Here is a 72,089-nt window from a genome sequence, read left to right on the forward strand (position 1 = left end):
ACTCTTTGATTAGCTTCGTCACGTTCATGCAATTCCTGTAAATCTCTAGACTGTGCTCAGCCTGCTCACACATTTCCTGTATTTCTCTTTTACTCTTCTCAACATGCTTATGCAATTCCTGCATTAATCTTTAAGTAGCTTCCTAAATTAAATCCCCCAACAAAAAATCCTCAAAGAAACAACTGCCCAATAAATAAGTGGGATAATGACTTAAAGCGAAACTTCTCTGAGGAAGAAAGAAGGATGGCCAATAGACACATGAAGAAATGCTCAACCTCCCTAGCCATAAAAGAAATGCAAATCAAAACAACATTGAGATACCACCTCACCCTAGTTAGAATGGCAAAAATCAAGAACTCTAATAACAAGAAATGCTGGAGGGGATGTGGACAGAAGGGAACCTTAGTTCATTGTTGGTGGGAGTGTAAACTTGTTCAAGCACTTTGGAAATCAGTATGGAGGTTACTCAAAAGACTCCACATAGAGCTCCCTTATGACCCAGCAATTCCACTTTTGAGCATTTACCCAAATGTTTACAAACAAGACAACACTAAAGCTACCAGCACAACTATGTTTATTGCAGCATTATTTACCATAGCTAAGATCTGGAACCAACCCAGATGCCCCTCAGTAGATGAATGGATCAAGAAAATGTGGTATATTTACACAATGGAATTCTATGCCTCCATCAGAAAGAATTACATTGCCCCATTTGTTAGGAAATGGAAAGACCTGGAAAAAATTATATTAAGTAAGCCAAGCCCAAAGAAACATAGGTCCCATGGTTTCCCTTTTTTGCAATATCTAGTATATGTATGAGTCAAGCAGAAAAGGTCAGATAAGGTGATGTTAGGAAAATGAACCCTAAGATATGTATTTAAATGTTTTTTGTTTCTTTCAGGCATTTGTTTCTAACACAATTATAAGATTATTTCTTTGTTGTTTTGTATGTCCCTCCCCCACAGAATAACCCCTGCTTTCACTGTATTTGATGTCGGTATAATTTGTGGAAGGGAAGGGGAAAAACAAATCGTTTAAATAAGGATACAGGAGGACCTGTTGCAACAATGAGAAGTACAAGTTGTCATGTCGAAAACGAACTTTACAACTTGGAGGAGAGGGTTGGGTGGGGGGGAAGGAGGATGGGAAGGGATGGGAAGGGTAAACAAAGAAGGAGGCTGCAATGCTTGATAAGAAATGTACTCACTATCTTGCCCATGTAATTGTAACCCCACTGTACAGTATTTTCACACACAAAAAATTAAAAGCCTAAAAAAAAAGAAAAAAAAATCTTTAAGTAGCTTCCTAATGCTCACAAGATTCCTGTATTAATCTTTGGTTTGACTCCTCCCGCTCCCTAGCATGCTCATACTGAGTCCTTTGAAAGTTTTCAATCATTTCATTCACCATGTTTACCAGTGAAAGACCCTAGTCCCCTAGGATACTTTTGTCAACGGGAGGGCGCCCCAGAAAAGTCAGACTCCAGGCCGGGAGATGCAATAAGCAAGAGGAGTTTATTTGACGTTTGCCAAACGGACTCTCTGTCCCGAGCAGACAGGGAGCCCGGAGCAGCGGTTATAAGCCTTTTTTTAAAGGCAAAAACCACAAGATTAACGCATAAAACAAAGCATCCCATGATTGGTCCATTTAAAGGTCACCATATACACCAACAATCACTTTGCCACGCGGGAAATTTTGTAACACTCTTTGTAAAATGACTGGACCATGGTTGGTTTAAGGTTGGTTTACATGGTTACAGGCCTATGATTGGTTGACATTTGGCTTAGCTTGTGGTCTTGCCAGGTGGTCGTTATCTCAAGGTCCTGTCTGGGGAATTTCTAAATTGGAACGGAGGAACACGTACTGTCTGTTTTTTATCTACGACCACTGACCTTGTCCTGGGGCCGGCATCTGGTCCCTGAAACTTCTTAACTCATTTCTGGGAAGGGAAGGGTCAATGCTAGTGTAAGCAAGTTTACAGAAGCAGAATCAGCAGTTAGCAAGTTAGTAATGGTAATGGACAATTTTTAATCTTTCACCAATAGTGTTTGTACAGCTTTTTGCGAACTCCTCTGGATTATTCATTAACTATTTTGTCACCTGATTATCATGAGTGGGACGTCATATACCTGGACTTGCCTTTTTCTTGTGCTTTTTGGCTTGTTCTGCCCATTTGGTATGAAAGAAACACCAATTTTTTACCAGAACATTATTTTAAGGCAAGCATCAACCAGAGTCTTGTAGTTGCATAATCAAAATGGGTGCAGATACAATCTAGTTCAACAGATACAATCTATTCAACATCAAACAACTATGGATTAATGGGCTACAAACAACAAAAAAGGATTTGGCAAACCAGAAATTATTAGCTTTAGGAAGAAATGTGGGACAAATAGGACTAGAGGGATGTGGAGAGGTAAAAGGAGAGTAAATTTAACCAAGTCCTAATCTCAGAGAGGGAACTGGATTGGACAGAATGATAAGAGAGACATTAAAAAATAAACAAGTAAATTGGAAAAACAAAAATTAAATTTAATAAGTGAAACACTTAAAAATTATGCAAGTTTAAAGAAATGATATCGAGAGAAAACAGGATAGGATGAGAGGAGAGACGTGATAGAAAGGAAACATGAAAATTAAAAAAAATTAATTAGTTATTTGATAATTATGTAGGTATAAAGAGATAATACTGCTCTTAAAGAAGTTAAGCCTAAGAAGTTGTGAATTGAATAATAAATATCTGGATTAAGTATATACACAATGGGTGATATGGTCTAATAATTGACGACAGGTATATGTCTGAGGATGAGTAAAACAGCAATTAAGTCATGCAAAAAAAAGAGAAAAAAATAAAAAAATGAAAAGGACCGAAAGGTCAAAAGAGATTAAACACACACACACACACACGTACACACACACACATACACCAAAAATAGAAATTATGAAATAAAAGATCAACAGAAAAATAAAAATTATGAGAAAAAAATCAACAGAAAACACTTTAAAAAAGAAAAGTTTCAAAAAAGAGTTCCTTGATTTTTTGTTTTGTGTGTGTGTGTGTGTGGGGGGGGGGGTGATGAATGGGAAGACCTGTATCTCCCCTGTGTCCATAACCAGTTTCTTGGTGGAGTCTCTGGTCTACTTGTGATGTTTGGTTTTCCTATGACTTGATTGGTTTCTTAAGTCTGTTTGGGCATGCAGAAACCGCTCTGTGTTAGGCATGATTTTGTGATCCTCCTCCCAGGCTAGTTCAGTGGGAGGGAGAACTGTCCTGACTATCACAAAAGAGGGAGAAGGCTCTTTCCTCTAGTATGGAGATACTGTGATGAGGCTAGGTTCTGGATAGGGTTGAGGCCTTTCAGCAAACATTAGCTTTTCCCTGAGGTGCTAGCTCCTGAGACACTCACAGAGCCCAGCTTGGATCCTTTCTTGGGGTTTATGTTTGCTGAATTTCAATTGTTTGTCTAGGCCGCTGTAGGGATTGGCAGCCTCTGGCTGACACCATAAACCTATTGTGACCTATTGTGTCATCATAAACCTATTGTGACCTCATCCACATTATGGCATCACCAACTAATTATACCATCAAAATATTATTATAACTTGATATTGTGATTCCATATTGCCATTGTAATATCACTGTCCCATTGGGTTTTTCAAACCTATTATGACTTTATAACATTTTACAAAACTCGTGGCCTTTGAGACTATTGTCTTGTGAACTTGTATACTTATGATGCATAAAACACAAGACAATCCAATGAGGCACATTGAAGATAACTTTATTTATACTAGAAATGGGCCGGCATTTACCTTGTCCTGGGCTGTACACTCTGTGAGAGGCCAGCCCAACCACCAAATCTCAGAAGTACAATAGGCATAATTAATTGGTTTGCAAAACACCAACCCCCCAAATTATCATCTCCACGCTCCAAACTTCAATAGGTAAGCCTTTTTTCTTTTCCCTTTCTCCCTCCTCCTTTATAGACCTTTCCTTCATTTCCCTTTTTTCCTTCCATCACTCCCTTCTTCTCTTTAGGCCTTTCCACTATCCACAGGCCTCCACTTCTCTGGCCTGCTGGCCAATAGGCATCCTTCCTTTCCTGCTCTCCCTCAAATTCCTCTTCTCCCATGTCTTTCCCCTCTTGCTGTCTCATCACTTCCTTCCAGGTCTTCCCTTGACTTTCTTCAATTCCATTGCTCTGGCCATACAGCCTATCTATAGGTTGAACCCCTCCATCACTCAAGTGGGTCTCCTGCCTAACAGTTTTGAACCATCACTTGACAAACTGTCCGTTCCCCAATCACTTCTTCACAGCTCATCATGTGAGGATGACATCCTACCCCCTCCAACAACATGCCCTGACCACTTGGGTGGCATACCCCATGCACTCCAGTGGGCTAGGTCATGGGGCCACATTGATTAGTGGGCCCTGCACAATATTAGCTTTTCATGTCCAATCAATTCCTTGATTCTTTCTTACCAAATCCTAAAAATTCCCTTCTCTCCAACAAATGAACAGGCTTAAAAGGTAAATTTAATAGAAAACAAGTAAATTGTAGAAACACACTAGTTAGCACTAATTAACACTTAGTAAGTCTTATTCTTAAGGGATCCTCTGTCTCTGAACAGTCCATCTTGCAGCCTTCTCTGTATAGTGGTCCACTACCTATTCCACTTGAGACTGATGGATCCAATGCTGTTTTCCTGCTAATTTAATAGCTGACAGTGAAGATAGCACCACCAAGTAAGGTCCTTGCCACTTCGGTTCCAATTTAGGACCATGATGCATTTTTACCCACACCAGCGGTCCAGGCAAGAAAGAGTGAATGGAGTTTCTTTTTTTTTTCTTTTTTCAACTCCATTTCTTAGTTTACTTCACTTACCTGGGGTCTAGCTTTTGAATTTGTTTCTGAAGTGAGACTTGCTATAGAATAAACTAAATTACTCTCCCCAAAGAAATTTTCCTTCCAACTGGATTTAATTTCTTAATTGATATTTGAAATTTTTATTTTCATCCTGTGTATTTTTAAACACTTTTTATTATTATTATCTTTAAGTAGTTGTACAAAGAAGTTCCCATTCTACAAAACAGTACACGAATACAAAGTGTCTGACAACATTGCCACCCATCCCTCGTAACCTTTCCCTTCTCGCACCGTTTTTTGTAAAAATTGAGATAGGTGATTACATATATTTCACATATTTCACAGTATTTTGGAATTGTGATACTTAAAGTCACAAACACATTTTAACCTTGACAAGTCACATTATCGTTATCATGGTCTAAAGTTTGTTAATTCTATGAGTTTTGACAATCCAAATTATTTTTCCCATCTCAGGTGAGGTTTACACTTTTTTCCTTTTGCTTAATGTAGGCTATTCCCTCTTGCCCTCTTTCCCTCTCATTCATCTCTGCCCATCACTGTGTTTGGGTTGGTTAGTTATTTTTCTTCTATGTCCAGCGCAGCTGATGGGCCCCTTTGTTGTATGTTGTTCCATTTCCCACTTATTGTGTTCCTCCTCCTGGCTTCCCTCCATTGCCTGCATATTTCTACCATCTACATGGTCAAGAACATGGAGTCATTAATGGTGATACAACAAAATGAGTGGCTGTCCTTTGTTTCTCGAGTCCTGTTTACTTTGTCATGCCTTCTTGCATTTTGGCTTTAGCATCCACGTATCAGGTAGACCCTGTGCCGTTTGTCTTGTTGTTCTTGGCTTACCTCAATCAAATAATTTGGTCTAGTTCTATCCATTTCCCTGCAAATACCATCATTTTGTCCTTTTTAATGACTTCATTGTATTCCGTTGTATAGAGTTCCCAAAATTTTTGGATCAGCTAATCACTTATGGCTCATCTGGGTTGTTTCCAAATATGGGCTGTTGTGAACAGTGCTGCAATAATCATAGATGTGTGTGTGTCTTTGTATACTGGTTCCTGTTGTTCAGAGTAGATGCCTAGGAGTAGTATGGCCAGTTCATTGGAGAAGTCGATATTTAGCTTTCGTAGGTACCTTCAGACTGCTTTCCAAAGTGGTTGTATTAGTATACATTCCCACTTTCAATGCAGTAATATTTCTTTCTTTGTATCCCTTCCAGCATTTGTCATTGGCTGAATTTAGGATGTGGGCCATTCTGACTGGGGTAAGGTGCTATCTCAGAGTTGTTTTTAATTTGCATTTCCTTTACAGCCAGAGATAATGAACATTTCCTCATGGCTTCTTTGCCATTTTTATCTCTTCTTCTGAGAAGTCTCTCTTTAGCTCCCTTGACCATTTCAAGATTGGTTTGTTAGGTTTGTGAAGGATTAGTTTCTTGAGTTCACCATATGTAATGGATATTAGACCCTTGTGTGATATATTGCTGGTAAATATTTTTTCCCATTTCCTGGTAATCTCTATGATTCCTTTTTTTAGGCTTTTATAGTTTTCATGAAATAGACCCTTTACATCTTTGTTTAGGTTAATTCCTAGATACTTTTTTTTTTTTAGGTTATTGCGAATGGAGTTGTTTCCTTGGTTTCCCTTTCTACTTGTACATTGTTGACATACAGAAAGGTGACTGATTTTTGTGGGCTAATTTTGTATCCAGCTACTTTGCCAAATTTGTTTATAAGCTCTAAGAGTTTGGGGATGGAGCTTTAGGGATCGTTATTTTATAAAATATTGCCATCTACAAAAAGAGATAGTTGATCTTCTTCCTGTCCTATGTGGATCCATTTAATGTCCTTTTCTTGCCGTATTGCTCTGGCTAAGAATTTCAGAACTATATTGAAGAGGAGGGGATGAATGTGATATTGGCTTCTTAGAATGAGTTTCGGATTACTCCCTCTGTTTCTATTTCTCTGAAGAGTTTGAGGGTTGTGGGTATTAGTTCCTCTTTAAAGGCCTTTGAGAATTCTGTAGTGAATCTATCAGATCCTGGGCTTTTCTTGTTGGAAGATTTCTGATTATTTCTACTATCTCATCGTATGTTATAGAAATGTTTAATTGATTTATCTTCTTAGTTCTGTTTAGGCAATTTGTATCTCTTTGTTTCTCAGGCAGGAAAATAAATTAATTTACTGAACTGCTGCCCACACCATGCATGGTGGAGACACATGGCTGAAAAGGAAGGGGGCGACCCACCTCTGGGCCAGGACTTATCCAGGCCAGAGACAGGAAGAGATGTCGCCAGGTGGGGAAAAAGTGTGCACACTGGATCTGAATGTGACTTCAGGGTCTGGGACCTTCCTAAGTTCAGATGGGATTCTGGTGACCAGAGGTGGCCCAGGATGTGACCTAGCAGGAGGGGAAGGTAACTGCTTCTAGGTCTGCCAGTTACCTATGTAACAGATATTGGGTGGAAACTTAGCCAAGAAGTGTGGAGCTGTCCCTGTTCAAACCTTACATTCCAGCCTTTTGATAATTATGAAAAAGGTCGAAGATTCTCTCTAGCTACTTCCTCTTTGCAAGGGGTGTCAACAGTAGGTGTAAAAGGCTGAGATGTGATCCCCTCTGGGAGAAGGCAGCAGGCAACAGCTGTCACTTGGGCAATGAGTCCTTAGATGAAGTCTAGAGGAGGCAAGTCTCTTGGACAAAGTATGGCGAAGTCTCATGAGGCATTGAGGGACTGAAAAAAATACTAGAGAGAAAATAAATGGCAAGAGGAAGGACTTGGGTTTGGAAATGTTGGTAGAAATTTCCCTAGCTACTTCTTACATCCGGCCACTAGGTAGAGAAGAAGTCAAGTGACAAAGGCAAGAAGATAAATTCCTGTCCAGTTGAAAGGTAGAGAGATATGGACATTAGATGGGCATTCTTCTTTCTTCGCTTGACCTCCTGCCTCTGGTTTGTCTTGAAAGGGGAGGCACAAAATGGCTGATGTGATATCATCTCCTCTTACTCCTCTTCATGTTCCCTGAGTCTAGTTGCTCATTGCTGGGATTGTTTGTCCCAGTTGGTATTCAAGGAGGTTTGAACTCAAGGCCTGGGCACTGTCCCTGAGCACTTCTGCTGAAGGCTAGCACTGTACCATTTTGAGTTATAGAAACACTTGCAGTATTTTCTGGTTAGAGATAAGAGGCTTGAGCCATGCTTCCAGACTGGCTCTTTGCAAGTTAGTTGTGAGATGGATTCTTAGGGATTTTTCAGCCCAGGCTGGCTTTGAATTGCAATTTTTGCCACAAAAGCCCTTTGTTATTTCCCATTATAGCAACAAGGAGATTAAATAGAATAAGTAGAGCTTACCTGGTCCTTAGCAAGAACTGACCAAAAAATATTCTGCAATGACAAAATTGTTAGATGGGAGAATCTTAGCACACATATACTAATATGCTTGCTTTGCATGCATGATGCCCTGTGTTCGATTCCTCAGCACCACATAAGCAAAAAGAAAAAAGCCAGAAATGGCCCTGCGGCTCAAGTGATAGAGCACTAACCTTGAGCTGAAGAGTTGAGGGACAGTGCTTAGGCCCAGAGTTCAGGCTCCACAACCGGACCCCTCCCCCCCCAAAAAAAGAGTCATGTAGTCAGTTCTAGATTACACAACACAAAACCAAAACGGCAAAACTCAAAACCTAAAATTTTTGACAACAATGTTTAGACATCTTTGCTAACAAAGCACACCAGACGGTTGGGCCTCAGTTACCAGGGTCTGAGAAAAGAGCAACTTGTTAGCAGGACACATTTGAATAGATGGATGGAGGAGAAGTAAGCGTGGTGGAAGAATCATGATTGGAGGGGGCCAAACGCTTAACCCACCATTTGGACAAGATGCCAAACTCAAAATGGCAAATTTCCAAAAAAATGCAAAGAAAGCCTGAACAAAAAATCAAGCCTTGTTTGGCTAGCATTTTATAGGGAATCTAGAGGGGATTCCTTGAACTTAGCCCATGTCACACTCTTCAGGGCACAATACAAATAATTGTAGAAAAGAAAGGGAGAGATATAGAAAGTTGGATATGAATAGCAGAGAGCAAAGAAAGCCTGATAGTAAGCAGACTTCTGACCATGTACCATTGCAGAGGCAATAACTGTCTAAATCTGACAATAATATAAAAATATTAGGTGCTCTGCTACCCAGGGAGCACAAGAGGCATTTCGGAGGGGTTTCACAGCTCAGGCATGACTCGCAACACCCCATTAAATATGTAGGATAGTCAGTCTGGTGAGGGAAGGAGAGATGACGAGGCAGAAGCAGTGTCCCGACTTCTCCCATAGCCCACTAGAGATCAATGGCCATGCCCCCAAAACCAAGTATCCTCGGCTTCAGAGGTGACCAGCCTTTTGGCCAAAGGTCATAGGTGCATTCTGGTATGGTGCCACATCTGAACAGAGATTGAGCAACACAGAGCCATAGAGAGTAGTTTCACTCACCAGAGTAGAGAAGTGGTGTGGACATGGATGTGAAGGCCAGCAATGGTATTGGTGAAAAGTCTCGTGTGGTGTCTCAAGGCAGTTTGGTTCTCAGAAAAGGGGTGGTTAGGAAATTCTAACATTTCCAAATCAAAAACCCTATCTAAGTCATGGCCCCATATGTAAGATATATTAAAAAGGTAGGTTTCATTCGGTAGCCTATGAACAGAATGCCACACACTATTAAGGTAGGAAAAGACGTTTATTTACTGAACTGCTGCCCCCACCATACATGGTGGAGAAGCATGGCTGAAAAGGAAAGGGGGGATAGCAATTTCTATTTCTGTAGAAATTCATCCATCTCTGCTAGGTTTTCCTTCCTTTGTGAGTAGAGTCTGGAATTATTTCGTTATGATTGTTTGAATGTCTTGGATGTTTGTTGTAATTTTCCCTGTCGTATCTCTGATATTATTGATATGGGTTTCCTCTCTTATTTTGTTAGTTACTCTTGCCAGTGGTACGTCAGGTATATTGATTTTTTTCTTTAAAACAGCTTTTTAAAATTAATTTTATTTATACTTTTCTCAGTCTCTATCTCATTCATTTCAGCTCTTATTTCGATTATCTCTTTCTGCCGAGCAACTTTAGGTTCAATTTTTTTCTTGTTTCTCTAGCAGTTTTGGTTGCTTCATAAGATTGTTTACTTGGTCTCTGTTTTCTTGATATGTGCACTGAGAACAATAAATTTGCCCCTCAGGACTGCTTTCGCTGCGTCCCATAGGTTTCTTTGTGATGTTTCTTCATTTTGACTGAATTGTAGGAACTTTTTAATTTCTTCTTTAATTTATTCTGTAACCCATGTATTGTTCAACTGAGTGCTGTTTAATTTCCATGTGTTTAAGTTTTTTCCTATTTTATGCCTTGTTATTGAGAACTAGTTTGATTCCACTATGGTCAGATTGAATACAGGGTATTATGTTGATCCTCTTGTATTTGCTTAAATTCCTTGTATTAACTAGGAAATTATCTATTGTAGAAAAAGTTAGGGGTTTGGCAAGAGTAAGACCCTGCTGGTGTCAATGTCTGTAATTCTAGCTACTCAGGAGGCTCAGATCTGTGTATTCAGGTTCAAAGCTAGCCCAGGCAGGAAAGTTCATGAGGCTTTTTCTGGGGTTGTTCAGCACCAAACCCTGCCTCATGTCTGGGTTTGTTGACCACCTTTGCCACGATGGGCTGGGCTTGGCTGCTTATGCTAGCCGGTATGGAGAGGCCCTCCACCCCACCAGGAGTCAGGTATTAACCAGTTATGTTGCCTCAGGCTGGGCTGGGCTGCTTATGTGGGCAAGCATGGAGAGGCACAAAGCGCCATGGGTCTGGAGTTGTTCACTGCAACTATCCCTGCCCCAGCTACCGCTGCCTCCCCGGACTAGTCTGGGCTGTTCCTGTGAGCTAGAGTCAAGAAGCATTGTGCCCAGACTCTGAGTGCTTTGCCACTACTGCCAGCTGCTGCTGCTGCTGCTCCAGGTTAGGTTAGGATGTTTACACCAGCAGGACAGAGGTGCCACGCTGTGAGTATAGGGTCGTTTGCCACTGCTGACATCTGCTGCTGCTCCAGACTGGGTGGTGCTGCTTGCACCAGCCAGGCAGAGGCGCCATGCCAGGGAGGTTGAGGGGAGTCTTCATGCCAGCTCTGCCTTCTGAGATTTGTTTGTATTCTCTAGGTTGGCACCAGCTCATGGGAGTCTTCTGGGTGTCTTGGAATGCTTGTGGGTATGTGGTCCTCCGAGGGTCCAGAGCTAGGCAACTTAAGCAGCCTGGCAAGAAGCTCCACCACTTAAGCTGCTCAGCCTGGAGCCCGATCACCAACAAGGGGTGGCTGAAGGTTATTTCCACTTTACTGTCTGTGTAGGTTTTTCCCTTTTATGTTTTTCACTTACTGTACCTCTCTGAGTAATCTCCTTTTTTGTGGGTTACATGGAGAAACTGAGAATTGAAATTCAAACTGTATTTGGTTGGGGAGAGCTTTGGTGTTTACCTGCTGTTCCATCACCATCTTGGCCTCTCCCCTTCAGGTGGAGTTTTTCTTAGGTGGACGGCGGGCCTTAGTTACCAAAGGATAGGTACATAAAAGAATATGTTGTAAAGCCTGCAGATTGTAGTTAGACATTTCAGTTAATATAGCCTTCCCAAATTTAGGATCCAAAGAAGTTGGTCTACCCTAAAGTATTTCAAAGGGATTAAATCCTTTAACATAAAGTCTATATCTTGCTCCAGGAGAGCAAAGTGGAGGAGGCTCACATAGCCAAGGACAGTCTCTGTATTTAATTTAGTCTCTGTATTTAATTTAATTTAACTAAATTAAATTCTTTCAAATGCCTTGAACTCTGAGTTCTATAAATGGATTGTAACTTCCAATTTATTCCTAGAGCGTTAGCTAATAATTGAGAACTTGGGCCATGAATGCAGGGCCGTATTTGGACCCCACAAATAAGGGAAAGCCAAATCAAGAAATTATTACATGCCTCAGCTCAGCCTGAAAATCTGTCCACTATTACTAACAGATATGAATACCCATACTTTCCAGGCTTTGCCTCTGTGAATTCCACTTTCCCAAATTCACCATCTGAGGTTCCTCACATAGGAATTCTTTCCATATGTTCCAGCTTTTCAGCATTTACCTGTTTGGAAATTACATACACACATTACAAAGGATTGTCAGCCTGAGGCCCCATTGGTTTTTGACAGTTTTAGGCAGTTGCCTGGAACAATTTACCAGGGTGCAAATATCTACACGTAAACTGAAAGAAAGCTTGAGCCTGTTTACATTTTTCACATGTCCAGTGTCAACATTTGCCCACATATTACCACTGTTTTTGGTCCTTTCCTTAATATTAATGACTAGTAACTCTAAAGACCACACTGGTTTTAGAGTGGTCTCCCAAGCTACCTGATCAGCTCAGATATTTCCCTGTATCTTATGGTCTCTAGGTTCTTTAACTCCTGTATAGTACTCTGAACCTTGGAGACTTCTTCCATATTATTCTCCTTTTCTCTCAAACTTGCTTTCATGATCCCACTCTCCTTCTCAATGAGCTCCTTAACCTGCAAGTGTTTCGCAGGGTCACATGAGAGTTCCTTTGACTGGCTAACTGTTGCTCCTTCTCAAAACACCTTTGCTTGCTCTACAGCTCCTCCCTTAAGTTCACAAAGGTGCTATAGAGAGGTATTTTTTCCACTTCTTCCTGTTCCAAGATGTTTCTGCATTACATTTATGGTGAAGACCTCAGCAGTCTTTTTAGCCTCTTACTCTATTAGTTTCCCTTTCTAGTTTTCGACTTCAGTGTATTTTTGAGACAGATCTTTCAACTGTTTATCTCTTCTGTTTTTCTTCCTAATGCTCTTTCCTTTTGCCTGGCATTCTCTATCAGAGCATGTGGTCCTATAACTCTTTCTGAAGAGTAACAATCTCTTTCTTGAGCCTGATATTTTCCTGTTCACTTTTCCTGTTCACTTCCCCCTCTTTTCTTCTAGCTACTTTTCCCTTCTTTTTCTGTTGCTTTGAATTTCTGGTGACACCCTTCAAAGCTTATAATATACTTGTACTTCACCCTAATACATTAGGTCTGGCTCCATTTTCATGGCAACAATTTCTTAATGCAGCATCAGGAGCTCTTCTTGTCCTCACTTGTTGTTAGCAAGGATGGCAACATTGCTGTCTTGTGCTTTTGTCGGCCTCTGACCTGTGGTCCCCTAATTTGCCTCATGCTCACCCAGGCTAATGTACTTGAATTTCATTTGATTTTGTGTGTTTTCTAGGTTCCTTTTGAGGATTTTCTTCTCATTTTTGACCCTCACAAGTTTATATCTTCAAATCTTTTCTTCACGTCAAATTATTCTACCTGTTTTCTCTAATGTCCAGTGCTTTTAAACTCTTGGTGGGTTTGGACTGGCACATATTGGAGATTCTGTCTTTTATAAGCCTGTGTTTTGAGATAGAAGTGTGTGGATTTTTCTTTGCCTCATTTCTTCTTAATTTCAGAGGGCTGATTTCAAATTGAACACAATTGGAGTTCAGAGGCCCAAGTTCCTTTGCATGTTACTCCCGAGATATTAACACATTTTCCAGGTGGTTAATGTGATTACATAACCTGTCATTTTCTATCTTTCTCCTCCTTGGACATTTTGCTTACAATAATGACACTGATCTAGTCCTAGAGGTTCCCTACTGTCATTTGCAAATGAATTGTACTGTCTTTGCCAAGGGTTTCTTGATCCCTATTCTGTTGCTCCTATCAAAACTCAACCCCCCTTCTTAGAGGCTTTTTTTCCAGGGTATCTCTGTTATCAAACACCTACTGGGCAACCACTTCCAACTTAGAATACACGTTTCTTTCAAAACCTTCTAACTTGTGAATCTTTCTTCTAATATCTGGGGCTGACTGGGTAACCAAGGCCATATTTAGGGCTCTTTGATTCTCCAGGGCTTCAAGATCTATAGGCCTATAAGTCCTATAGACTTCTTGGAGAAATTTCAGAAGAGCATTTGGGTACTCACTGGGGAACTGTACCATCTCACTCACCTTAGATTGATGACTTGGCTTTCTAGCCACTGTGGTATCCCTGCCAATCGAACCCGTCAATAATAGGAAAGCACTTCCATACCTCAATCACTGTTAGTCTCTGCTTGGGTAAGTATGTGGAAAGACTTGCTCCAAATGGTCTGGTTCAATAGTGGGGATATTGTCTGGTCCAAGGACAACTTTCAAGTCACTGAGCAGGATTCACTCCCTTTTCTACCAGGTGAAGAGCACCTGTAAAATTTGCTGACACTCATCCCAGATGTGCTTATGTGTGAAAATTACTGTCTCTAATGAAGTAATGAGCCCCTGTTTTTTTCTGAAAATGATACAGTTTTCTGTTTCCAGTTATAAAGGTCACTAGTTGTAAAGGGAACATATATTAAAAAGGGGGCCTGAACACCGTCTCCTCCATGCCCCAATCTCAAGGGCAATAAGGGTAACTTACCACATTTTACCACCTTAGGCTGGTACAAGTAACCACTTTGATATGGGAGGACTTAACATTAGAGTTGCTGATGGCAAAGAACAGGAGAGAGAGTACATCAATGAATCTTCCTCTGAGTGACCCTATAACCCTAGGGGATTATATTTTTTGGATATGGCAAGTTTAGGCCTTGTTCCCCCATCCTGAGAAAAAGAGTAAACTGAGGTCCATACAGGACACAGCTAGAACTATCAGCATACACACACAGACCAATAGTCACAAACTTAACTTACATGTCCCACACCTCTCAATGTTGACCTCTACAGGAGGTCCCAGATGACAGAGAGAATGTCCCAGATTGCCTCTTGAGGATGCTGCAGATGACCTCTGGTGGATGTCACATATGTCCTCTGTAGGAGGCTCGAGATAACCTCTCATGGAGGTTCAAAATTGCTCCCGAAGATAGTATCCGATGACTTCCAAAGGAAGTCCCAGATGTCCTCTCAAGGAGGCTGAGATTACCTCTCAAATAGCTCCCAGTTGGCCACTCAAGGAGGCAACATATAAACTCCAGAGAAGGTTCCAGATAACTCTCTTGAGAAAGGCACAGATGATCTCCAGAGATGATCCTATATGGCTTCTCAAGGAAGTCCCACATGATATCCGAAGATGGTCATACATTTCTCAACAAGGTAACCCGAGATGACCTCCCAAAGAAGTTCCAGATGACCTCAGGAGGTGGTCCTAGATTGCCTCTTAAGGAAGCCCCAATGACTATTTTTGAAGAGGTCTCAGGAGGCCTCCTGAGGAAGCACCAGATGACCTCTGGATAAAGTCCAATATGGCCCCTGGAGAAGGCCCCAAATGACCTCCAGGGTAGGTCTCAGATGGCTTCTCAAGGAATTCGCAGAGGTACTCTTGATAATGTTCCAGATGGCTTCCCAAAGAAACCCTACATGAACTCTCAAGGAGTTCCAAGATGGCTTCCCATGGATGCCATAAATGACCTCCAGAAGGTCCCCAAAACCGGCTGGCAAGCTTGCACAGGCGCACCTCTAGTGGAGTGTAAATGACTTTTGTCCTTGTTGGTCCTCCGGAGACAAAAACTCGAGGTAGACTCTCAACTCAGAGGGTTGACACTCTCACCTATGGGGATTTTTCCCTGAGCCTGATGGCATCCAAATGGATGATCTCAATGAGGTCTCTGAAAATTAGAAACTCTAAAGTTGAAGAGAATCCATTGAGACACATATAATAAATGTTCTCCAAACCACCAACCCCCAAAATTATGATATCCAAAGCTCCAAACATCAAAGGGCAAGCCTTTTTTTCCCCTTCCCTTGGTCTCTCCTTCTCTACAGAACTATACTTCCTTCGAGGTCTTTCCATTTTCCCTTCTAACAGTTCCTTCTTCTCTTTAGTCCTCTCCATTCTCCAAAGGCCTGAACTGCTTTGCCTGGGTCATCAGTTGCCATCCTTCACCTCCTGCCCCCTCTCAACTTCCTCTCCTCCCAGGTTTTTTCCCTTGTGCTATCATACCAATTCCTTCCTTCCAGGACTTTTCCCTTTTTCTCTTTCCTTCGATTGCTCTGAACAATTATCCTGTAAAAAATCTGTACACCTCCTCCACTCCAACTGCCTAACAGTTTTCAACTGTTACATCAGAAACAACAGCTCAATAGGTGGGGATTAATGCACCAGCCCCTCCCACAGAATGCCCCACCTTCTTTGGTGGCATACTTTGTCCTCTCCAGCTGGCCAGGAGATGGTGCCTGGCTGATTATCGGACCCTATAGATTATCGTGGCCCTGATGATTATTACAGTATCCTCCTTGTGAATTAGTTGCAATTGAAATTGGAAATTTGATTGTGATGTTACAAACTCGTTATGACATCACAAACCCATTTTGACATAATCATAGCACGACATCACAAACCCATTGTGACAATATTTTCATTGTGACATCATGATTCCATTGTGACATCTAAAATCTATTATGACCTCTTAGCTCCTTTGAAAAATCACATGCCTTTTCAACATCATAGTCCCTTTGTGTACCCATATCCTTGTTGTTAACCAATGATAATTGAGATTAGACAAGCCATTATAACATCAAAAAGTATTTGTGACATACTCAACAGTGTGACATCACATTTTCATTATGAGAGCATCAGCTCATTGTGACATCACCAAACTCATTGACATAATCGCATTATGACAACAATTCTCATTGTGACATCAAAGACACATTGTGAATGCCTATTCTGTGATTTCATTGTATTTCAAATATGGCATGAGAGTTGATATCAGAAACACATGTTTGTGCTTACACAATCATTTTGACATCATAATCACTTTGTGATATCGCAGTGCCATTGTGATATCACTAACACAATGTGACATCACAAAACTCTCCTGTCCTCATAACTTTTTGACATGCTAACATTGTGATATCTCAGACCTTTTTGCCTTCATAATTTGTTTTCAACCTCATATTTCATGTATGACATGAGATACCAGAAATCCACTAACATTATGACCATGTGACATCACACTGACCGATGTCATGATCATCGTGTCACGTGACATCACAAAAGGTTTTGATGTCACAATTAGTTGGTGATGCCATACAGGTAAGAGGTCACAGTAGGTCTATGATGTCACAATTTGTTGGTGATATCTAAATGGCAAAAAGGATCTCATTTGTCATGAAATCACAGAGAATATGAGTTCACAAATGGACTGTGGTATCTTCAAAGGCATGTGTTGTCACAAATGTGATGAAGTCCTAGGAGGAATATGATATCACAGTGTGACACAATGTGCATATCTGTCAGTATGATGTCACAATTGTCATGATGTCACAGTGGATTTCTGATATCACATATCATAACAAATATTACAAGGTTGAAAACAGATTATGAGCTCATAAAGCGCCTAAGACATCACAATTGCAGCACATCACAAGACTTATGAGGACAGGGAAGGTTTGTGATATCACAGTGTGTTAATGATATCACCATGGCACTGTGATTTCACAAAGTGATTGTGATGCCATATATTTATGAGATCATAATGGTTTTCTCATACAAACCCACATGCCACATTTGAAATAGAATGAACTAAGAGAATAGGCATTTACAATGTGTCTATAACATCGCAATGGCAATATAATGTCATAATGCTATGAGGTCATTATAAATTGGTGATGTAGCAAAGACATAATGGTGTCATAATGAATATTTGTTGTCTCGCTTGTGATGGGGTCACAAATGGTGATGTTATAATGGCCTATATGAATTCCATTGTCATGTGTTCACAATGAGGGCATACAAAGGGACTGTGATGTCACAAATGCCACGTGTATTTTCAAAGGTACTTCAGGGTCATGATAGCTTTATGATACACTGTTGTGATGAGGTCACCAAGGGTTTTTGATGTCATAATGATTTTGTAATATCTCAAACACAGGTCCACTTTCAATTGCTAGTATTTCACAATATGCATACAAGTTCACAGAAGGATCTTGATGTCCTAATGGACATGAATTTTTTTTTAAATTATGAGGTCATATTAGGTTTGTGAATACACAATGGGACAGATATCATCATGGCAATGTCAACTCACTACATCATGTCAAAATATTGTGTTGTTGTCATATTTGGTGATGAGGCCACAAAAGATTGGTGATGTCACAATGTGTTGGGCATGTCACAATGACATGATGGTTCCCAGTTGTCTTTAACTTACAATAAGTATAGGAGTTCACAAAGGGACTGTGGTTTCTCCAAAAGTATGTGTTGTCACAAATATATTGCAATCCTAAAATGTTTGTGATGTTAAAATTTGACACAATGGTTATGAAATCTGGCAGTGTGATATCACCATGGTCATGATGTCACTGGGAATTTGTGATATCAAGTGTCATATGTGAAATCTAATGAGGTTGACAACAGATTATGAGGACAAAAAAGCCAAAGGTATTAGAATTGCAGCATGTCACAAAAGTTATGATGACAGGATGGGTTTGTGATGTCACAGTGTGTTAGAGATATCACAATGGAAAAGTGATGTACAAAGGGATTTTGATGTCACAATGGTTAGGAGTTCTTGATTTGCTCATGATATCAACCTACAGGGCACATTATAAATAGAATGAAATCACAGAAAAGGCATTCATAATGTGTCTATGATGTCACATGACAATGTGAAGTTATAAATCTACCATATTTTAGTTTTGTGATTTTACAACGAGCAGATGCTGTCAAAATGACAATGTGATGTAACAATTGTGATAAACTCACAAACTGTTTTTGATGTTAAAATGTCATGTGTGATTCTCAATTGTCAATATTTCACAGTCGGGATTTGAGTACTCAAAGAGAATGTGATGTCACAAAGCTACGTATTTTTTGAAAATGTATAAGAGATCGTAATAGATTTGGGATGTAACAATGTGATCCTGGTGTTAAAAATATCAATGTGATGTCACAATGGGTTTGAGATGTCACAGTGGTGATGAGGTCACAATTGGTTAGTTATTTCACGAGTTTGGAATATCACAATTATTTGTCCAATTTCAATTGCTCCTAGTTCACCATGAAGACACTGTCATAACCATCAGTGCCCGTATAATCCACGTGAACAGATAGTCATCATGGCCTCTTGATCTGGACCACTAGAGAGAGGGGTGTGTGCCGCTGAAAGGGGCAAGACATGCTGTTGAAGGAGATAGGATGTCAAGTCCGACATGGTGAGATGCCAAGAAATGATTGGGTATGGACATTTGGGAAGTGATGATTGAAAACTGTTATGTAGGAATCATATTGCAGTGGGGGAAGGGTACGGCCTATATATAGGCTGCATGTTCAGAGCAACAGAAGGGGACAGAAAAAGGGGAAAGACCTGGAAGGAAAGAAGTGATGAGACTGCAGGAGGGTAAAGACCTGGGAGGAGAGGAAATTGAGGGAGAGCAGGAGCTGAAGGATGGCACTTGGCCACCTGGATAGGACAGGGCAGGTCTGTCAAGAGTAGAACAGCCTGAAGAGAAGAAGGGAATGGTGGAAGGAAAAAAATAAGACCTGAAATGTAGGACAGGTCTGTAGTAAAGGAGGATGAAGAGATAAGAAAAAGCCTTGTCCTTTGAAATGTGGAACTTTGGAGATCATTATTTTAGGGGTTGGTTGTTTGAAGACCAGTTAACAAATGGCTGGGCTGCTCTGTGGAGTTCTGAGGGTTCATGGTTGAGGCTGCATTTAGCTCTGGGCATCCAGCCCAGGTCAAGGTATTCGTTTGTTACAAAATTTATGAGGACAAGACAAATTTGTGATGTTACATTGCATTAATATCACAATTTCAATATGAGGTCACAAAGGGATTGTAATGTCATAATGGTGATGTGGTCACAATGGGTTTCTGAAATCAAATTATATGCCACATTTGAGATAGAATGAAATCACAGAATAGGCAATCACATTGTCTCTAGGACCTCACAATGAATATGTGATGTCATAATGCTATGATGTCATTGTCATTTTGGGATATCACAATGGGCTGATGGTATCCTAACAACAATGTGATCTCACTCTGGAGATGATGTCACAAAGTGTATGTAATGGTATAATGGCATGTCTGATGTCAGTTGTCCTTTATGAAAGGTCCTAAGAGGTCACAAAAGATTTGGGATATCACAAGGTGATCGTGATATCACTGTGGAAATGTGATGTCACAAAGGGTTTGTGATGTCACAGTTGTGATAAAGTCACACTTGGATAGTGATGTCACAATGAATTTGTAATATCACCATTACATATCTAATTTCATTCTACTAGATCACAAGAAGAGTACGAGTTTACATAAGGAGCTAGAAGTCAGAAAGGCTATGGGTTTTGTAAAATGTTATGCAGACATAATAGATTGGTGAAAATGCAATGGGACAGAGATATCCCATTGGCAATGTGATGTTACCATTACATGAGATAGTATTGTTTTGAAGTCACAAATAGTTGGTAATGCCATACAGCTGATGAAATCACAAAGATTTGTGATTTCACAATGGGATGTTGATGTCACAATCTCATGCCAGGTCTCTAATTAACAATAAATATATAAGTTCACAAGGGATAATGTATCCAAAGGCATATGTTGGCACAAGTGGAATGAGTATTAACAGGTTTGTGATGTCACAATGTGACTCAGTGGTCATGACATCTGGCAGTGTGATGTCACAGTGGTCATGATGTCACAGTGGATTTCTGATATCATATGTCATACCTGAAGTATTATGAGTTAAACAATTTATGAGCTTAGAGAGGCCAGAGATCACACTGGCAGCATGTCAAAACATATATGAGGATAGGAGAGACAGTGGGTTAGTGATATAATGGCAATGTGGTGTCATCAAGGTATTGTGATGCCATAATGGTTATGTGTTCACAATCTATTTCTGATATCAACACACCTGCGACATTTGAAATAGGATGAAATCACAGAATAGACATTCCCTTGTATCTGTGACATCACAATGACCATGTGATGTCATAATTCTATGATGTCATTGTTGTTTTATGATGTTACAATGGGCTGATGTTGTCATAATGACAATGTGATGTTACATTGGTGATGATGTCACAAAGGTTTTGAGATGTTAAAATGGCATGTCTGATCTCAATTGTCATTAGCTCAAAATGAGGATTTGGGTACACAAAGGTCCTGTGATGACACAAAGGCCATGCTTTCTTTCAAACCTTCTGAGGTCATAATAGGATTGGGATGTCACAATGTGAGCATGGTGACACAATGGCAATGTGATATCACAATGAGTTTGTGATTTCACCAGGGTGATGAGGTCAAAATGGGTTAGTGATGTCTCATCAAGTAATATAACAATGTCATATACAATTTCACTTTCTTCTAATTCACTATGAGGATACTGTAATAGCCAGTGAGGTCAGAATTATCTATGGGAGCCAATAATCATTGTAAATGCTTGGCCTGGCCCAGCAGAGAGTGAGGGGAATACCGCCAAAGGTGGAGGTGTCAAGCCTCACATGGTGAGCTGTCAAGAAGTAATTGAACATTGGGCAGTTTGGGAAATGACGGTTGAAAACTCTTAGGCAGAAGACACATTGGAGTGAGGAGGGATACAACCTATATATAAGTTACATTTTCAGAGCATTGGAAGGAGATATAAAAATGAGAGCTACCCAGATGGAAGAAAGTGGTGAGACAGCAGAAAGGGAAAAACTTGCGAAGAGAGGAAGTTGAGGGAGAGCCGAAGGTTGGCAAGTGGTCACTGGGGCAGAGTAGGGCAGGCCTGTGGAGACTGGAGAGGCCTGAAGGAAGTGGTGGAAGGGAAATAGGGAAAGACCAGGAAGGAAGGACAAGTCTGTAGCGAAGGAGCTAGGAATGGAAAAGTAAAAAGCCTTGCCCATTGAGGTTTGGAGCTTTGGAGATCATAATTTTTTGGCTGGTGGTTTGCAGACCAATTAAGAAAGGGTGGGGCTGCCCATTGAAGGTCTGAGGTTTGGTGGTCAAGGCTGTTCTTGGACCTGGGTATCCAGTCCAGGATAAGGTAATCACCCCTTCTAGTGTAAATTGGTTTATTATATTAAATGTGACTTGATGGTTTGTCTCTTGGCCTTACAAGTTATAAGTACACGAGTTCACAGAAAGAGCTTGAAGCCTCAAAGGCCATGAATTTTCTAAGATGTGATGTGGCCCTATAGGTTTGTAAAAGCACAATGGGACAATGATATCACAATGGCAATACCACAATATCATTTCAAAATAATGCTTTGATACCACAATCAGTTGTTGATGCCATTCTCGTGATGAGGTCACAATAAGTTTTTGATGTCACAAAGGGTTCATGATGTCAGAGTGGCATGGCAGATCTCAACTGTCATTAATTGGCAATGAATATATGATTTCAAAAACGGACTGTAATGTCTCCAAAGGCATGTGTTGTCACAAATGTGATGCCGTTCTAACAGGTTTGTGATGTCACAATGTGACACAATACTCATGATATCTGGTAGTATGATGTCACAGGGGATTTCTGATATCACATGTCATACCAGAAATATGAGATTGAAAACAGATTATGAGCTCACAAAGGGATTAACATATGACAATAGCAGCATGTCACAAAACTTATAAGGACTGGTTTGTTATGGCACAGCAGATTAATGATGTCACAAAAGATTGTGATATCACAATGGTTATATGGTCAAAATGGATTTCTGAAATAGAATGAATTTACAGAATAGGCCTTCACACTGTTATGACTATGATATAACAATGTCATTGTGATTTATCATGCTATGATGCCATTGTGGTTTGGTGATGTCACAATGAGCTGAAGGTGTCATAATGACAATTTGATGTCACTGCTTATTTATGATGTTACAATGGTTATGAGGTCACATTATGTTTCTGATATCAACACACATGTCAAATTTGAAAAAGAATGAAAAAGCCGGGCGCCAGTGGCTCACGACTGTAATGCAAGCTACTCAGGAGGCTGAGATAGAAGGATTGCACTTCAAAGCCACCTCAGGCAGGAAAATCCATGAGACTATCTCCAATAAAACCATTAGAAAACCAGAAGTGGTGCTGTGGCTGAAGCGATAGAGTGCTTGCCTTGAGCTGAAGAGCAGGGACAGAACCCAAGCCCAGAGTTCAAGCTCGACGACCGACAAAAAAAAAATTAAAACCAAGCACTCACAATCTGTCTATAACATCACAATGACAATGTGATCTCATAATGCTATCTTGTCGTAGTTTTGTGATGTCAAAAGTAGTTGATACTGTCATAATGAGAATGTTATGTCACAATGGTGATGTCACAAAGAGTTCATAATCAGGGTATAGTTACACAAAGGGACTGTGATGTCACAAAGGCCATGTGTTTTTTCAAATGTGCTGAGAGGTCCAAATAGGTTTGGGATATCACAATGTGATAGTGATATCAAATGGCAATGAGAGCTTACAAGGGTTTGTGATGTCACATTGGTGATGAAATCAACGTTTTGTGAAGTAACATCTCATACTCACATGTCCAATTTCAATTACTACTATTTCACCATGAGGATATGAGTTCACAGAAGAAGACTGAAATATAAAAGGCCATGAATTTTCTAAAATGCTATGAGGACATTCTAGGTTTTTGAAAAACCATTGGAACAGTGATATCACTATGGCAATGGGATGTTGGAATATGATGACTTAATAAAGTTTTGTTACCACAATTGATGATGCCATACTGGTGATGAGTTTACAAGAGGTGTGTGATGTTACAATGGGTTAGTGACATCAAAATGCACATATAATCTCAATTGTCCACTCACAATGAGTATATGGGCTCACAAAGGGACTGTGATGTCTCCAAAGGAATGTGTTTTCTCAAAAATGATGAAGTCCTAACAGGTATGTGTTGTCAGAATGTTACAAAATGCTCATAACATCTATCAGTGTGATGTCACCATGATCTAGATGTCACACTGGATTCGGGTATCACATTTCATACCTGGATTGGATATGAGAGGATTGGAATTTCACAGTGGGTTAGTGATATCACTTTGGAAGTGTGGAGTCACAAAGGGATTGTGCTAACACAATGGCTAATAGATCACAATGTGTTTCTACTATAATAGGTTTATGCTGTCACAATTGGTTGGAAATGTCACAATGGCATGCCGATTCTCAAATGTCTTTAATTCACAATGAAGATACGAGTTTACAAAAGGATTGTGTTGTCTCCAAAGTCATGTGTTGAGACAAATGTGATGAAATCCTAACAGATTTGTGAGTTCACAATGTGACACCATGTTCTTGATGTCTATCAATGTGATGTCACAATGTTCATATTGTCAGAGTCAATTTCTGATATCAGATGCCATGCCTGAATTATGAGTTTGAAAACAGAATATAAGCTTACTAAAGGCCTAAAATATCCTAATGGCAGCATATCACACGTTATGACTAAAAGTTCATGGTCTTTGGTGCTTCAGATTCTTTCTTTGAAATTGTATCCTCATTTTGAACTAGTAGAAATTGAAATTGGACATGTCATTGTAGTAATACAAACTCATAGTGACATCACAAACTCATTGTGACCTCATCATCACTGTGACATCACAAACCCATTGTGATATCACATTGCTGTTGTGCCTTCACAATCACATTGTGACATCGCAAAGCAATTGTGAACTCTTAGCACCTTTAAAATACACATGACCTCTGTGTCATCACAGACCCTTTGTGTAGCCATATCCTCATAGTAAACTAATGAAAATTGTGATCACACATAGCATTGTAGGGTCACAAATACTTTGTACAATAATCATGACTGTGAAATCACATTGTCATCATGACACCATCATCTCATTGTGACAACACCAAACCGCAATGACACCATACCATTTTTTCTCCTTTTTTGTTCTGTACGTTTTTTATTGTAAGTGTAGTGTACAGAGGGATTACAGTTACCTTACATGAGTAAGGTAATGGGTACATATCCTATCAAACATTGCTGCCTTGACATCACGTTGTCACTTTAATGTCGTAGACCCATTGTGAATGACTATTCTTTGATTTCATTCTATTTCAAATGTGCCATGTGGGTTGATATCAGGAAACCATTGTGAACTCACAACCTTTGTGACATCTAAATCTCTTTGTCACAGCACTTTTCCTTTGTTATATCATTAACCCACTGTGACATCAAATACCTCTCCTGTCCTCATAACTTTTGTGAAATGCCATTGTGATATCTTAGGCCCTTTGTGAGTTGAAAATCTGTGTTCGACTTCATATTTCAAATACGACATGAGATATCTAAAATCCAAAGTAACATCATGATATCACACCGCTGGACATCATAACCATTGTGTCACTTTGTGACATCTCAGACCTGTTAGTTCTTCACCTTCTTGACTACATATATTTTGGTGACATCAGAATCCCTTCCCAAATTCATATACTTATGGTGAGTTAATGACAATTGAGATCCCACATGCCATTGTGACATCACCAACCCCTTGGTACATCTCAAATCTATTGAGACCTCCTCATCAGTATGGCGTCACCAATTGTGACATCAAAACATTATTATAACATGTTGTTGAGACATCACATTGTCATTGTGAAATCACTGTTCCATTGGGTTTTCACATAGTATGACCACATACTATGAAGCTTCTTCTATCACCCAGTGTCCTCATATTGAATTATGAGTAATTGAAATTGGATGTATCATTCGGATATTACAAACTGTGACATCACAAAACCATTGTGACCTCATCACGATTGTGACATCAAAAACCCAATGGGACATCTCATTTTCATTGTGACATTATGGATCACATTGTGCCCTTTGAAACCTATTATGACCTCTTACCACTTTGAAAACGCACATGGCCTCTGTGACGTCACAGAAGATTTTTGTGTCCATATGCTCATGGAGAACTAATGACAACTGACATCAGACATACCATTTAAACATAAAAAAATTCTTTCTGACATTATCATTATTGTGACATCATGTTGTCATTATGACACCATCAGCTCATTTTGACATGTAAAAAACTACAATGACATTATAGCATTGTATCATCTCATTGTCATTCTGATGTCATAGACATTTTGTGTTTGCTTATTATGTTATTTGATTCTATTTCTAATGTGGCATGTCGGTTGATATCAGAAACCCATTGTGAGTTCATGACCATTGTGATATCATGGTGCCTTAGTAGCATCATATTGGTATTGTGATGTCACATTGCAAAATAGATGTCACAAAGGGATTCTGATGTGACAATGTTTATGACATCACAAAGAGTTTCTGATATCAACCCACATGCCACATTTCAAATACAATGAAATCACAGATTTGGCATTCATAATATGACTATGATGTCACAATGACATAATGGCAAATGCTATAATGTCATTCTCATTTTGTGTTGTCACCATAAGCTAAGGATGTGATAACAACAATATGGTGTCACAATGGTTATGACGTCCCACAGGGTTTATAATGTTACAGTGGTTTTGAGGTCACAATGTATTTCTGATATCAACTGATATGCCACATTTGAAATAGAATGAAATCACAGGATATACATTCACAATGTGTCTATGACAGCAAAATGGCAATGCGATGTCATAATTCTATGATGTCACTGTAGCTAGGTGATGTCACAATGAGCTGATGATATCATAACGACAGTCTGATGATGTCATAAAGGGTTTGCTATGTCATATCTTAACTGCCATTAGTTTATAATGGGGATATGAGAATGAAGTCACAATGACATACACAAATGAACTGTGATGACACAAAGGCCATGTTTTTTGTCAAAAGTGCTAAGGTTCCTAACTGGTTTCATTTGTCAAAGTGTTAATGATATAAAAATGCGTAAGTGATGTCAAACTAGTTTGTAATATCACACCTTATTTCAAATTTCAATTGCTACAAGTTCATAATGATACAAGTTCAGAAAAGGAGCTTGATGTCCCAAAGGCCGTGCATTTTCTAAGATGTGATGAGGTCATAATAGGTTTGTGAAAGCATGATGGTACAGTGATATCACAATTGCAATATGATGTCAAATTATAATGTCATAAGAGTGTTGTTATAATCACAATTAGTTGGTGATGCCATAATAGTGATGAGTTCAAAATAGTTTTGTGATGTCGCAGTAGATTGGTGATGTAACAATGGCATTCAACAACTCAATTGTCAATAACTCACAATGAGTATATGAGTTTAGAATGGGATTGTGAGGATTCCAAAGGCATATGTTGGCACAAATGTGATGAAGACGAATAGATTTGTGATGTGACAATGTGACACAATGGTCATTACATCTAGCAGTGTGATGTCACAATACTCATGATGTCACAGTATATTATTAATATTTAATGTCATACCTGAAATAATATGAAGTCAAAAATAGAATGAGCTCTCAATGGGCCTAACATAACACAGTGGCAACATGTCACAAAACTTATGAGGACAGGATATGTTTGAATTGTCACAGTTGTTTAAAGATATCACAATGGCAACATTTTGTCACAAAGGGATTGTGATGTCACAATGGTTATGAAGTCAAAATGTGTTTTTGATATGAACCCACATGCCACATTTGAAATATAATGAAATCACATAATAGGAATTCCTAATGTTAATATGATGTCACAATGACAATGTGATGTAATAATGGTATGATGTCATTATTGATTTGGGATATCATAATGACCTGATATTGTCATAATGACAATGTGATGTCACACCTATGATTATATTGTAAATGATTTGTGATATCACAATGGCATATCTGATCTCAATTGACATTTCACAATGGATACACAAAGGGACTGTGGTGTCACAAAGGCCATGTGTTTTTTCAACGGTGCTAAAGATGTCATAATGGGTTTGGGAAGTCTCAGGGTGATTGTAATGTCACAACAGAAATGTGATAGCACAATGTCTTTGTGATGTCACATTGGTGAGGAGGTCACAATGGACAGGACAGGTTTGTGATGTCACAACAGGTTAATGATATCACAATGGCACTGTGATATCACAAAAGGATTTTCATGTCACAATGGCTTTGAAGTTACAATGGATTTCTGATATCCACCAATATTGCTTGCTTGAAATAGAATGAAATCACAAAATAGGCATTCACAATATGTCTATAATTTCACTATGACATATGCTGTCATAATTCTATGATATTTAAGCTTGGTGATGTCATAATGGCATGTCTAATTTTATTGGTCATTAGATTACCATGAGGATCCCAAAGGTTGTTATGTGCTGAGTCCTTCAAAATGTGCATTGTGCTGAGTCCATTACACAGGTTTCTTTGTGCTATAGTTTTTAAAGTATGCTGTGTGCTGTCATCCAAAAGGGTGCTATGTTCTGAGTCCTTGAGAGGTTGGTATCCCTGAAAATCACACACACGCACACACACAAACACACACTAAGAGAGGGTAACCTTGCACCTGTTTAGTGTGTAGAGTGGATGGAGAAGAGTCTCTCCCTGCCGTTGGGCTGAGGGAGGGGTTCGATGCCATGGGCATCTGCTGGGGTTGGGAGGAAGCCCTGAACTGAGGTGAGGCTGCTTCTTCCGTGGCCTGTTAGCCTTAGGGCAGTCAGGGCACCACAAGGTCAGGGATGTGGGGCATGGTCGAGTGGGGAGGGGGCGTGACTGAGGAGAGGACAGGACGTGGCCGAGGGAGCACATATCTGCTGCAGTCAGAGGCACGTGGGGGCTGGCTCACTTGTGCAGCATGGGTGGAGCAGCCCGGGAGAGAAGTGGGGGGGGGGCAGAGAGAGACAGCAGAGAAAAGAGCAGTCACAAGCATCAGGGGAGGCGGCATCAATGGCTGGTTTCTGCTGCTGTAGGATCACGGGTCTGGGCCAGGAGCGCAGAGCACACAAAGCCAGCACAGCTGGCACATCCCTCCCACAGGCACTGAGAGGCTCAGAGGCCAAGTAGGCCCTGAGTCTGAGATTCCAATGCCAGGAACTCAACTGGGCCTGGGGCGGGCTAAGCCCTGCCACCCACTTGCCCCTGTCCTGGCCCCTTTTCCTGCCTTCCCCATGGCATCACGTTTCAAACATGGGCTGCTGGCTCAGACCTGCAGCTCCTCTCAGAGTCATCCAGTGATGTGCCCCCGGCCAGCTTGTGACCCTGACCATGTCCTGGCCCCCCCATCCTCTGCTCTGGGCCTGAACATCTGCCATGATGCTGCCATTGCTGCCTGCTGCATCCAGAATGGCAGCCTATAGCATCTCCCAGCAGCACACATGAGTGGCCGTTCCATGGGCCCGCACCTCGTGACCTCTCCCAACCCCCCTTCCCCACCCCAACTCAGACCCACGACTCCCGCTTCCTTTGTCACATCCCAACCTTGCCTCACAAGTGCCAGGGGCCAGCCCTGGCTCTGCCACAAATGCTCCCCAGGAGAAGGGGGTGGGGGGGTGGTTGTCGACCCAAGGATCCCAACCTTATCCCTAGTGTCAATGTCCCAGGAAATGGGGAGATGCAGGGTTGGGTGAGAAGGGGACATCACCAAGCCCCTGGCCTGGAGCAGTGGGAACCACACAGCCCCACATCTTCACCCTTCCTCACCTAGGTGGGAACTTGGTGGCTTTATAAAGAGGTGGGGAGCAGCAACTCCACACCTGCCTTCTCGGATCTTTTCCTTTTTTCTGGGGGTGGGGGGGTGTTGGATGCAGAAGATAGGGACCCCTTGCTGTGTGAGTCCTTGTCCTCTGTTCTCAGTCACCCTCTCACCTGAGGAGGGTATTGGAAAATCCCACTAGGGAGGTGAGAGCACTGGGGGCCAGATGAAAGGTGAATATCTGGGAGGAACACACTCCCTCTGACACACATACACCTGGCCTGTCCCCCCCACCCCAGCTGTCAACAGTACTCACAGTTTGATCACATTTCCCAGCTCTGCCAGCATCTGCTGGTGCTCCTGGTCCATCTGTTCTCCTTGTCCCTCCAAGAATCCACCCAGTCACCCAGAAGCATCTAGTCTGGAAGTAGGGAGTCTGTCCATGTATGTAGCCTTTAGAACCCCATCCATTTCCTCAACACCATGCCCATGCCAGGTCAGACACCTCGTTGGGCACCCCATGACCCCCTGCTTGTTTTCAGTCCTGGCTCTGAGGAGCCACCGGTCTGGGGATTCTTTCACCCAGCGTCCTGGCTTAGGGTTTTGGTAAATGGGGATTTAAGGCTGGTTGTTCCCAAGGGGAAGGGTTTGGCCCTGGGGAAGGTGAGAGGCAGGGTGGTGCTGTGTCATTACAATGGTGCTCCCCTTGGGTGGGAACCCTTGGTTCTGAAAAGGGAATGGGACATGGGCACCTGCATGCTCCAGCTGAACATTGTCCCAGATGAGTAACCAAAAAACTTAAGAGAGGCACTACTCTGAGTCTGTGTGTATGTATGTGTATGTGTGTGTGTGTGTATGAGAGAGAGAGAGAGAGAGAGAGAGAGAGAGAGAGAGAAAGAGAGAGAGAGAGAGAGAGAGAGAGAGAGAGAGAGAGATCATCTTTCTCCTTGTACATCCTGACTGTGCTCAGGTGAGTGATCATTTGGCAAATTGCAAGTGCTGCATGGAAGACACTTCTGTCACTGTTCTGGATTTCTGTGTGTGTGTGTGTGTGTGTGTGTGTGTGTGTGTGTGTGTGTGACCATGTCTAAAAACAGCAAAAGCACTTTATTTCTCTTTGTGTATGTACTTGTTGTTGTTCTTTTTTCATCAGTACCAAGTATGAGCCCAGCCACAATATTTGATTTCTGCTTCACAGTTTCATGGCTCCTTTATGGAATATTTCAGTAGACATTCCTTTCCTCCCCTTTCCACCTCTCTTTTCTCCCTTTCCTGTAGCACACAGTAGCTGCTGGGTCTGCGTGGCCTAGGAGACCTAGGAGACCTGTGTGAACTCGAGTGGACACCTGTCCTTCTATCCCAGGCCAGAAGTTTGGTGAGGCGAGTGTGTCCACAGCCACACTCTTCTAGACAGACACTCTGCTCTCAGTGTATAGTTGGAGCTAATTTAAGGGTTGGGAATGTGTCTGACAAACATAATTAGGGACGGAGATGGGGAAAAGGGTAGGGCAGGGGCTATGAAGCTATGAGGTTTTGGGGGCTGGCTTACAGTGTGACATGGCAGATGTTTCACCATGACCGAGGATGAGAGGGGAACCTTACCTAGGGCATTTATGGTCTCTGTGGGCATCCAGGCCCAGGGCTCCAGGGCCCCACTGGTGGCGTGGATTCTCTCCCGGGGCAGTGCACCAGTGGTCAATACTCCCTGGAGTCCTGCAGACTCCAGTCTGTGTCCTGTCTAGGACGTTTCAAGCTGGACAGTGGTAGGCAAGTCCATTCCCCCTGCTGGAGCCCGCTTGGTTATCAGGACATGGCAGTTAGATAGGGATCGATGAATGCCAGTTTCCGTAACCTGCTGTAGGCTGTCTGGAAGCAAATGGGGACCACTGATTTTGGAACCCTTTAAGTTTGATTGGGACAATTTAAACGCTACATTTTCCAGGTTTTTTTTATTTAAGCTGGCAATTTCCACTAATGCCTTGGATGGACGATTTCAGCTGCCAAACAATGACGTTCAAAGCGGCACAGGCAGAGTTCCCAAGCCAGATTATTTCTTGCTTTGAACGCTGTGCCTTGACTGCCTTTCTCTGGCAGCTGCTGAATCTCCTCCAGTTCTCTCTAGGGTGACCACCTCAGTCGGGGACGTCCTGGGGAGCAGAGATTGTGACCTTGCCATCCTCAGCCTGACAGCTCTGTGCAGATACGATTCCCAGCAACTGCACTAGATTCTGGGAGATTCAGAGACCCTAGGCTGCCTCAAAGATCCTTTGTCTGCAACATGAAACTTGGGGGCTGGATGTGGTAGACCATCCTAGCTGGCCCCAGGGGAGGAGAGGAGGCCTCTTGAACCATTCGTTCAGCTCATGGCAACCTCGTTCATACCTGAGTGGGGAATTGAGTGCCACAGAGCTGGTCAGCCGCTGGACAGAGATCTTTGAGAAGATAGGCATTCTAGAGGCCCTGGAATCCAGTGAGTACATCATGGCTCACATCCTAGGAGTCAAAACAGTTAAGTGTGGTGCCACCAGGAGGGCGTGAAGAGGGAGGAGAGAGAACTGTGGGAGAGCTACATCAGGCTTCGGCAGAGGAATAATTACAGGGGATACTTACCTGAATCAGATGGGACTTTTCGGTAGTATTGTCATAGACAGATGCTCATTTATTTATCCAACAAACCTATACAGTGTGCACCATGCTCTGGGAGGTCTTAGACAATGAAAGGTTCCAGGACTGTTTCCACAGAACATGAAGAAACCTTGGTTTGAGCTGGATGGTGGTGCTTCAGGCCTGTCATCCTAGTTACTTAGGAAGCTGAGATCCAAGGATGGAGGCTTTTGGCCGGGGCAGGAAATCCTGTAAGACTCTTGTCTTCAATTAACTACCCAAAACAAAATACCAGAAGTGGATGTATGGCTCAAGCCATAGACTGCTAGCCTTGAGTTAAAAGGCTCAGGGATAGCACCTAGACTCTGAGTTCAAGGCCCATGATTGACACAAAGAAAGGAAAGACAGAGACAGCGAGAGAAAGAGAGAGACATAGACAGAGACAGAGAGAGACAGAGAGAGAGAGTAGGGAAAGACAGAGGGAGAAAAAGAGGAAAGGAAGGAAGAAGGGAGAACATGCAACACTTGGTTTGGAGTCCCTGGATCAAGGGAGCCAACCATTCACAATCTTTGTGGGGACAGTTCCAGAGATTAAAGTCATTATGTAGGATAAAGCCACTGACCCCTCAGCAAGTTCATGACATCTACGAGCTGTGTGCTCAACCGACTGCAGAGGAAAGCAGCCTCAGTAGACCCTAGGGATCAGGGTGGGTCACCAGGTTTCAATCATCCCTGGCCCCAATGAGTTTATTTTCTGGTCAGATAAGAAGAAAGTGTCCAAGGGCTAGGGATGTATTGGGGTGAGGGAGTGTGAAGGGGGGAGGTAAGTGATAATTAGGAAGATGAAGAGGGAGGATGATCCCAAGTCAGGTGTGTCAGGACATTTTAGCCATGATCTCTCCTGACAACCTAGAGTACCAGTGATAGAGCCTTTGATCCAGCCACGCTGCTATTAAATGTCCTAGCACCTTGGTTTCACCGTTGACAACTTGGCTGTCATTCACTGCAGGATGCCTGTGCAGTACATCCTTGGGGGCTGGGACTTTTGAGTGCTCAATCGGGCTCAATTTGAAGATGACACCCCTGGTGTTCATTCCTCCACAAGAGACAGAGGTAAGCATGTCACTGGCACAGGACAGCTTGCGAATGAGGGCGGGAGTTGGGAACCATGTTGCTCCAAGACTTCATCTAGAGGGTGCTAGGGCCCCGTGACTGCCATTCTCAGTGGCAGAAGGGGGTCTCTTTGCTGGCTCAGTCTTTAATCTAGATGGCAGATTTGGGATTCAGAGAGGGCAGGCTGAAGGTGGGGCAGGGCTGGGTAGAGACTGGTGGGAAAACCAGAGGCACTGAGCTCTGAGCAGGGTTGCTCTTTTGATAATACTCAAACACAGGAACATTCCTGGGATAGATCAGCCCTTTTCACCTTCGCAAGAGAGAGGAAGCTAGAGCCCCTCAGTCTCAGTCCTTTGACTAAGAAACCTTTGGTTCCGTATCGTGTGTTTGGATAACTATATCTCACCTTACTATCCAGTGTTGAGGCAGGACTCTGAGAGTTCCTGAGTCTTTGATAATTTCAGGGGATCCTCAGTATGAGATCGTACTTGAACGTCCTAATTTGGTGCATGGTCAGTCCCATCTAAGACTGCCAAGGTGTAGGACAAATTATCTACAGAATCATAGCAGGGTGGGATCTGTTCTGAGAGTCTTGATTATTATGTGTGAGCTTTGAGCACCCGTGTGCCCACCTGCTTCCCTTTCTTGGGTGGATCTTTGCTAGGAAATGCTTAAAATTAGGGGGTGTCTTGTCTTTTATGCTCCAAGATAGGACTCTAACATTTGAAGCAGAGCTTTACTTCTAGCTCTTTTGGGTTTAATTGGAGATAAAGCGTTCTCATGGACTTGTTGCCAAGTGTGGCATCCAACTGAAGTTCTCAGATCTTAGTCTCCTAAGGGGATAAGATGTCAAGCATGGAAAAGTATCTTTGGCCGGGTGCCAGTAGCTCAGGACTGTCATCCTCGGTACTCAGGAGGTGAGATCTCAAGATCACAGTTCAAAGCCAGCCTGGGTAGGAAAGACCCTGAGACTCTTATCTCCAACAAACCACCACAAAACCAGAAGGGGTGCTGTGGCTCAAGCCTTGAGCTGAAGAGCTCAGGGATAGCACCCAGGCCCAGAGTTCAAGCCCCACAACCAAAAAAAGAAAGTAAAACATCTTTGCCTGCAAAAATGTGGAGGTGTGTGTGTGGGTGCTGTGGTTGAGAGACCAGGTGCTGGCCTCACTGTATAGACATTTCTAAGAACTCCCCAAGTTTTCCCCAGTTTGAAGCCACAGTAGGATGGGCGGTGCCTTACCAAGAACTCAAGAGGACGAGGCCTTTGGCAGGTAGTGAGTGGGTGAATGGGTGCAGAGATCGGATTGTTGTGCCTGTATTCTCTCCATTAAAGGATGGATTTGGATGCTGAGTGTCAAAGTTTGAAGTCAAGGGTTGCAAGAAGTTCGTGGCCTGACAAATTGGGTTTCCTCTGGGTATATGAATGTGGCTAAAGTAGGGCGCTGCTGGTGGCTCACAACTGTCATCCTAGCTACTCATAAAGCTGAGATGTAAAGACCAAGGTTCAAGGCCAACTTGGTGATACTTCATATCCAATGAGCCACCTGAAAACAGGAACTGGCGCTGCGGCTCAAGTGGTAGAGTGATCATCTTCAGCTAAAGAGCTGAAAGTCAGTGCCCTGACCCAGAGTTCAAACCCCATGACCAGCAATAAACAAAGAGGTGGCTGAGTTTTCCACATAGCACTGTGTATGGTAGGAAATTCCATGCTGGGTTATGAAACATTCCAGATACGTTTGAGGCTCAATGTTGTGTCTACAGTTGGACTGAGTACGATAGTGCCATCTTCTCACAGGTCAGATATGATCCGAATGGAGGGAGTTCGTGGTTCTGTTCTCAGGAACCGCTGAGGCCTTGGAATGTCTGTGAGTGTGTGTGTGTGTGTGTGTGTGTGTGTGTGTGTGTGTGTGTAATTTTCCCTCATCCTTCTCTGTCCCCTTCTTAGGTGACTGTCCTCCTCTTTCTGACTTCAGATGGTGCCCTTCCTCCACATCGACCTTGCCTTTAGCTCCTTATCAGGGTCTACAATGAGTCGTAAATTGCCAGTGGCCTGTGTTCCATATTTTCTCTGGGGCTCAAGTCTGGCTGTCCAAATATTTGGCCGCCTCCAGCGGATTCTGGTACAGCAGTGCCAGCTGGCATAGGGTCTCCCATGCCTCAGAGGGAGGGCCTCAGTCACACGATGTCCTGTCCTTTTCCTCAGCTGGGCCTCTGACATCCCTCTCAACAGGCTGGCAGTGGAGTGGGGAATGGGGGGTTGCTGGTGGGTCTGGCCAACTCAAGCTTGACAGCTGACTGAAGTCCACCCGAGCAAGGAGGATCCAGGGCTACATGGGAGGTGAGACCAAGGTGGCTTGGAAATATTGGTCGGTGTCTAGGAAATGTAAATGTACTTTATCACAGGAAAGTCTATCTTCTGGCCCCAGCTGGGACTTCTAGACAATTCCGGATGCCCAGAATTCAGAGGCACAGACTTTAGACTCCAGGACCAGGGAGCTGGGGGATGAGAGACTGGTATGACCAATAACTCAATGTTCTGGAGTATTAGTCTTGACCTGGCCATGCCCCTCACCCCTTGTGTATGTCCACTTCTTAACCCAGTGATGGCCACACACTGGCCACTTGTGGCAGTACTGTGGAATTGGCAGAAGTGGAGGTGAGACCTATGATGACCAAAATCTGGATTTATGGCCTGCGGGGCTGGCAATGAGTGTCTTAAAAAAAATCTTTGAGCTGTAACTCAAGGCCTAGGCACTGTCCCTGAGCTTCCTTTGCTCAAAGCTAACATTCTACCACTTGATCCACAGCTCAACTTTCATCTTTTTTAGAAATTGAGTGGAGATAAGTGTCTCATGGTCTTTCCTGCCTGGGCTGGCTTCAAGCTTCCATCCTAAGAGCTCAGCCTCTTGAGTAGCTAGGATTGCTGGCACCTGCTAATGATGTTAGTGTGTGTGTGTGTGTGTGTGTGTGTGTGTGTGTGCTTACCGGGACAAGAACTCAGAGCCTAGATGTTATGCTTTAGCTTGTTTGCACTAGGTTCGTGCTGTACCACTTGAACTATCGTAGCTCAACTTCCCAGCTTTTTGGTGATTCATTGGCTAGCTTTGAATCTTGATTGATCCTCAGGTCTCAGCCTTGAGTAGCTAGGATGACAGGCATGAGCCACCTTCGCCCAGCTGATAATGGCCTTTCTCCACAGTGGACTTGGAGCTTCTGAAATCTTCTTTATTTTTTCTGTGCCTGTACTGGGGCTTAAACTCAGGGTCTGCGCTCAGGTCTCAACATTTTCCCTCAAGGCTGGTACTCTACAACTTGAGCCACAGATCCATTTCTGGCTTTTGGTAGTTCATTGGGAAGAAGAGTCTCAATAACTTTCTTCCCCTGAGCTGGCTTTGACCCACGATCTCTGATTTCAGTCTCGTGAGTAGCTAGGAGTTACAGGGGTTGAGCCACTGGTGGCATTGGGTAGAAGCTTTTCTTAAGCAAGGGTTCTTCCCTGCATTTGCCCTGACTCCTCCATGCAAAGGAGGCCTTACGGTCAGGAGCTGTGAAAAATAGGCTTTCAGCCAGAGGAAATGGCTGGGGTCCATGGTGAAAAGTCAAGCTAATCTTCCCCTGGGCCCTATTCTGGACTCTACCATCTGCCTTACCTGTGACTCAAGTACAAACCTTGACCCAGTCTTGAGTGTTCAGCCAGACTTGTCTGAAGACACAGAACCTTCATTCCCCCCACACCACCTGCTCTATACCACACCTCTGGACCTTTGCCCATACTGTGTATGTTCTGCCTTAGGCTATCTGTCCTGTTCCACATCATAGAAATCCTGTGGAATTTGGGCACTGGTTAAATCACCTCCTGGAGCAAGTCCTTCCTTCCATTTTCCCTCTTTTTAAAAAAAATATTGAGTTCCTAGAGATGGAACTTGGTAGGCTGACTGGCAAATGCTCTATATTGGTGTGTGTGTGTGTGTGTGTGTGTGTGTGTGTGTGTGTTTGTGTTTGTGTGTGTGTGTGTGTGTGTGTGTGTGTGTGTGTTTGTTTGTGTGCCAGTCCTGGGGTTTAAATTCATGGCCTGGATGCTATGCCTGAGTTTTTATGCTCAAGGCTAGCACTCTACTACTTGGAACACAGCTCTACTTCTGGCTTTTTGGGTGTTTAATTGGAGAAAAGAGTATCATATAGACTTTCTTGCCTGCACTGTCTTGCAATTATGATCCTCAGATTTCAGCCTCCAGAGTAGCTAAGAGTATAGGGGTGAGCCACCAGCACCTGCCATCTCCCTCTTACCTATATCCTTGGCCCTCCTCTGAGTCCCAGAAGAGTATGTCTCACCAAGCTCACATTTTTTTTGCTAGTCTTGGGCTTGAACTAAGGGTATGGGCATGTTCCTGAGTTGCTTTTCCTCAAGGCTACATTATATCACTTAAGCCACAGTGCCAGTTTTGGCTTTTTCTGTTTATGTAGTACTGAGGAATCGAACTTCAGGCTTCATGCTCTCTAGGTAAGCACTCTACCACTAAGCCACATTCGCAGCCCAAAGCTCACTTCTAACAGGATCTATGAGGGTGGGATTTCAGCACAGCAATCGCTGGCCATTTTATATGTTTGCCAGGATTTGGGACCAGCCTGAGACTCGGCAATGAGGAATGATGAATGAATGATATCCACCAGGCCCCAGAGATCTAGGCTCACATCCTACAGAGGGATAGGAAATATGGAGCCAGAAGCTTCCACAACTGCTACAGACTAGGAACTGTAGTCTCCCTGGAGGCAGTGTCTGGCTGCTAGATATCCCAATGAGACACCTCAGCCAGAATGTAATGCACCCTTTGCATAAACCAGCCCAGGCAAGCCTTCGGTGTTTCACTTATTAAATGGCAAAGAAGGATGCTTTGTTCAAGCTACTGGCTCATACTTAGTACTCTCTGAGGGCTTTTCCCAGCTTGCCCAGGTTGGGAGCCTGGGCATGGGCAACCTGCTGAAAGCCCATTGTCTATACATCATCCATCTATACACAGAGACATGGAGTTACTGAATTCTTTTATTTCTTTGGCAGGTCCGAGGTTGAAATATGAGACTAGGCCCTATCCCTGATCTCCTTTTGCTCCAGGGTAGAGCTCTGCCCTTGAGGCACAAGCCCAACCCATGGGCATATTTTCCTGTGATCTCTTAGAAATAAGAGTGTCTAGGACTTTCCTGCCCTGGCTGAATTCAAATTGACATTCTCTACACCTCAGCCTCTTGAGGAGCTAGCATTAAAGACAGGAGCCACTGACATCTGGCTTTCTTTTCTTCTTGTTGTCCATTTTATAATCATGATAATCTGAAATCTTCACAGTGTCATTCCAATTGTTTACATTTGAAATAAATCATCTAGGCCTGGAGTTAGAATGCCAGGACTGCCACCCACAAATGGAGGGAGATCCTGACAAACTCATTACTATTTATGTGAATGCTAATGGAATGTTATCCAAGTAATCAAAGTAATAAAAAATTTGCAGTTAATTCATGATTCTATTTTAGAATGCCACAGAAAAATTATTGAACTTTTATCTTCCATTCTAGCACCATGGTGTGATTCCTCTAATGGAAGGATTTTGACTAATTTTTAATTAATGCTTTTATAAGTATTCAGCCATGATACTTCATTAAATGGAGACATAACTTAAAGTAATAATTGGTAACTGTATATATATATATATATATATATATATAATTTAATGATATCCTCACATTCTCTCTCTAAGTGTGTATATCTATACATATATATATGTATATATATATATATATATATATATATATATATATATACAGCAATCTACACATCTATCAATATATATGTTGGGCACTATTGTGGCTTGATCACAGTTCCTCAGAATTTCCTTACAGCTCAGTTTGCCAGAAAATGGTGAGCTAAGACTGTGACCCCATTTATGGTTTGGGCATTCTAGGCAATGAGTTGAAATCCCAGCATGGCCAAAAATTAATTCATGGAGTAAGAAGCCACTTTTGACACATTTTTTTTCCTGAAAAATATCCTGGGTCTCAGTATGATATATAATCCATATGCAAGTATATCCTATGTGATAGGATATAATAAATGAAATGTTATGCATGTAATAATACTAAATAAATAAGTGTAATAAACATCATACTCACTAAACCCATGCATGTAAATAAATCTCATATATGAATATTATTTTTTTCAGTTCTGGGGCTTCTATTCAGGCCCTGGGAACTGGTCTAAAATTTCTTGTCTTCAAGGACGGTGAGCTTCCCCTTCAACCACAGTGCCACAGTGTTACCCAGACCCTGAGTTCAAATCGTAGGCCTGCCAGAAAAGTGGTGCAAATTCCCAGCCAGGCCTTTTTTTTTCCTTTGGCCTAGCACAGGGCTTGAACTCAGGTCTTGGAATCTCTGCCACAGTTGACCCTTGGATCCTTGGATCCAAGTTCAAATCTCGGGGTAGGCTAAAAATAAAAAATAAAAAAGAGAAGGATAAAACAGAGAAGTTCAAGAAGGTGGTTTTGCATTTTTTCGTCTTTGCATTCTGACCATCCTGGGCCTAAATGAAAAGGCCCAGAAAGTGTACATGACCTTGCGTGCTGATGTTTGTCTGGCTATTAGGAAAGCCATAACCGAAACTTCAACTTAGGACTGGGGGTCGAATCCTGGGACTGCCACTAATGATTGTTGGGAGATTCTAAGAAATGCATGCCAATATACATCCATACAAATGGAATGTTATAAAAGTAACAATTAAATTAATATTGTGTGAGTATACTATAAAATTTTACACAATAATTATGCTACTTTGACTAATTTTCAATTAATACTTTGTTATATATTCAACCATGATACTTAAAACTTGAAGGAATAATTTGTCAATAATTACTACTAATATATGTAATTTCATAATATACAGACAACTTTCTCTTGTTTTATACATATGTATACATATATATGTATATATAGATGTCAATCTACATATTTATCTGTTTATACACTTGTCACTCCTGGGGCTCAGTTGTATAGTGATGGCTTGTACATACAAAGCCCTGGATTCGATTCCTCACTACCACATGCACATAAAAATCCAGAAGTTGTGCTGTCACTCAACAGTAGAGCACTAGCTTTGAGCGTAAAAGCATAGGGACTGTGTCTAGCCTCTTACTCAAGACAAAGTACTGGCACCAAAATAAGATTGAATGTTGTGACTGCAACTCTATAAGTATAGGACTTCAAATACCTCATCACAGAGCAAGCCATGAATCTGGTGCTGACAGCTGCCATCTAACCTGACTTAGACAGAGGTATGCCACTGCAACCCAGCTCCACAGGACCACATGCTGCTGGCTCGCTCATCCCTGTCATCCAAGATATTCGGGGGCTGAGATCTGACACTGATGGGTTTAAAACCCAGCCCTGGCAGGATGTCTGTGAAACTCTGTGCTGTGGTTCAAGCAAAAGTTCTTAGGACAGTACCCCCAACATTTTAGTGCAATCCCTATGGCTGAATACCCCCCCCCACAGAAAAAACCCCACCAATCTCAATCATTAGGTGTAAACTTTGTGCAGTTTGTGATGTGTTTCTGAAAGAATGGTGATACTGATGAAAGCACCCTAATACTAATGACAGCTTGTGGGAAACAGCTATGTGATGAGTCCTTCCTGAGGTGCTGGTTCATTCATGCGGTGCTGTGTGCTGAGTCCTGCTCAGGATGCCATGTACTGAGTCATTCACAGGGTGCAGTGTTCTGAATCCTGCATTGGGTGCTGGGTGCTGAGTCTTTCACTGGATGCTGTGCGCTGAATCCTGTAAAGAGTGTTATGTGTTTTGTCCTTCAAAGGGTACATTCTTTCATCTTCCCCTTGTAATAGCTCCACAACTTGGATGATTATGCAGACAAGAATATTGAGGCTCAGATATGTCCCCATGGCAGGGACAAAATTATGTATTACTGAAGAGTAGTGAGTTGTCTACTGCAGACAATTGCTTTGTTTTGTTTTTTTCTCAGTCATGAACCTTGAACTCAGGGTCTTGGTGCTGATCCTTACCTCTTGGACTCATGGCCAGCACTCCACCATGTGGAGCCAAGGACCCCCTTGCAGCAGAGTGCCACAGCCGAGGGTTGTATAGCCAACTACTGTCATCCTGGCTTCTCAGGAAGCTGAGATCAGAGTATCTGGATTCCAAACTATCCCAGACACAAAAGGTCCCATGACACTATTATCTCCAATTCATCACTAAGAAACGTGAAGTGGAAGCTGGGTGCTTGTGGCTCATGCTGGTCAACCTAACTACTCAGTAGGATGAGATCTGAGAATCAATATTCAAAGTTAGCCTGGGCAGAAAAGTCCATGAGACACTTAGCTCCAATGAACCACCAGAAAACCGGTGGCTCAAGTGGTAGAGCACAAGATTAGAGCTGAATTGCTCAGTGATAGCACCCAGAACCAGACTTCAACTCATACAACTGACAACAACAAAAAAGACATAAGCAAACTAACAAACCTGAAGTAGAGGGCTGGGAATGTGCCTTAGGGGTAGAGTGCTTTGCATACATGAAACCCTAGGCTTGATTACTCTGGACCACATCACTAGAAAAAAGCCTGAAGTGGCTCTGTGGTTCAAGTAGGAGAGGGCAATCCTTGTACAAGAGAAACTAGATACAGTGCTCATGTCCTGTGTTCAAGCTCCAGGACTAGTGTATGCACATAAACACTCACACGCACGCTCGCTCACTCACACACACACACACACACACACACAGAAAGAAGAAGTGAAGGTGTGACACAAAGTGGGAAAGCAGTAGACTTCTGCTCTGACATCATGGTCAGCACCCACGCCCTGTGTTTAACCCCAAAACTTAGCCTCTAAGGGCCCAACTAGGAGAGGTCAAAGGTTTCAAAACCTGATGAGCTTCACCAGCCCCACATGACAGGAAACTTTGTGATATCTGACATGTTCTTGGATTTCCCAGGGTTCTGGAAACCTAGCAGAGGCATCATAGGCCCATCATCGTAGGTAATTAAACATTTAATTAGGTTCAGTGCCCTAGTTGTCTGCCAGAAGGACTCCTGAATTATATTGAGCCCTGTATCTGAACATCAGAATATAGTCTCACAAAGGCAGGAGAAGTGCACAGAACTTGGCCTTCCACGGGAGGTGACACAAATGAAGGCTTCCTGTCAAAATAGAGCACTGGGGAGAGAGATTGCTTGGCTTTCAGAGACTGCCCACACTCCTCCTCATTAAGTGGCCCAGATGGAGTTGCTTGTTACACAGCTGTACAGGATTGAGGCCTTTTGTCTGCCTGTCCAGACAATGAGAGAGACTTCTTCCAGCAGGACTGGGGTGCAGAGCAACCTTCAGGCTATACTGCGAGCAGTAAGGGGAGCCCTGGAACATGTAATGTCATAAAAGCATTCTCTGTGTTATGAACTCATAGTATTGAATACAAATTTCCTAGCTTGGTGCCATTCATCATAGCTACTCTGCTCTGGAGCTTCATCTGTAGGAATACATCCATACATAGACAAAGACGTGAAAATACAGGCTCTTTTTGAGGGGGCAGGTCCTGGGGTTGAACTATGAGCCTGTGCGCTGTCCCTGAGCTCTTTTTACTCAAGGGTAGTGCATTAAGCTTGAATCAAAGCCCACTTCTGGGTTTTTCTGTGATCTCTTAGAAATAACAGTGTCAAGGACTTTCTTACACTGGCTGGATTCAAATTCAGATTCTCTACATCTCAGCCTCCTGAGGATCTTTGATTACAGTCAGCAGCCACTGCACCATCTTTCTTTTCTTACTTTTTTACTTTCTTTTACTTTTACTTTCTTTTCTTACTTTCTGACTTTTTAGCGGGTCATTCCAATGGTTTGAACTTATAAGAGACAACCCAATGTTCTTTATAGCTGCTTTCTCGGAGAATGATTTTCTCTCCTCATCTTCCACTCTGGTCACAGGTTTGAAGCCAATAGTGAGAAATGAGTGTCATAGGATTGAGGAGCAAATGTCCACAGGACATGCCAGTTCTGTCACTTAGCATTGAGCTGCAGTGAATTTACTGTCTCAGTATGAGAGGACCAAAAGCTGGAGTGATCTTGATACTGTCTGCATTGCTCCTTTTGCCTATAAAATGATCTAATAATTATAAGTGTTGTGCGTCTCCAACCTTAACTATCTAGGACACACTAGAAGTATCTGCACATTTCTATTTTTAGCTAGTACCTCCTGAGATTTAGATTAAAGGTTTGTGTGGAGCGGCTCCTTGGCATATCCCTGAGGAAAGCTGCTTGAAGCCTCTTCTGGGGATCGCCTTCCAAAGCCAGCCCAAGCAGGAAGTCTGTGAGACTCTTATTGCCAATAAACTACCAGAAAACCAGAAGTGGATCAGTGGCCTAGAGGGTAGAGCTCCAGTTTTGGGAGAGAAAGCCTAGCAGGAGATACAGGCCAGACCAGGCAGGAAAGTAAGGGAGGTGCTTATGTCCAATTAATGACCAGATGGCTGGAAGTGGAGCTATGGAAGTAGTAGAAGCTCAGCCTTGAGCAAAACAGCTGAGAAACACATTGTACCCTGAGTTTAAGCCCTGAGATGTCCAAAAAATAAAATTCAAAAAGAGAAGGCCAACTTTATGTATCAGTGCCCTACTTACTTACTTGGGTATGTTACTTCCTTGAGTGCAAACAGACCGTATGCAAAGCTTCTGCTTTCATATACTGATTTATTTTACAGATATGCTTGTTACGCATACTGCATCATTCTCTTTATTTCAGCCCCATTGCCTTGCTCTTCCAGGGTTCCAGGCTTCTGTCCTTATACGATGCACATTGCAGCTCTCAGCAACCTATAGTTACATTTTATTATGAGGCCAATCCAGGAACAGTCACAAATAAGGCAGGGAAAGAGAAGATCAGGGTTTATAGAAATAACCTGTATTCAGAAAATTACACTTGGGGACACAATCTGTAGCATACTTATGTAAAAACTACCATTAAGAACAAAAGATGAGGGGGCAGGGAATGTGGATTAGTGAGAGAGTGCTTGCCTAGCATGCAAGAAGCCCTGGGTTCTATTCTTCACTAGTATATACAGAGAAAATCCAGAATTGGTGCTGTGGCTCAAGTAGTAGAGTGCTAGAGCTAGTGCCCTGGCTTTGAGTTCAACCCAAGAAATGTCAAAAAAGATATATAGGTAGGGAGGGAGGGAGGGAGGGAGAGAGGGAGATAGATAGATAGATAGATAGATAGATAGATAGATAGATAGATAGATAGATAGATAGATAGATAGATAGATAGATAGAAAAATGATACATGAATCTGGTCTTGGATGTCAGGAGGAAATAAGGGAACAATTCCTAGTCATGAGGCCTTCTGCAGTGTGCCAGGACACCAGCATCGCCTTCACACAACCACAGAACAGGAACACTGTCTCTTTCCCACTTCTCTGGCAGATGAAGGCCCCAGAGCCAAGAAGGCAAAGCCTGGTTCTAACTCAGGTGCTTGGAAACAGAAGAGAAACGGCCCTCCCTGTCCTTGGACTGGGGATTTGCATTAATGATATGGACAATGAAGGAAGGAGAATGGACTGGCAGAGATAGAAGAAGGGCCTTGAAATCTGACAGATGTAGAGTCAAAAATCCACTCCCTACAAACAGAGAGCAGGGTTTTTCTACTCTGTTCCTGCCCTCTCTCTCACTAAACTGACTCTCGATTGGTAACCTAAAGATAGCCTGAGGCTCCCTTCACCTAAAGGAGGAAGGTTATTCATTGTTTGAAGAGGCTGAGAAAGCCTGACAATGGTGTAACTCTAACAAATGTTTCAGGTTTCCCCTCATTGCTGGGTGTGCCTGGAATGAATGAATGAAGTGGTTTGCAGCTCACTTCCCAGTTGAGTGTGTATCTTCTGCCTCTTTATCCTACAAGCCTAGCTCTCTCCACCTAGCCTGGCTTTTGATACTGTTTTCTGTCCTTCAAATACAGTGTTACACTGGAGTTCTTCCTGCTAACAGGGCTAGGGTTTGAATCCTGAGAACTTCATTTGAACCTTGCATGGGTCAATGATGTTTCTTTCCTTCTTCTATAGCACAAGAATTCTAATAACATTTAGAGTTCAAGTAACTTCTCATCACCAAGGGAAACACAAGAAGCTGTTGAACATCTGACCTTACAGAAGTGGAAGTCAGAGTATCATAGACTTTCCTGTCCTGGTTGGCTTCACCCTGTAATCCTGAGACCTCAGCCTCCTTAGCTAGGTTGATGAGTGTGAGCTACTGGTGTTCTGCTAGGTTCAGGACTGTAATGACATTGACAATACAAGTCAACTGCTTATCACAAATGGCTTGGGAAGCATATTAAGCCTTTCAATATTGGACCATTCAGATCCCTTTAGCACACAAGGTTATAATGCTAGAATCTGAGAGGCTGGGCAAGTGGATCTGCTACATTTGAGCCTTAAGCTCTGACTCCAATTCTGGTTTACATCAGTGTTTATTTTCCAGGGAATGTTCTCCTAATTAGCAGATAGGAAAAGTACTTTGATTAACCCTTACTTTTTTCCTGTTGTGTGTCTTGTATCAAGCCTGGGCCCTGTCCCTGATCAATTCAGCTCAAGGCTAACACTCTACCACTTGAGCCAAAGCCCCACTAGGGTTTCTTTTTTTGGTGGTACATGGGACATAAGTCTAACAGGCTTTCCTTGCCTCGGCTGTCTTTGAACGGTGATCTTCAAATCTCAGCATCCTGAGAAGCTGAGGTTCCAGGTATGAGCCACCCGCATCTGGCCAATTGTTTTTGACAGTCCTGGGGCTTATTTTTTTTCAAGGTTAGCACTCTGTCATTTGAGACACTCCATTGCTTCTGGCTTTTTCTGAGTATGTGGCACTGAATATTCAAACCCTGGTATTCATGCATGTTGAACCAGCTGTTTACCACTAAGCCACATTTCTAGGCTCGCCCTTACAATCTTATCCCACAACTTGCCTGTCCTGAAAAAAAAAGGCTTCTGAGTATAAATCAGTAAAGAAATTCCTATAGGAAGGTGTTCAAAGATAAATAAGACAAAATTCATACTTGAGACACAGACTCTAAACATGTGAAAACTATTACAAATGCCTCCATTTAATTATGTATCATGTTTCAACACAAAATGTTTTAATGAAAAATGAATCAATGTCCTAAATTATTGTGTATAATTTTATAAAAGATGTGCAAAATGCAATAAATATGTGTATGATAACACTAACTACAATACATAATAAATGAATGAATCAAATAAAAAATAAAATAAATACAAAATCAATAATAAAAATCATAATATGTAATAAACAAAATTATGTAAGTAATATCCTATATTACACATGTGTAGAAATACCTTTTCCATTGCAGGACCTCCATTCAGGCCATGGGAACTCTAGCCTGAATTTCATTCGTCAAGGACAGTAAATTTCGCCTTCACCCATGGTTCAAAGGAGTTACTTGGATGGTGAGATCAAATCCCAGCAATGGTAAAAATATTGGCCCAGTTCCAAGATAGTGACTTAATTTTTTAATGAAAGCAGTTATGTTTATTCAGTTACATACTGAACATTAAAAAAAGCAGTGTAGAATTTTGTACAGCTATTCAGACGTCCTTCCCTTACTCCCAAAGTGCTTCTCTGAACACTACATTTTTTTTTGTATGTTTTTTTTTTATTGTAAAAATGTTGTACGGCGGGGTCACAGTTACTTGAGCAAGGTCATGAGTATATTTCCTATTGAGCATTTTTGCCTCCTCCTTTGTTTACCCCTTACCATCCCTTCCCTCCCATCTCCAAAACTACTCTCCCTGCCAAGCTGAGTGACTTATTTTTAGTTTTGGCTTTACATGGGGTTTGAACTCCAGTAGTGGCAAATCTGCACTTTCCCTCACATTGCTACAGATTTACCAAGATCCTGAAGTCCAATCCCAGGCTAGGAAAGAAAACTGACAGAAATTCCAAATCAGGGAGCTTTATTTTTTTTAATTTAGTTAATTAATTAATTTTTTTCTTTTCTTTTCTTTCTTTTTTTTTTGCCATCCATGGGGCTTGAACTGAGGTCGTGGCAACTCTGCCTCAGCTTGGATCATCCTAGGCTAGGTGCTGCTTGGGACCCATACCCAATCCTGGAATCCTAGGCCCAGAGGGCTTGCAAGATGAAAAAACAGTGGGATAGAACGAAAAGTGGGGAGCTGCAAAGGGCTGGGGGTTTTATGTTTTTATCTTTGCACAGTGCCCATCCTGGGTCTGAATCAAATGGCTGCAAAGTGGATCTGACCTGCCATATCTGAAGGCTGACGTACTATCAAGGAAATTATAGGACAATCTGTCAACATAGACCCTGGCTTCAAATCCATGTCATGACACCTGCCAATGGCAGGAGATCACAAGAGACTCATTCCTATGCATAGGAATACTGATTGAAGGAGAAGTTTGTGCATCGGTCGAGTCTAAAATTGGATGCAATAATCCTAGGACACTGATCGATCTCAATTAATACTTTATTAATCATGAAAAGAATACTATTCCTTTAATGGTGATATAATAAATACCTACCACTTGATAGGAACATAGTATATGTCATTCAATCATAGATAGGCGGCTATGGCTCTTTTTACCAATATATATTTATTTGTATACCACTGTCTGCCTATCCATGTATTGCTGTTTTGCACAATCCTGGGGCAAGATCTCAGCACCTGGGATCCACCTGACAGCTTCATTAGCTAGAGGCTGCTGTGCTCACACTCACCTATTCATGAATTGGGACTGCATGTCCCTGATTTCAGATCCTAGAGCTGCCAAAAATTTAATCTTGGATTAAGAAGCCAATCTGTTTTCCTTTTCCGGGAGAGTCCTGGGTGTCAGGCATGATTGAGAAGACATCTACAAATCTAGATGCTATGTGATAGGATGCAAACAATATAATACATTGTTAGGTGTCATCACAATCAATAAAATAAATGGTAAATAAATGAATAAAACAAAAAATTCAATGAATAACCACCCCAAACATAATATAGTCTGAACATCTGTATGGAAGTTCAATCCTATCTTTAAAATGTATATAAGGAGTATGCTTTCCAGGGATAGGCCATGAATTCAGGCCTAGGGAACAGGCCTGACTTTCTGGTCTTTAAGCACGGTGAGCTTCCCCTTCCCGCACAGTGCAACAGAGTTACCTTACAGACAAAAAAATGCCAAACATTCCAAACAAGGGAGCTTCATTAGCATTTTTAGTATTTTTTAAGTTCACTTCACCTTTGTTTGATACATTTTGATTTTATAACACTAGAGTTTTTCAAAAAAGAGGTTTAAACTTTTACATTTCAGCATAGCACATTGGTGTTTCTATTTTGATCATCTTCCATGAAGAGTGAACATGAAAATAAGGACACCATTTCTCCCTAGAAGGTTGGGACAGTTGATTTTATTTATATTTAGAGTTATTTCTATAATTATAAATTCTCTACATTTGTGTCATGTTAGTTTTCCTCAGTGCCTACAACGAAATACACTAGGGGAGTGATAGCACAAAAAGTTGGGTTTCTGAATAAAAACTCACTTTTGTGAGGACAGCAGGTACTTGTAAGCATTTTGGGAATGAACTGGATTGTAAAATGAAAAACAAAAACATTGGGAGTGGGATGTAGTCAGAAGTGGAGCATTTGCCTAAAGATCAGAAGACTCTGGCATAAATGTTTCCTAAAGCTCAAAGTGTTAGAATTTTATGATCTGTATGAACAAACTTTTTTTTTTTTTGGTCGTGGGTCTGAACTCAGGGGTCATCCCTGCACTCTTCAGCTCAATGTGAGCAATCGACTGCTTGAATCACAATGCTACTTCCGGTTTTCTAGTGATTTATTGGAATTAAGTGTCTCACGGACATTCCTGTCCTGACTGGCATCCTCAAATCTCAGCCTCCTGATTAGCTAGGATTATCGGCATGAGCCACCGGTGCCAGGCACATGCACAAACTTCTTAAAGATTGATTTTGAGAAAAGAAACCTGGAATATACTTTTAGTATACATAATTTATAATGCTATGTTTAAGGCACTAATTCAGAAGTATTTATTCATTGGCTGGTTTCTTAGTTTATTTAAAGATATATTATATATATATATATATATATGCATTATATATATATATTATATATATATATACATATATTATTAAAAACGTAGCTTTGAAGTGTACCTAAGAGCATATGTGCTCATGTAAAATTACACAACTGCACAAGCTTCATTATTTTTTTTCCAGTTTGGTTGGTACCATAAATTATGTGGGATTTTCTACTGTTGTTTTATTCTCTGTTTTTGGAGGATTTCTCTCCCTTTTATCTCCCTCGCTCCCTCCATGAACTTGAACTCAGCTTGCTCTTTCTCGGCTTGGTTGTTCATAGCTGATTTTCTACCACTTCAGCCATACCTGTAGCCTGGCTTTTTGCCAGTTAATTGGAGATGATTTCTGTCAGGCTTTTCTGCCTTCATTGGTTTTGAAATTTCATCATCCAGTTCTCAGCCTCCTGAGTAGCTAGGATTACAGATGTGAGCCACTGGGGTGCCTAGGGATAAATTAGACTTTGGTTGGTGTATTCTTTCTGTTTTTCTAAGCATGGGAGAATTTCAGTGAATGTCCTGGGTCTGAAGTAAGATATATAATACATATGAAAATCTGTATAGTTCTCATAATATGTAATAAATTTAATACGTGTTGTAAGTGTAGTAATAGTCAATAAATATAATGAATGAATAATACAAAAAAATAAATACCCTCAAAGCAATATGCAGTAAACATAAGTATGTAGATATTAATCATTTTTTTCAAGTGTGGATGAATATTACATAACAGGGCTGGGGATTGAATTCAGGCCTAGGGAACAGGCCTGAATTGCTTGTATTCAAAGAGGGTGAGTTTCCCCATTCTCCACAGTGCATTAGAGAGTCCAGATTCTGAGTTCAAATCCCAGGCCTGGCAGAAAAAAACGGACACGAATTCCAAGGCAGGGAGGTCCATTTTGTAAACTTGTTTAACCACTTTGAAAAGTAGTATGGAGATTCCTCAAAAGACTCCACATAGAGCTACCCTATAACCCAGCAGTCCCACTTTTGGGCATTTACCCTAATGTTTACAAACAAGACCACACTAAAGCTACCAGCACAACTATGTTTTTTGCAGCATTATTTACCATAGCTAAGATATGGAACCAACCCAGATGCCCCTCAGTAGATGAATGGATCAAGAAAATGTGGTATATATACACAATGGAATTCTATGCCTCCATCAGAAAGAATGACATTGCCCCATTTGTTAGGAAATGGAAAGACTTGGAAAAAATTATATTAAGTAAAGTAAGCCAAACACAAAGAAACTTAGGTCCCATGATTTCCCTTATTTGCAATATCTAGTATATGTATGAGTCAAGCAGAAAAGGTCAGATAAAGTGATGTTAGGAAAATGAACCCTAAGATATGTATTTTAAATGTATTTTTCTTTCATGCATTTGTTTCTAATGCAATTATAAGATTATTTCTTTGTTGCTTTGTATGTCCCTCCCCCACAGTATAACCACTGCTTTCACTGTATTTGATGTCGGTGTAATTTGTGGAGGAGAAGGGGAAAAACAAGTCATTTAAATAAGGATATAGGTGGACCTGTTGCAACAATGAGAAGTGTAAGTTGTCATGTCAAAAATGAACTTTACAACTTCGAGGGGGGAGGATTAGGTGGGGGGCAGAGAGGATGGGAAGGGATGTGAAGGGTAAAAAATGGAGGAGGCTACAATGCTTGATAAGAAATGTACTCACTATCTTGCCCATGTAATTGTAACCCCTCTGTACAGTATTTTCACAATAAAAAATAATAATAAAAAATTAAAAAATATTTTATGTTTATATACTTTATTAAATTTTATTATATTTTATTTATTAATTCATTTATTTTGCCAGGCACGGGGCTTGGACTTAGGTTGTAGCAACTCTGCCTCAGCCTCCATCACCCTAAGCTGGGATGGTGCAGCTTCTGGGACCACATCCCATCCTAGGAATCAAGGCTTCAGGGGCTGACAGGAAAACAAATTGAAAACAGTACTGAAAAATAGCCTCGAATTGCAGACAGTCGGAGGTTTCTCGGTTTTCCTTCTTGCATGGTGACCACCCCGGGTCCAAATGACACCAGCTACAACCTGTAGGTCACCTGGCATTGCTGAAGGCTGGCAGGCTGGCAGCGAACCCACAGCCCAATCTGGACACCTAGGTGTTTGAATCCCTGTCATGGCTCTTAGAAAGGGCTGGAGAGCCTAATAAACTAATGCCTGTTCATAGGAATACCAGAGGAATGTGATCATGTCATGGTTTGTCAATCAGTCTAACATAAAATTAAACCCAATATTTACAAGATGTCGATTGATTTTAATTTATAGTTTATTACGCATTAAAAGAATACGTGTGTGTGTGTGTGTGTGTGTGTGTTTTGTCGGTAGTGGGGCCTGAACTCTGGTCCTGGGAACTCTCCCTCAGCTTTTCAGCTCAGGGCTAATGCTGTACCATTTGAGACACAGCACCATTCTTGGCTTTTTCTGATCATGTGGTGCTGAGGAATCAAACCCAGGGCTCATGCATGCAAGACAAGCACTCTCACAGTGAGCCACTTTCCCAGCCCCTAAAAGAATACTATTGATTAAATAGAATTCTCACTACATACCTGTGAATCACTAGGAAGTTAGTATATGTCATTGAATACTACTAGATAGACATCACTGGAAGTATCTAAATTTCTAAATATATATTTATTTTTATACCACCGTCTGCATAGAAAAGTATTGCTATTTTGGCCAAACCTGAGTCTCGATCCCAGGTCTTGGGATCCACCTGGCATCTGAATGTGATAGAGGCTGCCATGATGACACACACCCATTCACGAATTGGACCTCCTAGGGCCTCAGTTCAGGCCCCAGCATTGCTAAAAATGTCTTCCTGGAGAAAGATTCCAAGTGTGATACCTGTTTTCCTTTTCTGTGCAAGTGCTGGGTGTCAGGTATGATGTATATAATATGTCTGCAAAGCTCCATGCTATGGAATAGATTTCAATGAATGTAATAAATGTTATAGGTGCACTCACAGTCAGTACATAAATAAATGGTAAGTAAATAAATAAATAATAAAATATAATGAATCATTTCAACAAACACGATATAAACTGAATATATGGATGTAAGTATAAATCATATAATAAACATGTCTATAAATGTTATGTTCTCCAGGACTGGGGCTTGAATTCAGTCCTAGGGAACAGGCCTGAATTCTTGTCTTCAATGGAGGAGATCTTTCTTTTCCTCCACCCCCCTCAGTGCATCAGCGTTACCCAGATCCCAAGATGCATCCCTGCCTGGCAAACAACAAAATGGCACAAAATTCAAGACAATGAGCTTTAGTAATATTATTAATTAATTTATTTATTTTTTGCCATGCACGTGGCTTTAACTCAGGTCGTGGCAATTCTGCCTCAGTTTCCATCACACTAGGCTGGGATGGTGCAGCCTATGGACCCACAGCCCATCCTGGATCCTAGGCCTCGGGGACTAACAGAAAAACAAAATGAAAACACCACCAAAAAAAAAAAGCATCAAACTACAGAAGGTCAGCAGTTTCTATTTTTCTTCCTTGCACGGTGACCATCCTGAGTCTGAATGACATGGCTGCAACCTGTAGTTCACCTGGCATTGCTGAAGGCTGGCGGGCTGTCAGTGAAGCTGTAGGTCAGTGGACACTAGGCCCTGAGTTTGAATCCTGATCATGCCACTTAAAAGGGGCTGGAGAGTCTAAGAAACTATTGCCTGTCCGTAGGAACACCAGAGAAATGTGATCAATGTCATGGTTGGATGAGTAGTCCCTCAAAATGAGTCTAGCATAAAATTAGACCCAATAATCACAGGACACAGATTGATTTTAATTCATAGTTTATTATGCATTTAAAGAATATTATTGATTAAATGGAATCCTCACTAAATACATGAGAATCGGTAGGAACGTAGTATATGTCATTGAATACTAGATAGACACCTCTGGCAGTACCTAAATATCTAAATTTATATTTATGTACCACCATCGTCATAGAAAGTTACTGTGATTTTGGCCAAATTTAGGTATTTATATTTATTTATGTACCACCATCGTCACAGAAAGTTACTGCGATTTTAGCCAAACAGGGGCTTGATTCCAGGTCTTGGGATCGACTTGGCAGCTGAATGGACTAGAGGCTATGGTGCTGACACTCACACATTCAAGAATTGGGCCTCTCAGGCTTTCAGATCACGTCCCATCATTGCCAAAAATTTTTTCCTGTGTGTGACACCATTTTTCCTTTTCTGTGCAAGTTCATAACATGTCTGCAAAGTTACATGCTATGGAATAGATTGGAATAAATGTAATAAATATTATGGGTGCACTCACAATTCATAAAATAAATGCTAAATCAATAATAAAACATAATGAATCACTACAACAAACACAATATAGACTTAATATATAGATGTAAGTATAAATCGTATATTTGACATGTCTATAAATGTTATGAGGTGCTTGAATTGAGTCCTAGGGAAGAGTTTAGTTCATTCATGGTTCTCATAGGAAATGATAGGCAAGACGTATGGCACAACAATAATTTTTAATTAAGAGTTCATGAAGTGTGACAATAAGAATCACATTCAGAAATTGGAGTACTGATCCAAGAATCAGTACTCACATGATGTAGAGCACATGGGCAGCAAAGATGGCGCTGATAGGGAGTTGAGTGGGCAAAGCCTGATTTGCTTTATGTTCAGTGCATAACTAGACCATGGAATCTTAGTTGCATGATAGGGTGTGACCTTGACAGTGATTGTTTCCTCTCTTCCTCCCCTCCCATGCCACCCACTCTTTTTTGCTTTAAAAATGGCTTGCTCTATGTTAATAAATGAGTTTTCCTGCTTGAGTTGACTCCCCGCTGCGTCTGATTGTCTCCTGGACTGAGGGAGGCTGGGGAACGGGCGAGCTGCCGCACTTAGCTTTCCTCGGACCCTGTCTGTCTTTCGTGTGATGGAAGAAGACCCAACATCTGGCTCCCAACATGGGGCATGAAAGGAAAAATACTGACAGAGGCTAAGCAGTCTGTCAGGGTAAGTGTAACCCTTAGTATGGGCAATGCTATCTCACAGAAGAAGGAAGAGGAGGCAACATTAGGCCTAGAAGGAGTAAAGGAGGACTTGGGAAGTGAGAAGGAAAAGGAATGGGTCAAATTTCACCTAGAACACACATGACAACCTAGAACACACATGTTGCATGACAACATCTACGAAGTGTCAATATCATGCTGCTGCTTCAAAGCCGAAATGGTGAGTGGATGTGAAGTGAAATTGGATTTGGCGGATTAAGCATACGATAAGAAATGTTGTTCCAATTATTACGTGTAGGCAGTGGAAGCCTGTTGCTATGAAGAATGTTGAGCCGTACACGCTGTCTGAAATGGTAAATGAGGTTTCTATGTATTCGGAGGCTTGTAAAACAGTAAAGTAAATTCCTAAAATAATAGTAATGAAAAGGGCTTGAATTATTGGGATTCGGTTACCTTCTATGAGGCTGTGATGGGCTCATGTAATTGATACTCCGGAGGCTAGAAGGACAGAGGTATTGAGTAATGGTACGTCTAGGGGGTTTAATGGAGTGATTCCGGTTGGTGGTCAGCATCCCCCTAGTTCAGGAGTGGGGGCTAGGCTGGAATGGTAAATTGCTCAGAAGAAGCATGCTAAGAAAAACACTTCTGAAATAATAAATAGGACTATACCGTAGCGAAGGCCTTTTTGAACTACAGGGGTGTGGTGGCCTTGAAATGTTCCTTCGCGAATTACGTCTCGTCATCATTGGAATATAGTAAGGACACTAGATAGGATACCCATGAGGAGGAGCGTGACAGATTGATAGTGGAATCATATTACTATTCCTGATGTTAGGAGGAGAGCTGATATAGCTCCAGTTAATGGTCAGGGGCTGGGGTTAACTATATGGAAGGCATGTGTTTGGTGTGTCATTAGGTGTTGTCATGTAGGTATAGGCTTACTAGTAGGGTAAAGACGTAGGCTTGAATAAGGGCTACTGCAAATTCTAGGATTGTTAGAAGTGTGAGGATAATGAATGCTGCCAGCGATCCGATTGGGCTAATAGAATAGATTGCTAAGGCAGCTCCTCCGATTAGGTGAATTAGGAGGTGGCCAGCTGTAATGTTGGCTGTTAGTCGTACGGCGAGGGCTATAGGTTGGATTAATAGGCTGATGGATTCGATGATGATAAGTATTGGGATTAATGGTAATGGAGTTCCTTGTGGTAGAAAGTGGGCTAGTGATGATTTAGTTTTGTATCGGAATCCTAGTAGGACAGTTCCTGCTCATAGCGGGATAGCTATTCCTAGATTTATGGAGAGTTGGGTAGTGGGAGTAAATGAATGAGGTAGGAGGCCTAGAAGGTTTGTGGAGCCAATAAAGATGATAAGGGATGTAAGTAGGAGTGTTCAGGCACGTCCTTTTAGACTGTGCATGCTTATTATTTGCTTAATGATTGCGTTTATGAGTCATGATTGGAAAGTAGTGAGACGATTATTGATTAGTCGTTTTGGTTGTGGAAATAGGATGGATGGGAATATAATGATTGCAATAACGAGGGGTAGGCCTAAGAGTGTAGGGGTAGTGAAAGGGGTGAATAAATTTTCGTTCATTTTAGTTCTCAAGGATTAGATGCTTTGGTGTATAGAAAATTTTTGGTCTGTGGTTGTGGGTGGAAAGTGAAGGTTTTAAATTTTAATTGGAAAATAATGAATAGGGTGAGTGTGGTTCCTATAATGGTAACAAATCATGGTGATGTATCTAATTGTGGCATATCATTATGGGACAATTGGTGTCCTGTCTTTAACTTAAAAGGTTAATGCTTTAATAGCTTCATAATGGGGTCTAAAGTATTGTTGTTGATCATGATTCAAAATATTTAAGTGGGACTATTTCGACGACAATTGGTATGAAACTATGGTTGGAACCGCAAATCTCAGAGCATTGGCCGTAGAATAGTCCTGGTCGTGTAGATGATAGGGTGGCTTGGTTTAGTCGTCCTGGGATAGCATCTGTTTTGATTCCTAGTGAGGGTACTGCTCACGAATGTAGTACATCTTCTGAGGAAACTAGTATGCGGATGGGTAGATCTATTGGGAGGACGACTCGGTTGTCTACTTCTAGGAGACGTAGTTCTCCAGGTTTAAGGTCAGATGTGGCGATTATGTAGGAGTCAAATATAAGGTCGTTGAAGTCGGTATATTCGTAGCTTCAGTATCATTGATGTCCTATGGTCTTTACTGTTAGTGCTGGGTCGTTGATTTCGTCTATTATATAAAGAATGCGAAGGGAGGGTAGAGCAATCATAACTAGGATAACGGCTGGAAGAATTGTTCAGATAGTTTCTACTTCTTGAGCATCCATAGTGCTAGTGTGGGTGAGTTTAGTGGTTAATATCAATGAAATGATATATAGGACTAGGGTGCTAATAAGAAATACGATTATGAGAGTATGGTCATGGAAGTCAGTTAATTCTTCTATGATTGGAGATGAAGCATCTTGAAGTCCTATTTGAAGGGGGTAAGCCATAGAGATATATAAGTATTAGGCTTATAATTTAACTTTGACAAAGTTATGTAATTAATTTTACTAATATCTCATTTTGAGAAAGACATATTGGATATGGGACTGGCTTGAAACCAGTTTTAGGGGGTTCGAATCCTTCCTTTCTTAGTTGGCCGGTTTTACATAGGCTGGTTCTTCGAAGGTGTGGAATGGTGGTGGACATCCATGGATTCATTCAAGGTTTGTTGATGTTATTTGCACTGTTGTTACTTCACGTTTTGATGCGAATGCTTCTCAGATTATGAAAATTATTAGGATTACGGCTGTTAGGGAAATAAATGAACCTATAGATGAAATTGTGTTTCATGTAGTGTAGGAGTCTGGATAGTCGGAGTATCGTCGTGGTATACCTGCTAGTCCTAGGAAATGTTGAGGGAAGAAGGTCATATTTACACCAATAAATATAATGGTGAAGTGTGTTTTAGCTCATATGTCACTTAGTGTATAGCCGGTAAATAGAGGGAATCAGTGAACGAAGCCTCCTATAATGGCAAATACAGCTCCTATAGAAAGAACGTAGTGGAAATGGGCTACTACGTAGTATGTATCGTGAAGTACGATGTCTAGGGATGAGTTTGATAGAACAATTCCGGTTAGTCCACCTACTGTGAATAGGAAAATGAATCCTAGTGCTCATAATATGGCTGGCGATCATTTAATATTTCCTCCGTGGAGAGTAGCTAGTCAGCTGAATACTTTCACTCCTGTTGGGATAGCAATAATTATTGTAGCAGATGTAAAGTAGGCTCGAGTATCTACGTCTATTCCTACTGTAAATATATGGTGTGCTCATACAATGAATCCTAGGAATCCAATAGATATTATGGCTCACACTATGCCTATATATCCGAAGGGTTCTTTTTTTCCTGAATAATATGTAACGATATGTGAGATTATTCCGAATCCGGGAAGAATGAGAATGTAGACTTCTGGATGGCCGAAAAATCAAAATAGGTGTTGGTAAAGTACTGGGTCTCCGCCTCCTGCAGGGTCGAAGAAAGTTGTGTTAAGATTACGATCTGTTAGAAGCATAGTAATTCCTGCAGCTAATACTGGAAGGGATAGTAGAAGAAGGACAGCTGTAATAAGGACAGATCAGACAAATAGGGGTGTCTGATATTGTGATATTGCGGGTGGTTTTATATTAATAATAGTAGTGATGAAGTTAATAGCTCCGAGGATAGATGATACTCCTGCTAAGTGAAGAGAGAAAATTGTCAGGTCGACAGAAGCTCCAGCATGTGCTAGATTTCCTGCTAAAGGTGGGTATACAGTTCATCCTGTTCCGGCTCCGGATTCAATTATGGAAGATGCTAATAGGAGAAGGAATGAAGGTGGTAAGAGTCAGAAGCTTATATTATTTATTCATGGAAAAGCCATGTCGGGTGCGCCGATTATTAGGGGGACTAGTCAGTTTCCGAACCCACCGATTATAATGGGTATTACTATAAAGAAAATTATTACAAATGCGTGGGCAGTAACAATTACATTGTAAAGTTGTTCGTCTCCTAATAGGGAACCAGGTTGACCTAGTTCTGCTCGAATTAGGATGCTTAGTCCTGTTCCTACTATTACGGCTCAAGCACCGAAGATTATATAAAGGGTTCCGATGTCTTTGTGATTAGTTGAGAATAGTCAACGGTTAATGAACATAGGTAGAATGGCTGAGTAAGGCATTAGACTGTAAATCTAACTACAGAGGTTAATTCCTCTTTTTACCAGTGAAGTCCTGAGGTGCATCGCATGTTGAATTGCAAATTCAAAGGAGCAGCTTCAATCCTGCCGGGACTTCTCCCGCCTCCTTTCTTTTTTTAGGCGGGAGAAGTAGATTGAAGCCAGTTGATTAAGGTGTTTAGCTGTTAACTAAAGATTTGTAGGTTAAAATCCTATCAATCTAGAAAGGATTTAGCTTAATTAAAGCTATTGATTTGCGTTCATTAGATGTAGATGGAAGGTCTGCAGTCCTTATGGTCAGAAATTAAGTTTATGGACTTAGAGCTTTGAAGGCTCTTGGTCTAAATTAACCTAAATTTCTATATAATAGTTGTGATTATTGGTGTTAAAGGTAAATAGAAGGATGAAATAATTAATATTGTAGGGATTGTTGTTGGGGCTTTTTGGTTCGGATGGTGTCATTTGAATTTGGTATTGTTGGATAGTGGAAATAGGGTGAGGGAAGTTGAATAAATTAATCGTATGTAAAAGAATAGGTTTAGAAGGGCTATTATTGCTATGGCTAGACTGGTTGTGATTATGTCATTGAAGATTATCTCTTGGATGATCAATCATTTTGGTAGGAAACCGGTGAGGGGAGGTAGACCTCCTAGGGATATTAAGCATAAGAGGGTTGCTAGGGTTATTAGGGGGTGTGAATTTCATGTTGAAGTAAGTGATGAGGTAGTTGTGATGGACAGGGAGTTTAGTGAGATGAAGAGGGTTGTAGTGAGGATAATATAGATGATTAGGTTGAGGATTATTGTAGAGGGGTTGTAGATTATTACTGCTATTATTCAGCCTATATGGGCGATTGATGAATATGCTATGATTTTTCGTAGTTGGGTTTGGTTTAGGCCTCCTCAGCCTCCTAACAAGATTGATAGAATAGATATGGGTAGGATTAGGTTTTTTTTCTATGAATGGGGAGAGTTGGTAGAAGATTGAGATTGGAGCTAGCTTCTGTCAGGTTAACAGAATTAATCCGGATAGCAGGGGGATGCCTTGGGTAACTTCTGGGACTCACAGGTGGAATGGGGCTAGACCTAACTTTATTGCTAGGGCGATTAGTAATGTTAGGGATGTTAGTGGATTGGGTGGTTGTTGAATATCTCATTGTCCCGAGTGGTGAAAGTTGTTTGTGATAGCGAATATTAGGATTATGGATGCAGTTGCTTGGGTTAAAAAGTATTTTGATGCAGCTTCGGTTGATCGTGGATTTTTATTAATTGTTATGAGGGGAATTATAGATAATATGTTGATCTCTAGACCCACTCATGTGAGTATTCAGTGTGAGCTTGTTATTGCAATGGCAGTGCCTAGAATCATAGTGAATATAATTAGAATAAATGCAATGGTATTAATTAGTATGGGAAGGGTTGGAACCAATGTTTTCGGGGTATGGGTCCGATAGCTTAATTAGCTTACCTTACTAGGATTTGGTGTAATTGGTAGCACGGAGAAATTTGAATTCTCAGGTTAGGTTCGAGTCCTAAAGTTCTAGAAATAAGAGGACTTGAACCTCTATGTTTTACTCTATCAAAGTAGCTCTTTTGTCAGACATATTTCTATAATATTGGAGGGATGCTTGCTGTGGAGATTGGGATAGCAATATACCATATACATAGGGCTAGTGTTAGTGGTAAGAAATTTTTTCATAATAAATGTATTAGTTGGTCGTAACGGAAGCGTGGGTAGGATGCTCGAATTCATAGAAATATTGATGATAGGATTAGTGTTTTGACAGCGAAGTTGCATGAGTGAACACACATGCACCATGGAAGTCAAAACGAGGGGCAAAGTTAGTTCCTCTGATTCAGATGCCCCTGATGGTCATAGGTCCCCTTTTTATTCCCCCAATTGGAGGGGAGGTATGGAACCCTATGCGATCTGTGAGAGATACCTGCAAGACGCGGACACCTACAAACCATCAACAGAGGGGCGGAGTGCTGGGGAAGTAACCTACTAGGAGGTCTACCCTGGAAGGGAAGGGCCACCTGAGAGCATGGACCCTAGGCCACAGGATTTGCTTCCCCAAGCGTATCCGGTCAATCTGGCACCAGGAGCAAACAGGCCCTTGGAATGGTATCCATGGGAAGCTAAGGATCTTAAAGAGCTCTGCAACAAGGTGGTGGAAGATGGCCCAAACTCTCCTTGGGCCCAGAGCTTATTACAGGACATTGCTTACCACCCAGGTGTCCCTAAAGCCTGGCTGGATGTGGCTAAAGCCGTCCTCACCAGTTCTCAGTTTATTAAATGTGTGCTTTCTTTAAGGAGGAATGCAGAGGGCAAGTAGAAAATAATTGTCAGGTTCAATCCACGATACCTATTACTTATGCCATGTTAACAGGGACGGGGAAGGGTACTCCACTGGCGTCAAACAGGCAGCAATACCTGGCCCGTACCATGACCAGGTGAGGCAAGCAGGACTGGCTGCGTGGTACAAACTGGATGATGGCCCTACTGAGTCCTCCATAGCAGGAGTGAGGCAAAAACCTGGTGAGCCTCCAGCTGAGTTTGTAGACTGAGTCCAACAGAGCATTCACCACAAGCTGCCAGCAGGGAACCTCTGAGATCAGTTTGTAAAGCTACTGGTCTGGGAAGGGATGAATTCAGACCACTACATGGCCTGTGTGGGATTGAGAGAGCATTCACTGAGCAGATGGGTGGTGACCTCACAGGTTGTGGGGATGCAACAGCACCAGTCCCAATCACTAGCTTTAGCTTTACAGGCTCAGACATCTGCAATGACTGAGGCTAATGCCCAGGCGCTGGCAGCCCAGGGCCGAGGAACCCCAAGATCATCGGGGAGAGGGACTTGCAGGGTGTAGGGGGTAATTTCCCACCCCACCCCCCAGCCGTTTGGCAGGGGGATTGTTGTAAGCAGTCCTTCTTAAAGTGTCTCTCTTGCAAGTCCCTCTCTCTGATGATCAACCCAACAGGTGACCTGGACAGTGATCAGCGCTGACAATGCAGAAATCATCAATAGACCACAAGAGAAGATGTACCTTTGACCTGGAGGCCTGACCTTTATTTTGATTACCACCCTATGTCATTATGTATGGACCATTTAATATTTCTGTAGGAGCCACTTATTTTGTGTTACTTGCTCTAATTGTTCTTTTACTACTTGCTTGTACAACCACCTTTTGTTATGCTTTCCTGTAAACATGTCTAAAATCTGCTCCAGAACAACCCCCACCTCTGGACTCTGAAGTGGTAAAGACTGCTCTCCCATCCCTGGCTAATGCTAAAGGACTGCTAATGACATTGCTTGGCCTGGGAACGCTTTTGCTAATTGTTTTCTATGCCTTACTTGCTTTATACGTGCACTGCAAAACTCTTATGAGCTTAGCCAGCCAGTTACATAAGATCAAGCTCCAAGTGAATAAATTTCCCCCAAGAGGAATCGCAGCCAGAGATGGATAAGAGGGGGTGTCAGTCTGGCCAACCTAAGACAGGGCCTTCAGCTTCGCTCTGAAGAAGTTCCCGATGACAGATCAGGCAGACAAGGCGATCCACCCAACCTAAGATAGGCGGGTTCGCTTCCTTAAACAAAGACAGGGGAGATGCTGGGAGCCATTTGGAGCTTAAAGTAAAGCTCAAAGTCATCTTGACCCCTGTGCTCACTTAAAGGCACGTACAAGGAACTGGCTTACTTAAAAGACACCAGGTGCCCAGTATTGCTCTGCTATGTCTGCAATTGGTTTTAAATTTTCCTTATTTTTCTGCACTATAGTAGAATGGCAGTGTGGGCACCCACGGGGATGCACCATGCCGCATGTGTGGAACTCCCAATACCCAGGGTTCTCCCAGGTTCTGAAGAGGATGACCTTACGAGATACTGACTTTTATATATGCCCAGGAATTAATTGAACTGCTTTGGACATTTCTAACTGTCGTGGGATTGATGTTTATTATTGTCCTAGATGGGGATGTGAGGTAACTGGGACGGCCTCTTGGCTCATGCACAAGGGCCCTCCTTATCCTTGTCTGGCGAATCTCAACACCCAGACTTGCCTCAAACCCCCTGCATGGCCAATGCTATCCTTACCAATGGAATCCTTTTAAAATAACCTTTACAGCGGAGGGGAAAAGATAACTAACTTGGAGGTGGGTCTGCCATTAAAACAAAAAAGAGGGAATCTATAGAGCACATGAGCAGCAAAGATGACACTGAAAGGGAGTGGAGTGGGCAGAGCCCGATTTGCTTCACAGTAAGTAACCAGACCATGGAAGCTTAGGTGCATGATAGGGTGTGACCTTGACAGTGATTGGTTCCTCTTCCTCCCCTCCCATGCCACCCACTCTTTGTTGCTTTAAAAACGGCTTGCTCTGTGTTAATAAACGAGTTTCCCTGCTTGAGTTGACTCCCTGCTGCATCTGATTGTCTCCCAGGATGAGGGAGGCTGGGGAACGGGCGAGTGGCTGCACTTACCTTTCCTAGGACCCAGTCCATCTTTTGTGGGATGAATGAAGACCCGACAACATGGTAGGTGGGATTCTAACACAGCTAGCCACAACTCCTACTCTATCCAAATAGGTATTCAGCTTATGAATGGATGAATATTGTGCCCCACCCCCACTCCGGGGCTCAATCTCAAGTCCCGGGAACCCCCTAGCTCCTTAGTTGCTCACAGGCTGGTATCCTCACCTAGACCCTTTCGCCAAATGGGCCTGCTAAGCTCTGAGTTCAAATCCCAATACTGCCAAAAGATGAAACCTAATGTGAGAAGCCCATCGATCCACCTGTTTTCCTTTCCTGTGAAAGTCCTGGGTCTCAGGGAGGATGGAAAATTCTATATAGGCAACTCTATAACCATAGGAAAAATTTGTTATCAGTTATGTCTGTCATCATACTCAATAAAACACAAATGCATCCATGACTAAGACACACAATAAAAAGAGTAACTACATTGAACTCATGATGCATTCCATACATATATGTAAATAGAGATCCTATGTGTAAAATAGGTGGGTACATTATTTTTTCCAGTGCTGGGGCTTCAATTCAGGACCTGTGACCTGGCCTGATATTGTAGTCTTCAAGGATGGTGAGCTTCCATTTCCCCCAGAGTGTTATAGATTTACCCAGAACTGAGTTGGAATCCCAGCTGTGGCAGAAAAATGGTGCGAGTTCTGAGCCAGGTTTTATTATTATTATTATTATTGCCAAGGAAAGGATTTGAACTCAGTTTGTGGTAACTCTGCCTCAGCTTCAATCACCTCAGGGTGGTGGGCTGCCATGGGCCCATTGCCGATCCTGGGATACTAGGCCCTGAAGTCTTGCAGGAAAACACACACACACACACACAAACACACACACACACACACACAGAGTATGATATATATATATATATATATATATATGTATGTATGTATATATATATATGTATATATATATATATATGGAGAGAGAAAGAGAGAGAGAGAGAGAGAGAGAGGAAAGCCGCGGGATGAATATTTACATTTTGTTCCTTTCCAAGGTGACCATCCTGGGTCTTAATAACATGCCTACAAAGAGTACTTCACCTTGCATTGGTGAAGGATAGTGGGCTATTGGGGAAGCCATAGGCCCATGCAGCAATGTAGGCCCTGAGTTCGAGTCCTGGTCCTGACATCTACCAATATGTGGAATTCCCAAGATACTCGTTCTTATGCATCGAAATACCAATGGAACGTGAGCAAACTCATGATTAAATGAGAAGTTTCTGAGTGCATCAATAAGTCTAGTCTAAAATTAGATGCAATGATCCTAGGACGCTGATTGATCTTAATGAATAGTCTATTAAGCATGAAAAGAATCCTATTCCTTCAGTGGTGGCATAATAACTACCTAAGAGTTGGTAGGAAAGTAGTTGATATACTTGAATCCTAGGCAGATGTCTCTGGTACTCTATACAAATATATATTTATTGGTATACTACCAGCTGCCTATCCATGTATGGCTATTTTGTCCAGTGCTGTGGCTCAATTACATGGTCTGGGAACTGCCTGGCAGCTTCGTGGGCTAGAGGTTGCCATGTTGACACACCCATTCATGAATTGGGTCTGCTAGGCCCTGAGTTCAGGTCCCAGCACTGCCAACAACTGGATCGTGGAGTAAGAAGTGGAGTGTAACACCTGTTTTCTTTTTCTCTGAGTGTCCTGGGTGTAATACATGAAGGAGAAAATGTATACAAATCTAGATATATGTGATATAATGTCATCAATATAATAAATGGAATGTCTGTTATCACAGCCAATAAAATAAGTGGTAAATAAATGAATAAAACAGAAATACAATAAATAACCACAACAAACAAGATATGGACTGAACATCTATAGGTAGGTACAAATCCTATCTTTACAATGTATATAAATAGTGTGTTTCCCAGGGCTGGGTCATGAATTCAGGCATAGGGAGCAGGCCTGACTTTCTTGTCCTCAAGCATGGTGAACTTCCCTTTCATTCACAGTGCTGCAGAGTTACCCACACCCTAAATTCAAATCCAAAGCCTTACAGATAAAACGGCACCAGTTGCAAGCCAGGGAGTTTTTTGTTTTTGTTTTTTTGTTTTTTTTTTTTTTTGCCAAGCAAGGTCTTGAACTCAAATCATGGCAACTCTGCCTCAGCTTCCATCACCCTAGGCTGGGGTGCAGCCAGTGGAACAACAGACGATCCTGGGATCCTAGACCTCCAGGCCTTGCGGGCGGGGGGGGGGGGGGGGGATGCACAGAAAATAAGTGGTGGGATGGCCTTTTTAGATTTTGCACCATGACCATCTGGGTCGGAATGACACAGCTCCAAAGGGTACTTCAACTTACATTGCTGAAGGCTGGTGGGCTATTGAGCTATTGGGCCATAGTCCTGCAGGGCAATATAGGGCTAGAGTCGATTCCAAGTCATGTCACTTCTGGATGATGGGAGATCCTAAGAGACTCGTTCCAATTTATAAGAATAACGATGGAATGTTTTAAATGTCATAGTTAAATGAGTTGCTCGTGAATGATACTCGTATAAAATTAGACATCATGTTTCAGTCGTCTGGTTGATTTTATATAATATGAAACATTAAAAGAATACTCTTTTTTTTTTTTTTGGTCGGTCGTGGGGCTTGAACTCTGGGCCTGGGCACTGTCCCTCAGCTCTTCAGCTCAAGGCGAGCGCTCTACCACTTGAGCTACAGCGCTACTTCTGGTTTTCTGGTGATTTATTGGAGATAGGAGTCTCACAGTCTTTCCTGCCCGGGGTTGGCTTTGAACTGTGATCATCAGATCTCAGCCTCCTGAGTAGCTAGGATTACAGGCGTGAGCCACCAGCGCCCGGCTAGAATACTCTTTCTTACAGGGATGCAATGATTTCAGGACACCGATTTTCTTAAGAGTTTATTTATTTATTTTTTATTGTGAAAATACTGTACAGAGGGGTTACAATTACACGGGAAAGATAATGAGTACATTTCTTATCAAGCATTGTAGCCTCTTCTTTTGTTTCCCCTTCCCTTTCATTGCCATCCTTCTCCTGTCTCCCCACTCAATCCTCCCCACCCCCCCTTCCCCACCTCACCCCCTCAACAAAGTTGTAAAATTAGTTTTCAACATAACGACTTGTACATCTCATTGAGGATGAAAACAATAACATTAATTACATGGAGGTATAATAATACCCAAGAATTGTTAGGAATGTAGTCTATATAACTGAATAATGGATAGACATCTCTGGCACTCTATAAAGATATATATTTATTAGCGTACTACCATCTGAGTGTCAATCTGTTCTTATTTTGTCAACCGCTGGGGCTCTATCTCAGGCCCTGGGAACTTCCTGTCAGCTCAATTTGCCCCAGGATGGCATGTTGACACTGACCCATTCATGAATTTGGTTCTGTAGGCCATGAGTTCAGATGCCAGAACTCCCAAACAATGAATCGTGGAGTAAAAAGCTGATGGTGACACATGTTTTCCTTTTCTGTGAAAGTCCTGGGTGTCACATTTGAAGTAGGATACATATGCACACCTATATCCTATGTAATCAACGTAATCAATGTTCTATGTGCCATAATAGACAATAAAATAAACAGTCAATACATGAACAAACAAAAAATAAAATGAATAAATATACTGAACTCAATATGTACATACATATGTCTGTAAATATAAATCATATATTTAAAATGTACGTGAATAGGATTGTATCTAGTGCAGAGGCTCGATTTCAGGCCTAAGGAACAGACTTGAATTTCTTGACTTCAAGGAGGCAAGCCTCTCCTTCCCACACAGTGAAACAGAGTTACCAAGAACATGAGTTCAAATCCCAGTCCTGGCAGAAAAATGGCATCTCTATGCAATATGACACCCAATTCTTAGGTATTTCATTCTGCCTCCATTTAATGAATGTGATTGTTTAAATGCTTAATAAAGTATTAACTAAAATCGATCAGTTTTGTATAATTGTGTATAATTTTATACTGGAATCATTCAAGAACTGCCCATTAAATCATGACATACATCATATTCCATTGGTATTCATATGGATGAAATGAGTTTCTTAGGATCTCCTGCCATCTGGAAGTGGCAGGACCAAGATTCAAACTGTGTGCACCAGCTCCCACCACTTAAACCTGAGGATTGGGAACTCACTGGTCTGTCTAAGAACATCAGCAAGACCAATGATTAGCCAGGCACTACTGGCTGTCAGCAGTCCTCCTTGATACTTACAAGGCTGTGAAAGGAGGGTCATGTTCAAAGTCACCGTAGGCAGGAAAGTCCTTGAGACCACTGTCCAACTTAAGTGGCAACAAAGCCACAAGAAGAGATGTGTGTCTCACATTAGCCTTGATCAAATGCAGCTCACAGACTGTGCCCAGATCCTGAGTTTAAGGTCCAAGACTGGCAACAAACAGACATGCACAACAATTTGTGCAGCCATCCAGATAAAGCAGGTCACCCTTTTGTCCCCAACTGAATTGGACAGAGTTCCCTGGGAAAGGGTCTGGCAAAGCTGCTGTCATCTTTACTCCGCCCATGCTGCCTGCATCACAGGATTCCAGCCACAACCCCATTCTTTCATGGTTCTTTCTGACCAATGGGATTCAAGAATGCTGGCCACGCCCACATTCCATGCTGCCCTGTAGCACCAGAATTCCCTCTGTTGGTTGACACCACTACTGGCCATTGAGGAAAGTAGAGGTAGCTGAGTGGTGAGCAAGAGATTCGAGGAAACTTTGGAGTAGGTTAGGATATTGACGCCTAGTCACTGAGTGAGAGAAGAAAGGATTTCCCAGAGCCTGGAAATGTGGCCATCCCATCTTTCCCATCACAGCTCTCAGATATCTGATACAACAAGATTCCGTGAGAGAGCTGAGGACAAGAACAACTACAAGAACACCAGCAGAAGAATACTCCCATCAGATCTGCAACATTCAACAAAACAAAGAACACGAAAAAGGGAGGGATGCTCAAGACAAACATCATCTTATAAATATGATAGAAACAATTGAATAAAAGGAAAAAAAACAAAAAAATTTGAATACTTATCTTGGGGTTCATTCCACTAATATCAACTTATCTGAACTTTTCTGCTTGACTCAGACATATAATAGATATTGCAAATAAGGGAAACCATGGGACCTATGTTTATTTGGGTCTGGCTTACTTCACTTAATATAATTTTTTCCAACTCTTTCCATTTTCTAACAAATGTGGCAATGTCATTCTTTCTGATGGAGGCATAGAATTCCATTGGGTATATATACCACGTTGTCTTGATCCATTCATCTACTGAGGGGCATCTGGGTTGGTTCCATAACTTAGCTATGGTAAAAAATGCTGCAATAAAAATAGTCGTGTTGGAAACTTTAGTTTGGTCTTGTTTGTGATCATTTGGATAAATGCCCAAAAGTGGGATTGCCGGGTCATAAGGGAACTCTATGTGGAGTCTTTTGAGGAACCTCCATACTACTTTCCAAAGTGGTTGAACAAGTTTACACTCCCACCAACAATGCAGTAAGGTTCCCTTCTGTCCGTATTCCCTCCAGCAGCTGTTGTTATTAGAATTCTTATTTATAACCATTTTAACTGGAATGAGGTGGTATATCATTGTTGTTTTGATTTGCATTTCTTTTATGGCTAGAGAGCTTGAGCATATTTTCATGTGTCTATTGGCCATCCTTCTTTCTCTTCAGAGAAGTTTCTCTTTAAGTCTTTAGCACAGTTATTTATTGGGCAATAGTTTGTTTGAAGATTTGTTTTGTGGGGATTTAAAATTTTAAGTTCCAGGTATATTTTAGATATGAGACCCTTGTCTGTTGTATGCCTAGTGAAAAATCTTCTCCCAATCCGTGGGCTTTCTATTGATTTTGCTAGCTTTATCCTTTGCCATGCAGAAGCTCTGAAATTTCATGCAATGTCAATTTTCCATCCTTTCTTTCATTTGGTGTGTTTGTGGGTCTTTATTAAAAAAATTTCGGCCTGCACCAAGGAGGCTTAGGGTTTCTCCTACTCCATTCTATAATGTTTTCAGAGTATCTGCTTTGACTCTGAGGTCTTTGATCCATTTATAGTTGATTCTGGTGCAAGTTGATATATAAGGATCTAGCTTTAGTTTTCCACAAGTAGTTAACCAATTTTGCCAGCACAATTTACTGAAGAGACTGTTTTTCTTCCATTCTATTTTTGTTAGCTCTCTTATTGAAAATTAGATGGCTACAGGTCTTTAGGTTCATTTCTGGGTTTTCAAGTCTATTCAATTGGTCCTGCAGTCTGCTCTTGTGCCAGTACCACTGTTCTTTCTGTTAAAGATTGTTATTGTTATTCGGGGTCTTTTATTGTTCTATATCAATTTTTGGATTGAGTCTTCTATTTCCCTGAAGAATGAAATTGGAATATTGATAGGTATCACATTGAATTTGTAGATAGCCTTGGGAAGTATTGCCATTTTCACGATGTTGATTTTTCCAATCCAGGAGCATCGGAGTTTTTGCCACATTCTAAGTTCTGTTTTGATTTCGTTTTTCAGGTTTTTAAAGTTTTCATCATAGATGTCCTTCACTTGTTTGGTTAATTCCTAGGTATTTTATTTTTTGTGGAGCTATTACGAATGGAGTTGCTTTCCTGATTTCAGCTACACTTTTCTCATTGTTGGCATATAGAAAAGCCATTGATTTTTGAAGGCTAATTTTATACCCTGATACTTTACGAAAGTTTTGAATCACCTTGAAGAATTTGAGAGCAGAATCCATGGGATTCTTTAAATGCAAGATCATGTCATCTGCAAAGAGGGAAAGTTTTACTTTCTTTTTCCCTATTTGGAACCCCTTGATGTTTGTATCTTTTATTATTGCTGTCGTTAAGCATTCCAATACTGGATTGAAGAGCAATGAAGTGAGTAGGCATCCTTGTCTCATTCCTGAGTTTAGAGGACATGGCGTTAATTTTTCAACATTGAGCATAATACTGGCTAGAGGTTTTAATATACAGTCTTTATTTTATTGAAGAAGGTTACATGGATACCTAGTCTTTGCAGAACCTTCATCACAAAGGGGTGTTGGATCTTGTCAAATGTTTTCTCTGCATCTATTGAGATAACGATGTGGTTCTTATTCTTGCTCTTGTTGATGTGATGAATTATGTTATTTGATTTGCGTATTTCGAACCAGCATTTCATCCCTGAAATGAATCCTGTTTGATTGTGGCATATGATTTTTTGGATGAATTGTTGAAGTTGATTGGCCAAAATTTTGTTGAGAAGTTTTGCATCAATGTTCATCAAAGAAGTGGGTCTATAGTTCTCTTTCTTTGATGAGTCCCTGCCTGATTTTGGGATGAGGGTTATTATAGCTTCATAGGATGAATTTGGTAGTGAACTTTCTCTTTCAATTCCATTTAAAATTTGAAAGAGTATTGGTGTGTGTTCTGCTTTGAATTCCTTGTAGAACTCTGCTGTAAAACCATGCGGTCCTGGGCTTTTCTTAGATGGGAGGTCTCATTGCTGTTTCTATTTCAATGCTTGATATGGGCTAGTTAAGATGGTTTAACTCATCTTGATTTAGTTTTGGCATGTTGATATTTGCTAGGAAAAGGTCCATTTCTGCCAAGTTCTCAGACATATTAGCATAAATGTTTGAGAAGTATTCCCTTATAATGTTCTGAATCTTGTTTGTTTCTGTGGTGATATTTCCATTCTCATCTCTGAGTTTATTTATTAGGGGGTATTCTCTTCTTTTTCTGATAAGATTTGCTGGGGGTCTATTTATTTTGTTGATTTTTTAGAAGAACCATCTCTTTGTTTTGTTGATTCTTTCTATTTTTTATTCTAATTCATTTAATTCTGATTTAATTTTAATTATTTCTTTCCTTCTACAAGATTGGGGTTCATCTTGCTCTTTTTCAAGGAGGCTCAGCTGTCTCATTAAATTGTCAATTTCGGATCTTTCGAATTTATTGATGTAAGAACTCAAAGATATAACTTGCCTGTGAGTACTGCCTTTGCTGTGTCCCAGAGGAGCTAGTAGTTTGTGTGCTCATTTATGTCGAATACCTTGAGCACATGAATTTCGTTTCTAATCTCTTCCATGACCTTCTGGTGGTTCAACAGTGTGTTGTTCAGCCTCCATATGTTACAGGACTTTCTTTGGTGGCTTTTGGTGTTGAGTTCTAATTTTTTTCCCTTGTGATCTGAGAGACAAGGTTTTACTACAGTGTTCCTGAATTTGGAAAAGTTTGCTTTGGGACCTAAAATGTAGTCTATTTTGGAAAATGTTCCATGTGCTGCTGTGAAGAACGTGTATTCTGATGATGCTGGGTGAAATATTTGGTAGGTGTCTGTTAAATGTAGTTGCTCTATGCAGTTGTTTATATCTCCGGTTTCTCTGTTGAGTTTTTGCCAAGTTGATCTATCTAGTGGGGATAGTCGTGTATTAAAGTCCCTGACAATTAATGTATTTGGATCTAAATGAGATTTGAGAGAAAGTAGTGTTTTTTGCATAAATTTGGATGATCCATTGTTTGGCGAATAGAGATTTAGAGTTGTAATAACCTCCTGAAGTAGAGATCCCTTAATTAGTATTGAGAGACCTTCTTTATCTCCTCTAATTTTAATTTGAAGTCTATTTTATCTGATATTCGTATTGCAACTCCTGCCTGTTTATAGGGTGCTGTTTGCTTGGTAGATTTTGTTCCAGCCTTTCACATTCAAAATGTGTTGTTTTTATGGACAAGGTGGGATTCCTGAAGGCAATAGGTAGAAGGATCTTCCTTTTTAATCCAACTAGTCTACGTCCCTTAATTGGAGAGTTAAGCCCATTAATGTAAAGAGATAGGACTTAGAGGTATTTGGGAGTTCCTGCCATTTTATTCACCTTCTTTAAGGCTGCTGCAACTGAGTACTTCCTATGCTTCTTGGATTCTCACCTTGGGTGCGGTTTCTTGGTGTTTATTGTGGTCTTGTGGGTTTTCTATGTGTAGGACATCTTTAGGT

This window comes from Dipodomys spectabilis, unplaced genomic scaffold (assembly GCF_019054845.1).
Source record: "Dipodomys spectabilis isolate Male_0828 unplaced genomic scaffold, ASM1905484v1 ptg000185l, whole genome shotgun sequence".
Lineage (NCBI taxonomy): Eukaryota > Metazoa > Chordata > Mammalia > Rodentia > Heteromyidae > Dipodomys > Dipodomys spectabilis.